Here is a 72,089-nt window from a genome sequence, read left to right on the forward strand (position 1 = left end):
CAGGATTTGTAATTCAGTAAAAGATTGATCATTGATTATCATGCATGAAGGATATAAACATACAATGTATTCTACACTATCACCGCACATCAATTTAAATTGTATATGATGTATATTGTCCTGCAACATATTATGTATGGTATGTTCTCATGGGCCATTTAGCCTTATGGGATATTGCAAATATTACTATCAGAAAATACTTTGAAGAAGAGATGAAGAAGAGGTGTGTGTGAAACGTTTCCTGTTACTTTCTTCATTTTAACCTTTTAAACGTTTTAGTCATTTTTATTTCTTTATATGTTTACCGTCGTGATTTCATAATATAGCTTCAAAACAGTGGAAACGCTACAGAATTCTCTTATGCAGCAACGCAGTCCTGTTATGCACCCAAAAAATTGAAGGAATGTTAAAACGTCGTTTAAAGCGTTTAAGTTCGAAATGAAAATATTTTATCTTATCTACAAATCACTTCAAAGCACATAAATCTTGGCCTGGTATTTCTTTCTTGTTGAGAAAGCCCGTAGTTACTCGAAATGTGAACTTTTTCTATTAAGAAAATTTATAACGATTCGTAATTGATAACTTTCCAGTATTAAGGTTATCAGCATACGTTATTATGCATAGCGAATAACAAATGGGAAGTCACACAACTACAAGATGATTCACTTTCGGATACCAGGTACAAAGCGGCTTTGCAATGAGTTGTTGATTACTTTCGTCTAATTGATCGTGGAAGTTTCAAATCATACGCGGAACTAAATAATATCAAACTTGGAGTGACTCAATAACCTTAGTAACAACATTGAGGAGCTTCATACAGCACGTATAGTAAATTGTGAGTTTTTAAATTCATACGTGCAGCGGAACAATGCAGTTATTTGTTCAGTTATCTATTTATGTCAATTTAGGTGTGTAAGAATAATTACAGTAAAGCAAGGCACGGATAAACTCAACGTATGTAACGGAGCAGAGCAGACATTAAACACCACGTCATATCCTCAAACTTGCAGGTTTTAATGGCTGGTCTGATATTCAAAGAAGGAATATTGAAGCATATGACTTGGAAACTGTAATGATTTTGAAACTCTTATAATTGAAAACTGTTATAACTTGGAAACTGTAACAAAAATAGAATTTTACAATGTTGTTTAAACTATAACAGTGGATAAATCTGATGAAACATGAAATGGCGTCCTTTAACGAACGATACAAAGCTGCCATGGTATTGAGCGTAGTTGGTGATTCACTAGGATATCGTAATGGACAATGGTTGGAATGTACAAGTGGAAGACAAATCTACGAAGAACTTATGGAGCAAAGTTTAGATGAAATAAATATCAAACCACCTGAGTGGAGAACAAGTGCATGTACAATAATGCACAATTCTACGTCAATGTCGCTCGCAAGATGGGAGTACAAAACGCCAAATAAAGCGCTTTTTCAGGACATAGCTACCGCATACTCGAAGTATGTTAAGGATATCGAAGCAAGACATCCGGATGAAACCTGCTTAAATTCGTGCAAAATACTATTAGCATGCAAAGCTGTTGATAAATATATTATTCCATTCAATGTTAAAGGCACCAGCAATGCGGCGAGTGTTAGAACGATGTGTGTGGGTCTCATGTATCATAATCCAAATGACTTGGACCGACTTATAGCTATCAGCGTGGAGTGTGGTCGAATGACACACCATCATCCTACAGGATACCTTGGAGCACTAACTACAGCATTATTCACGTCGTTTGCGATACAACGTAAACCCATTGAACAATGGGGACGTGCCTTACTCAAAACTCTTCCCATGGCTTTAGACTACATCCGAGAAACAGGGATAGCTGTGAGTGAAAATGTTGATTCGTTTGGTCATTTTACAAAGGTTTGGAAAAAGCATCTTAAATTGCGAAATATTGCAAGTGACAAATTACAGACAAACCCTTATGACCGATTTAATTTTGAGAAAAATGATGAGTACTATAGATCGGTTTCATTAGATGGAAATCCAGGAAGCAGCGGTTTCGACGCACCGTTAATTGCGTACGATGCAATTCTTTCCTGTAACGGAAACTGGTTGGACTTGTGTGTCGGTGCTATTTGTCACGGTGGACACAGTAACGTAACGGGATGTATAGCGGCGTGTTGGTACGGTGCTTTGTACGCATATGAGGGTGTCAATGAATGCAATTACTCAAAGGCAGAGTTTAAGACAAAATAACAAATTTTAGGAGAATCCTTGCATAGACTTTCTTATCCTCATTACCACATCTATATTCATACCTTAAAAGAAAGGGAAGCGGTCCAAACAATGACCATATATGAACGAGTACCGCTAAGAGGAAACGATGTCGGTTGCAGGGAAGTCAGTATATTTAAGGTATGGGAGATCTGTTTTATTCTGTTGATTCAGACAGTTATACGCTTTCAATAATTCTCAAATTTCCGTATACTTTGCCGTGGGTTTTTAAGCTTGAGACAATAATATATGTATTCCTTTCATTATTAATTAAATTAATTTGTTTGTTGAAAACGCAAATGCTATGTTTGAATTGTCAGACTGATATAAATAATGGTAAATAACTGCAATTTCTTTTTCTTTTAAGGATGATGATATCGATATCACGGACGTAATAAAGAAGAAGTCAGTGATCTACGGTCAAACGTAGCCTCAGAAGATGGAGTCAAGATAGGAAACGCAATAGCCGTTCACGTTCATCGTTTTATAGATGAAATTGGAAAACTGTTTCCTGTGTTTCGAGCATCTGAAATATTAAAGGTTGGCAGTTTCTATGAAGGCACAAAAATCAAAAGTGCTGATGAGTTTGACTTTATAATTGTGTTAGATGAGTTCTCAAAGCCCGGTTCAATTGTGATCAATAGAAACGAACGGTCAATTGAAAGCATATATATCAAACACGAAAGCTTCCATAATTTTTCAATATTTCCAGAGGGTTCACATGTAAGGTACACAAACCCAAATCAAGCTACCGGAATATATGATGCATTTGCTGCAGCTTTATACCAGATCGTAATGAACAAGGGGCAGCCGAGTAAGTTTAGACCAAAGTTTGTAACACTAGATGAAGAGGAATGGTTGAACAACCTTCGATAGATGGAGTCCAGATGAAAGTTATAATACAGAAAGAATATACAGGGTACAATTTCCGAACATTATTTTAGAATTTGTACATCAAAAAATGCAAATACACGTAGATCTAACACTTGCTTCGAGATATTTTGATACCAAAGATTCTCTGAATACAGAAACTATCCCTGTACATAATTTGATAAACATGATACATGAACAAAATTCAGTTTTGTTCGTAGTATATAAAGAAACGTTCAGAATTACTATGACCGAAGTAGAGGTCGAATATATTAGAAACAACATGCTTCAGAAGCATAAAATCATATACATATTTCTAAAGTATATTAATGGAATATATACTGCAAAAAACTTCTTGGAAAAAGCAGGGTATCAGCCATTCTCCTCTTATATGCTTAAAACCATCTGTTTACACCACGAACATGCTTGTACGACAGCAGACCATAAAAGCTACGATTCTTGTTTAAGCGCCATTCTGTACATAATGAAAGAAAGTATAGAAAATGGATACTTTGTCTCTGCTGAATGTGTTAAAGAAATATGTGTCGGTTATTTGCCCAGTGTGTTTGACATAAAAAGAAATTTGTATAACCAACCACGAAAAACGGTTGATATTTTGGTGGAGCTTAGGAAATGTATGGTACATGATTTGAAGAGTGTTCTTGAACATGGGCGAAAATGGCAAACTCTGGAGGAATTCGACAAAGAAATTAAGTTACATATTGAAAAGTCAGTGAAGTCAGTTTGTGCAAAGACGTGGTCTGATTCTGAATATATAATGCCATTGTACAGGAAACCCCCAGCCTAAGTGGGCGAAAACGATATTTGTTACTCCCCACCACTCAATGGTACTGATTGGGCTAAAAGATGTAAAACTTTGGAATAGGTTACAGGCCAAAATTTTTTATAGGTCGTTCTGTTACACATACTGGTATATTTAGTCTGAAATTATTTTTGAAGAGAAGATTTTACAGTATTCGAAAAAAAAGATGTTTTTTTTTTCATAGGTATTATTGCAACGTTTAATACCCGCTACAAAGTATTGTATACATATAATTCTTATTAAATATGCCTCTTAATCATTGTAGATATCGATTTGTATATAGGCGTACATATGAAATAATTAGATAGTGTGTCCCGCACCTAGGATCACATACGCTTTTAGCAGGTTTCCACAATTTTTAAAGTGTTAAGAATACATTATTGTTACTAGTATCCAAATACAATAGACCAAATACTTGTTGTCGTAATAACATGTCAGTTTTATTTCTTAATCTCTCAGACTAGTCTACTATTGTTTTGCTTCATTTAGTTATATAATTTCGACAAGTATTATTTCTCATAAAAATATGTTCATTCATAAAATAATGGTTGTCTCACAGTTTATTGATACTCAGTGCCATCTGTTAATAAACAAAAAAGTGTTATGTGACTTTAATGTAGTACTGAAATATTTTCAACTTATATCTATGTATTGTGTATCATTTGATGACAGCGTAGACCTTAAGATTCCTTTCATGACGGAATGTGGACTGGATTCAACTAAACGTATGTACGTGGCCAAATATGACTCAACATATTATATTTAATCGAATTGAAAAGGGTGTTTCAATTCGCAATCGGAAAATAATAGAAGGTATATCAAGATGGTCAATATTTTACAAGTTCGTGTTTGTGTCTCAAAAGAACTATTCAGCTTTTATCAGTGTTTAATGTTGCGAGGAAGACCCCGGGTGCCTCCTTCGTACATAACTTTAGCAATGAAATGGTACATGGATAAAGCCATGAATTGTTCACAAAGTCAGCTTGATGGCATACTCTTATTAAAAAATAGACATCTCGTGCGGGGTTTCGAACATACAAAGATACGAGCGGATACAAACTACAGTCCATATCTCAAACGTATACTAGATCCGAATTTTACATTTGAAAATATGAACAATTACTACATATAGTTTATGTAAACATACAATTAACAATACTATGCAATAGGTTTAAAATAAGACAAAATGCATGTATAGCTTAACACAGTATAAATATTTATTACTAGTACAAAAAGTCTAGCCAATGATTTATATTTAATATACATGTACACTAATTGGATGTTTTAGATTTAGAGCATCATTTTACCACAAACTCTTAAGTTGCGATACTCTGTCAAAAAGGAGATTCTATTGTGCATGCATATCATGTGAGGAAGCCATTCAGCTGACTTACGGAGGATCATTGGTTCTACATAGGTGGCCGCCCTTGAAATAATGCATGGAGGGTCACACGGGGTCTTCCTCCACCATCAAAGCTTAACAGTTCCTATATCACCTAAATGTCTGTCGGCGCGTTGTGCATGCATTCTTATGTTTGTTTGTTTTAGGTTTAACAGTATTTCAGTAACGCCGGGCAGTTAACCTAACCAGTGTTCCAGGATTCTGTACCAGTACAAACCTGTTCTCCGCAAGTAATTGCCAACTTCCCCACATGATTAAGAGGTGGAGGACAAATGGTTTCGGATACAATGGCTTGTATCAAATCGTCACGGAGAACAAACGCGTCCCCTAGGGCTTGAGCTCGTTTTCTACAAACGTACCAACATAACATAATGTATATTCACTGAACCTCGATGTACTCAATTTGGGCATGTCGGAAAATTTGTTTGCACAAAAGCAAGACACCCGTCTCACTCTACTGTTCAAGTTTCAAATGATATGTGTTTTACTGGTATATCAAGAGAACCGCAGGAGAACAAAATGATAGGCCGAGATCTCGAGTAGAAAAAGGTTACGCTAAATATAACGCTCTTAGCGTGGTACTGAAGATTTTTTAATGGTTGCAATTAAATCTATCAATCAATATCCAAATCCGGTTATCGAAATATCATTTTGCAATTTACGCAGTTTGATTTTGCGTTTGCCAATGTTAGATGTTGTTTACGCGTTAACTAGAAGAAGTTACGTTTGGGAAGATATATTTATAAAAAAAAACTGTCAAAATGCGGATGCAGAAGTCATGCATTAAATTACACATTGACGAAAATTTCAAAAACGATAACAACAAAAATCTAGTATATCCTTAATGTGTGAGTTTTGCCTATGCAAACTTCACATTGTAGAGGATATTAAATAAACACATGAATAGATAGATAAATAAATAATGATAATAACAGCTTTGCACACGGTTCGAATATGCAATTTGTTCACATGTGTAGCAGTTGGGATTCGGTAAGAATTCAGATGCTGTTGCCATATAGCTAACAGACAAATTGTTAAGTCCCTTTGGTGGTACACAATATGCCTGCGCGGACCTTGGCAGTTGCACAATAAAGTATATCATAGAATGACACAGTGTTTCAGTGACGCAAATATTTGGAAACGTAACTATATATCTACTTTTACTGTGGATTTAAAGTTGTTGTGTCCTAGAGTGTATTGTATAGAGCAATTCACAGAACTCTGATTTTTTAACATTCTAAGTGTGGCATAATTAATTTTGTTATTTATCGTTGTATCGAAGTAATTCAAGGAATAATCTGCAAAATAGATAATCTTAGATAAAAAATATTAATGAATGCCAGTAGGGGCAAAGTATCGTGACAGAGCGATTGAGCTACTGAAGCACACACTTTCCAGAGTAAAGTTACATAGGCCTCTATACCAAAAATGGTTATATTCCTCAAAATATTCGGGGCTGTTCCAGTTGCAATTTTAGACACTAAGTAAAAACTGTTTATAAAGGTCACTATTTTATGTTTTCGTTTAAGAACAAATACTACAAGCAAATTCAGTGAAGTTATATCCCCCACCAAACAGGTTGTTTTGTTAATGAGACGACTACATTTTGAAACATATGTAATTTCCAGATACACAAGCTATATACAATAGGACTGTATCATGGTTTGATTTGACTGATTTGAGTATAGTGTGATTTATCTTTTTGAATAATATTAATAAGCTTAAGGTAACAGAAAATAAAAACAAGAAGGGCTTTTTGGCAAAAATATATGTCCCACTACCTCCGCCTGTGCATATGGTACGGGTATTCGAACGAATAGTGGCCATCTACAAATCAAGACTAGTGTGTGTATAAATCAAAGGTAATAACTCTGAAGTTACTGAAGAGCTCCTGATGAAAGATGTACGTGTACCACCGCCATATAGTGATGTATATTTGTCTTAGATTTCATGCAGATTTATCAATGGATTACTTTGTTATTTGGAAATTTATGGATTGTAGAACAATTAAAGAGCAATGACTGAAAATACTAAAGTGATCCTGGCGTAAATGCACCAACGCCCTATAGTGTTTAACATTTGTGTAAGGTTTCATAAAGATGCATAAATAGGTTACTTATATAAAGTCAAAAATTCCTGTTTTTACCAAATCGAGGGGACAAACTCTGCTTTAACTTGGTCAAGAGGGATAATACTATATGTTAGCAAATATCATGTACTAATTACTGATTATGTGATTTTGGTGATTCTTGCTAAAATATATTTTGAATTATAAACGTTTTCAATTTCTTACCTAGTGTTAATTTCCGATTTATAAGGTATGATATGAATTAATTTTGCTTGTGTTTTTTGGAAAATATTTTAGATATCTATAGGTATTATATCTAGATAGATATATAATACTCAATCCTTTGTGACTTATCTTGGGTGTATAAAAATGAGAACATATATAAATTGATACCCAAGGTATAGCATGTAAGCTGACATCCTCAGCACCACCACATGAAATACTCTGTCTTATTAGAGATTTTCAGCTTACTTGCTATAGGGGTTTTCTCAAACTGTATATGAGGAAGTTATGCATAACTGAACAGTGGCATATTTAGCATCCGGTTCTAGTGCCGTAATACTGTTTCCATTTAAATTATCTGAGAAAAGACAGTTATAAGATTTATCAATATCCGTCTTATTGTATTATCGATATATTTATGTCTCCAACCACACAGTGGTGTGGGAGACATATTGATTTACTCCAGTCTCTGAGTGTGTGTGTGTGTGTGTGTGTGTGTCTGTCTGTCTGTCTGTCACAAAGCTTGTCCGCTCTCTAAGTCGAACATTTCTCATCCGATTTTCACCAAACTTAAACTAAATGTGTTTGACCATGAGACCTCAGCCAAGTTCGATAACTAGCCAAATCGGTTTACGCATTTTGGAGTTACGACCCTTGAATTATCAAAAAAATCGGCCTTTTTACTCTTGTCCACACTCTAAGTCGAACATTTCTCATCCGATCTTCACCAAACTTGAATAAAACGTGTTTGACCATGAGATCTCGGCTAAGTGTGATAACTAGCCAAATCGGTCCAGGTATTTTGGAGTTACGACCCTTGAATTATCGAAAAATCGGCCTTTTTACTCTTGTCTCCACTCTAATTCGAACGTTTCTCATCCGATCTTCACCAAACTTGAACAAAATGTGTTTGGTCATAAGACCTTAGCCAAGTTCGATAACTAGCCAAATTCGCCCAGGCACTTTTGATTTATGGCCCTTGAATTACTGATTGGATCCACTCATCCAGACCATCTAATTGGATCCACTCGTCTAAACCATCTAAAAACTAGACACTTTTCATAGGGGCAGTTGTCGGAGACATGCGCTGTTCTCAAAAGCATCTCTAGTTTGTATTACAAGCATTCTTTACAGCGTGGGGGCATAAATTGTTTACCCTTTTACCTTTTATATCGCTTTTTGCTTATTGTATCTGTTCAAAGCTTTCGACTACCGTATTTATAAACAAGAAGCTAGAGGATCTGTATCAAGGTTGTTCTTTTTTATTTTTTATTAGAAGTGCTGCAACTTATTTATATGTTTGCTGTTAATTTCGTGAAGTTCTAGCCAGCATTCGCTAGCAGTGAAAACGGCTGTTGATTCAACGATCAACATACCCTATAATCCAGGATTTGAGCCAATGACCACCTGGTGAGGAGAAAGACACTCTTCCCCTGCGCGGCAAGAGGTTCGCCTATTAAAGCTCAGGTGGCCCCTATGCATAGGGGATCACAGCAACATATGTTACAAGCTATTACTTATCATAATAATTAAATATCTGGTATCAAGGAATGTATATAGTGTTTTTGGAAACATGGTGTTTCATATTATTGCACTCGCACTCGCGACGCTGAACTGCTACTGTACGACGCACAATTTTGAATATGCACGATACGATGCGTGACATTTTAACGCACCGCAGTAAAAAAAGTCGCACGTGCTATAATATATTATTAACCATTTCAAACCCTACAAATTCAGTTTTATACGGTACTGAATTCGTTCAGTTTACCCGGCCACCCTATCGTGATATACATGATGACTACATTAAGAATTTTTACGTAAATATTAACTTCCAGCTGAGACATGACAATCCTTACTGAATAGTTACTTGAAAATAGTCATGAATGTAAAACTTAAATTAACATGCAATTTTGATATTAATTAAAATTTTCCATTATCGAAAGCATGACTCAAAATGTCAAAATGAAAATTTCTTTGCGTGACCTCAATCATCAAGACCGAGTCTGTCTTGATCATTTTTCAAAATCTGATATCAGATTATGTTAATACGAAGTGGCTATTCCTTTTTTATTTTCAAACATGCTGATACATAACTGATTCAGGATGTTGTCGCTAAATTATGGTAATGTTTCAGATAAGCTATTCTTTTGTTTTATTTTCAAACATGCTGATACATAACTAATTCAGGATGTTGTCGCTAAATTATGGTAATGTATCAGATCTCGTTTCGACGGGGCTGAAAGATACAAGTATGAGAACTTCCTGTATGTGTAGACAAAATGTTGAACGAAATCATTCAAGATATTTCATTAAAACTTCTATCTTATGGAACATTCTACAATTATCAAAATTATTGAAAGACGATGACTTTTTCCGTGAACACTGTATTTATACTATGCGACAAAAATTAAGCGAACTTTCATTTTTACAGAATGTTTAATTATTTTTTTCACAATAATATTTTGTACTGCTTTTTTCTGATCTTGTTGCTAGAAACACAAGTCTAGGAGTCGTATGGACGAACACAAATTAAAACAAATTTATATGAATCGCCGTTATCTTCAAATCAATGTTTCAATTTGTACTTCTTTAATGCATGAACTTATTAATTAAGGTGAAGTATTATCGTAACTTACCGTGGGTTCGTAACTTCACATGTCGAGTAGGTCGAGTCGCACGGAAGATAGGTAACGCCAGAAATGTCTCGATATCAAAACAAAATGTTAAAGCATATGGATATTCGAAGAACATGCTAAAGGCAAGTATTTGTTTGTTTGTTTTGGATTTAACGCCGTTTTTCAACAGTATTTCAGTCATGTACGGCGGGCAGTTAACCTAACCAGTGTTCCTGGATTCTGTACCAGTACAAACCTGTTCTCCGCAAGTAACTGTCAACTTCCCCACATGAATTATCAGAGGTGGAGGACGAATGATTTCAGACACAATGTCTTTTATCAAATCGTCACGGAGAACATACGCCCCGCCCGGGGATCGAACTCGCGACACCGCGATCTGTAGACCAACGCTCTCCCTACTAAGCTAAGCGGGCGGGCTGCTAAAGGCAAGTAAAATGTATTTAGATGACATCTGAAAATTGCGATTACGTGTGTTAAATGTAGCCTGTTCACTATTCATACATTTTCAAACGTATGTATTGTATAATAGCAGATAATTATATCACAATATACTAATTTCTACAATGAAGGACAATGTTACTACACATATAGGTAAAAGAAACATATATATCATTTTTGTTTTCTTTCTTGCGAACCTTTCAATATTTGAGAAAAACCCTACTGTAAGTATGCAGTCCGATGTCCACAGTCCGCGTCGAAGTAAGTTGAAAATCTCTATTACTAGTATAAATGATTTTAACGACATACATTATCGACACATGAACACTATTTCTAAAAATAAAGGGTCGCATTTATATGAAAATTGAAACAAAATGTTAGTATTTTTGACAAAAGTATTTAAATTCAACAACAGGAATCATCACTGAACACAAGTCGAAAATATTAGAACTCAAACATTTAAGGTACATGTAGCTGTAAAAGTAGCTGTATCCCGACTCATGGTAGAATCTGATATGTAATCCAAGTTACCTACCATATCCCAAGATAAACAAATAAGATACTTCAAATTAATCTCACATTAAAAAAAAATCTTAAAACAGTAAAAGAATTCATTTGCCTTCAATGTCAACAAATATCATTGATACAATCATTGTTCGCATAAAAATACTTATAAAAGTTGATAAATAATTAAAGAAAAAAGAATTCACAAATCAGGGTGACACATCTTCGATTCACACTTCTACAAATATAATTTCCCTCAATTATCAACAAATGAAATTAATGCAATAGCAGTTCACAATAATATACTCTTACAATATAAAATAATTTAAAAGATAAAAGATAAGGGTAGATTTCCCGGAAGCACAGGGCACTCCATGGCCATAGAGTCATGCATCGCAAACTAGGACCACAAAAAAAGAAGCTGTATCGGAAAAATATTGTAGACGTGTTGCTTGAAAAATCCAACAAGAAGCACATTTTAATTATATGCAAAATACAGTGTTGGGGACGGTAGGGGGTAAGAGGTAGATTAAAGGGTCGGGTGTTGGGGGAAAAAGTGGGGGAAAAGATGAATATCCAACAGGGAAAGCCACTTTCCCAAAACGCAGTCTCCCTACCCCGTAAACTACAGCAGCGCAAGAAACACAAGACAAACACACATATATACACACAACTAACATACACATATAAACAAACAGACAAGTGAGAATAAACAACACAATGAAGCACCGCCCAAGAAACGCCTACACCCACACAAAAGCAAGAAAAAAAAAACAGTGGCGCACCGCCCAAGGACGGCCGGCAGCAAAAATTATGGTGGACACAATAACTCACTCATAATAAAAGGAAATGAGGTACAAATGCAAAGGAGCTCGAATTAGAAATGGGAAAGAAACGCCAACCAAACAAGACAACATACGCAACACAAAATACGAGACAGACAGAAACAAGTTGAAAAGAGGGGTACTGCCTCGGAACGTTCAGTAACGCATATAAAGGAAACTGGGGGTTTAAACGCGTTTAGGGCATGCCAACCTCGCACCTACCCTATAAGTTAGACAAGACAGTGTAAATAAAATCACTCCCCGCTGAGAAAGGCTCTAACATTAGTGACAGAATACCAGATGATATAAAGTAAAACATATAAACAGGGTCAATCTAAGGTATATTTACACCAATGTACTCAACAACATGTTCGAAGTCAGAGAACCTAGAGCACAACTTTTAAGGACACAACAAACAAAAACAATGATCGGGGTGAGATTCTGTCATTCAGTTATTAAAAGGGAAGTTAATACTGTTGGTAAATTTGATTGTACTGTAGCCTAAATACATGTATTACATATCAAGTGCACACTGGTATGTGTTGACACATTTTTAGTTATAAATGTGCTTCTCGCTTAGGTAAGCTGAAAAATCTTATTTTCATGAAAATAATTACTATGCAAACAACAACAATTGCAAATTAAATTTTAAAAAATCACTATTTCATCATATGTGTAAGTATTTGCCTATAACTGTACCCAAATGAAAAAGATTTCAACAGTTATTGAAGTTCTTCCCAACAGACTTCAACTCAATTTTATAAAAACTGAGAACTTAATCGAGTACTAGTAACTAGCATTGCTTGGGTCACTAGTGATTCAAAAGATTCTAGGGTTTTAGTTTTATTTCTAGTCCAACTAATTGTTTGTAGGCCGAGATATTGAGCTAGTAGGTTACTTATGGGGGATTCTGACCCAACTCAAAATTATTTCAGAACCAGTACAGGACGTCAAATCATTTTGACCTTCTATCACTGAAAGGATACCAATTGGTCATTAAAATTTGCTGCTTAGTTGAAATATTTGCAAATGATTCCTGTGATAATAGATGCATATCTAAGTCTTTTTTGTCTGTAGATCCTGTCTAATTCTGCATTTTCCATGCACCAAACATTATAAACTCTACGCCGTTTGTCATTTTAGCTCACATGAGCAATGCTCAGATGAGTTATTGTGATCGCTCGATGTCCGGCGTCCGGCGTCTGTCTGTCGTCTGTCCATATTTAGCTTGTGTATGCGATTGAAGCTTTATTTTTCAATTGATCTTCATGAAATTTGGTCAGACTGATTGCCTTGATGAATTCTAAGTCGAGTTTGAATATGGGTTATCTGAGATCAAAAACTAGGTCACCAGATCAAATCAGAGAAAAACCTTATGTATGCGATAGAGGCTGTATTTTTCATTGATCTTCATGAAATTTAATCAGAATGATTGCCTTGATAAAATCTAGAAGGAATTTGAATATGGGTCAACTGGGGTCAAAAACTAGGTCACTAGGTCAAATCAAAGAAAACATTGTGTATGCAATAGAGGCTGTACTTTTCAATTGATCTTCATGATATTTTGACAGAATGATTGCCTTGATAAAATCTAGGTCGAGTTGGAATATGGGTGATCTGAAATCAAAAAGTAGGTCACTAGGTTAAATCAAAGAAAAACCTTGTGTATGCGACAGAAGCTGTATTTTTCAATTGATCATCATGAAATTTGGTCAGAATGATTGCTTTGATGATGAAATTTAGGTTAAGTTTGAATATGGGTAATCTGGGGTCAAAAACTAAGTCACTAGGTCAAATCAAAGAAAAACATTATGTATGTAATAGAGGCTGTATTTTTCAATTGATCTTCATGAATTTTTTTCTGAATGATTGCCTTGATAAAATCCAGGTTGAGTTTGAATATGGGTTATCTGGAGTTAAAAAGTAGGTCACTAGGTCAAATCAAAGAAAACCCTTGAGTATGCAATAGAAGCTGTTTTTTTAAATTGATCTTCATGAAATTAAGTCTGAATGCTTGCCTTGATAAAATCTAGGTCGAGTTTGAATATAAGTTATCTGGAGTCAAAAAGTAGGTCACTAGGTCATATCCAAGAAAATCCTTTTGTATGGGATAGAAGCTGTATTTTTCTATTGATCTTCATGAAATTTAGTCAGAATGATTGCCTTGATGAAATCTAGGTTAAGTTCGAATATGGGTTATCTGGGGTCAAAAACTAGGTCACAAGGTCATATCAAAGAAAATACTTTTTAAACTAAAGAGGCCACATTTTTTGTCCAATCCTAATGAAAATTGGCCAGAATATTTGTTTCCATTAAATTACTAGGTCAAACATGTTTACACTGTTATGGTGTGTTTCTCAGGTGAGCGACCTAGGGCCATGTTGGCCCTCTTGTTTAAAGACATTTGTTGTTATTCTTTTTATGGTGATGGAAGCCTAGATCTATAAATTATTCAATTTATTTTCAGATATAGTCTAACACATAGCATGTTAATCTTAAGATGATAACTAATTACACAATGTACCAATGTTATGAAGCATTCAAACAAAATGTAGAAATTTGTTTAAGGGCACCTACATGATTTGGCCGCAGGCTTAGAAGATTGAAACAAAAAACAACACTTTTCCTTAAATAAACTAGACAAGATTGACAGCTTATAAGAACTCATCTGCAAGCCCATCCGGGACAGTTTGATTCTAGCTTATAAAAGTGTCTTTATTTTGCAGATGGATCTTTTGCTGATGGTTGATATTTTTCTGTTATAGCACATGAGATAATGGTTAATTTTTTTTTAATTGTGGCAGGTCTGCAAAGTCACTGAGTTCATGCGTATACGGCTCGATAGAATTCCTTAATGATGCATTTATATAAGAATTCCTTCAGTGAACATATCCTTTTTGGTCTTTTTTTCGGCGACGCCGTCTAAATTCGTTTTCGTTACCTATGCCACGTGACTTCAGTTTGCAAATCAAACTACTTGATAACGCATTATAGATAATTTATCAAAATGGAAGATTTATGCAACACTCTGCCTGATTGGACGAGAGTGTCAATTTCTTTCACTCTGTTGGTTGTGCTACGCTGAGTGAAATGTAGACAAAGCGTTTATCCTAAACGACGCTGTTCACAGTTTTAAAGCTAACTTTGGCTCAGTACATTTAGCAAGAATATTGATATATCTCAAAATGATAAGTAAGTTTAATAAATATGATAAAAACCTGTTCAAATACCAACATATATCAAATTAAAGAAAGAGCTGAATACGGTCTGCGTATCACATGAATAAGGGTGTGATAAGAGTCTTTTATGTAGAGAAGTGCTTTTTAAAAGATTTTCCTTGTTACAATTGTCGTCTGTATATGAAAAGGTTTCTTGCTTTTGTGACTTTTTCAGATTACATATTAAAATGAGTACTTGTTTGCTTTGATATATTTGTTATAAATTATTTAACTGATTTATTATATATGAATATTTTTCTTTAGTATGGTATGCAAATATTGAACTCAGTTGAAATCTGTTTTATTATATATATGCTATATAATGACTGAATCTCATTACTCTGAAATGAAGGTACGCTGCATACAGTTTATCTACAGTATATGACTACGGTCAAACTTTGCTTATGAAACAGAAATATTGAATTTTTTTATAGGTGTGACGTCATTGTCCAAAGATTCATGAATAGCGAATATGCATTTGTTAAAGCGGGATCAGTTGGCCTATTTTAGAAATAACTAAAAATAATAAATAAAAAAATCCTTTAATTGATTTTTTTCTCATGTATTCTAATCAAACTTGATTTGTAGCATCTTTATTAGGCCCGCAGCCAACTTTGTTCAGCTGGGATATTTAACCCCTTTTAGGGGCTGCTAGAGCTAAAACTAGAAATGCCTTTATACAGCGTCTCATAAACAGCTTGGTGGATCTTTGTCATACTTGGTCTGGAGCATCATTATAAGGTCCTCTTCCAAATTTATTTATATGGAACTTGGGCCCTATTAGAAACCACTATAGCTAAAAGTAGATATGCCTTTCTTCGCATTAACCACTAAAATGTAATGGATTTTTATCAAACTCGATGTGTAACAATATCGTAAGGTCTCCTGCTATTTTGTTACAAATGGGGATAGGGACCAATTTAGCTAAAAATATAAACACGTTTAATGACCTCTTCTCATGAACCGCTTCATGAATCTTCATCAAACTACTGCTGTTATTATTCGTCTAAGGATAAACGAAACAAAATTGCAACCCTACGAAACCTTTGCTAAAAATGTTAGATGAAAGATGAATGTTAGATGAAAAATTCATAAACTTCTTTCCTTATTACAATTCGCCGATCATCATTTTTAATGATATTTCTTGTTTAATCATGCTATGGGTTCGAGTGTGTGTACTGCTGCGGATATCCGTTTATCAAACGTACCACTCTATTTTGTGAAATTCTAGTTGGGGATCTAAGGGGAAAACCTTAATTTAAATTGTTCTGTAAGTCACGAATAAAGTAAAATTTGTGTACAGTTAAATATTCCAGTGGTGCCTTGCAACTGACCGTTCCAAATAACGGTGCTGCCACATTGTTTACATTTTTGTGTGTACGTTACATCCTAATGGACTATTTCTCTTGATTTCAATATTAATTCTAGTTTTACATTTGCTACCTGAAACAAAAGCAAGTGTCAAAACAGCGTACAGCTTGGGATTTCGTCCATTTTCAATCTATCTTGGTTGCGCAACAAAAATAGACAAACGGAAGTAATAACAATTTATAAATTTGCATTTGTAATGAATTTTGGCAAATGTGTACTCATCAGTGCAATTCATTGACAACTTTAATACAATATTACTTATACTCATATTATCCTTGGGCAAATGTGTTTGTTAATTCTAACTTTAGCTAAAATAAGGCTATCTAGGGCAACCAGGACAGAAAAATCAAATTCATAAAATACTTCCAGTGAAAGTCTGACTTGTATCAAGAACTTGGTGAACACAAATAAGTGTAAATGATCAGTTGGTTAAGTTTTGAATAAATCCATTAGTTGACCAAAATATGATTAACCTATGAACATATGAAATGGTGGCGTTCTTTGAACATGACTAACTTTTAAATAGTTGTCCTCATTCGCCCTGTCCACCGTATGTTTAAGAGAGCGTCAATTTTCTTAATAAAATGGGTGATGCATTAACATATGAATGTTAATTTCATGATAATCATTATACTAGTATGGAGTCCCGTAAATGAGCAAAACTGAGTAAATTATGCGAGGGCCGTGGATTTTACTCACATGCCGAAAATTAGACAGAACGGCGCAGCTTCTTTCTGCTTAAATAACAAACAATTTAAAATGCTTTTCTGACTGGTTACATCTAGTTAGATTTTTGGCAGACATAATTCAATAGTAGGGCTAACGACAAAGCATTTTGTATGTAGGCTTTTTTTGTATTTTATAATTTTATAATTCTTCTCGCACCCCATATCACTGCCGGCACGGCTCCACACTATGTAAAATCTATTTATAGATTCCAATGTTCCACATTTGTGAAAAAGAAAGTAGTTAAACAATCATTCGTTACACATTCATATTGATTTGGATATTTATAGATAAAGGAATTTATATCGTATGTAAAGTTTATTAATTAGTTTACATGTATAAGTAATGTAACTTCATATAAAAATAAAATTATGCTACTTTACATCAATAGATTTCATAGGCTTGCATTTTTAAATAACAAGGTCAAAATAGTTGTAGCTAAATAAACTGTATGCTCCACTTCAATGCATCTGCCCTAAATATCTATAAAGTACGTCAACATCTTTATGTGGTATAGTACAACTATAAACATCAGGCCCGGATCTAGAACACTTTTTCTGAGGGGAGGGACACACAGTTTGAAGTAGTGAACGAGCGTGGGATATTGGTACGGTATCCCTCCGGTAACTGGGTCAAGAGGACACCCCCACCCTCCCCCCTAACACCCCAAACGTTACGAAATGGTAGCCTCTGGTGCATCTTTTTCAAAACATCATCAACCCGGACGCAGGAAGAGACCAAGCCATGTATCTCCTTCACTGTAGACTGCAGACTTCGGTAGAACCCCCATGCTGTAACTTTTGGATAGGTACTAGAGGGAGTGACCCAACCATACCTCCTCCCTCCTGTAAGGGGGTCAGTAGGGTTTGCCATTCCCCCTGGAAATCTTAGAAATATAGGTCTGAAATGTTGGCCTCTGATGCATTTCGGTACCCAAAGATCATTAATCTGGACATGGGGAAAGGATATTTTTGAAACACCTGTTTTGTCAGGTACATGTATGAAATGGTGTTTTTTGTTGCATTCGACTTCTCAGGCGAATTGGGACACGTCCAACATCCCGGATGTTGATTATGCATTATGTTCTGTATACAAATGTATTTTCTTCTTGAGAGGGCCTCGTGGAAGATCAGCATCAGCTAAATGAGCTACCCTCTATAAATAAAGAATTTACTTACTTACTAGAAGAATCTTCTAATAGTCAAAGGGATATCATTCTGCTGTGTATCTAAGAACACATTCCTTTCAGTCTAACAGTACACTCAAGCATATACAGAAATGGAAAGTGTTATGGTAAATACACTAAACAGTTCCTAATTGGTCATTCAAAGTTTTCAGTTATACATTTCTTCATTTGTTGAGTGCTTGTGTTTTAGGTTTTCAATCAAAATCATATTTCTTGAATTGTAACTGTTATCACCAATCAGTCGTTAAAGGTACAGGACGTGTATATAATGCATATTTCCCTTTAAATATAAAAATAATTGAAGAAGAAAAAATCCTAAAATAATGTAAAATCAAATTCTGTCACTTTTAAATAAGATAAGTTTACAATGGCTGTAACTATACTACAGAAATTGCATGGTAAAATGAGCGTTTTTACCCAGACTTAGTCTTTCTTGAAAGATCTTTAGTATTTGTTAAGAAAAGTATTATCAGTTGATCTGGATATTGTTTTAACAATCGGAATATACAAAACAAAATGTTGGGCTAACTGCATTTCCCTGCAATTTATAAATTTAAAAAACATATGTGATGTAATTTAGTTTTTTTATACAATGTTTTTAACATGGCGTCATCCGTCGTTATTTGAATTATAACCTGGTTACTACCTGACGGTCTACTAACGTAGACTTTGTGATATCAGGAAGGACGACTGTGTGTAGGGGATTGCTGTGTGAGATGTGTGGCATTGTATAGTCATAAAATGAAATACAGTCTTAACTTAGGACGAAGTCCCAATGACGGAGCATGAACAGATAATTTCTGTCGCCATGAGTCTTTCATGCTGTCGGGTTCTCACAAATCAGTTTGGGATTTGAATCTGAGACAGCTTGTTAACACTAAGTTCAGTCTTGCTTATTACTAGAAGATATAAATGTAGCTAAAACCATGCCATCTTATTGTCAAATAATTGTTAGACCCAATCATGATCGCGACATTTAATTGCATCCTTTCGTCGTTTCGTCATGTTCAAGAGAAGCAAATACTTCTTGTCTCTCTCATTTCGTCACTTTTTTAACAGGGAACAGCTTCATCCATTCTTACCAGGGACATTAAAAAGTTATATATCATAAGTAATAAGCCGAAAAAATATTTCTACAAGAACCGACGTGGTTAGAATGTTTACAATCTGTCAATTTGGACGGGAAAGAAATAAATCAAGTTGGTACATTTACTTACCATATTCGTTAAATTTATTGGGGCGACCATGTTCGGGCTGGTTGTGAAGCCGTTACGGCCATGAATTGTCACTTTTAAACAACACCAAAAGGGAATTGACGAAGTTTGTTCTGTTACGGGACCTTGTAGATTTTTTTATTTGTGTGTGTGTGTGTGTGTGTGTGTGTGTGTGTGTGTCTTAGCTAAATGCTGATATGCCATGCTTAACCCCAGATACTTTAAGGAAAGCGCTAAACATTGACTCCGCGCTAGCAAACAAAAAAAGAAGTTCATGCGCATACGTTCCTGCACGTGAAACCGATACAAATGCGACTTTCGTTTTCAAGTTTAGCCTGTCTACTTTCATTTTCTTTACTTCCTGGAAAAGCTGTTTGTTCAAAGACCGTTTGACGTTATATTTTTTGTATATCAAAATGTGCCAGGTGTCCCAGGATATACAAAAGTAACATTTTTTCTTATATCTGAAAGGGAAACAAAACTTTATTCGGCTTGGATATTTTATGTTTAAACAGTTGCATCTATCTGTGATTGAAATACACCAAAGAAAATCATGACATATTTCTTGATCACTACATTAGAAGGTTTTGTCCCTGTGTATTTATATAGTAGAGCGGTTGGATAAAAAAGAAGACTAGGAAATTTCTAAATTTCAACTTACAAATAAGCATGTACGAGGGGTGTTCAATAAATACCCGGAATAGTGCTCTCATTTTTTCATGTATCATCAAAATCAATGAAACTATAATAATGTAGACGTTGGAATATTTAATCATATTTTTGGACAAATTATAAGTAAAGGCTAGTCCCCATTACAACGTCATTTGACGTCATCCGGTCAAATTTTGCCTCTTTCTATTTTGATTTCGCTTAAACATTCCATGCCACTTACCTATTTTTCAAGCTACATTTCCTTAAATTGTGTCGATCATTGCTAGAAAATGAGTGTTGAATGGAGACAGGAGATAACATTTTGTGTTTTGAATCAAATATTTTATTAGCGGTATGGAAGGTTTAAAAGTGGTCAGGAAAATATTGCTAACGACCCATGGTTCGGACGTCAGAAGGCAATAACGTGAAGTCACGTTATGAAAATTAAAGAGCTACTTGGTACGGATCGGTACATCACAGTTCAGTGTGCTGTTCCATCAATATGCAACAGGAATATCATATGAACAGTATTTGATTGTAGAAAAGTGTAGAAAATGCATTTAATGGCTAGAAACATTAAATTACTGGTTATCATAAGTTGTATTGATCAATTATGTGTTATATGATAGCGTCATAATGACGCTGGGCCGCAATAGAGGTAGTGTCGTTGCCATAGAGACAATAAATGAATAATGGTCATGTTCTGAAATCTACAATTTAAATAGTCCCATTTCATATGTTCTTATCCGTCATATTTTTTAATTTTAGCAAAGTAGGACCAGAAATAGAAATATATGAGCACATTTCCCGGTATTTCTGAACACCCCTTGAAGTTACTTTGATGTAATAGGGGAATGCGATTAGGCAAAAATGATATCAAACTCGGTTTGATTGGGACTGTTCTCACACAAGGTAGCCGGGTATGTTCGGTGCAGAATGCTCTGTTCCGCGCAGGATCGATACATCGATCTAAAATGATTCTTCTCATTTTGGTCTATAAATACAAATATTCGGTAAAGTCACCTCACTTGCGTTATCATTCTCAAAAATCTTCCTCCTGCACCATTCATCGCCTTTTTCTTGTATATCGTATTTTTCAAAATCTCCACTGAAATTACGTTTTAGACATAATAGTTTGGAAGGGTGACAGGGGAAAGATTTATAAATATAGTCCATTAAGAAATTGTCTTTGATCGGCAATATTTTCAAAGAAACGTGGCTATAAACTTTATAATTGCCACAATTAGCGTAAATTTTAACATGTAACTTCGACCATCCCCTTAAAATGGTGTCTTTTCAGGATATTCAATCGACGTCGGAAACTTCATTTATTACGTGATAAGACAAGTAAGGTGATGTTACCGAATATTTGTTTCTCAAAGACCAAAATGAGGAGAATGCTTACCCACCTAAAGTTTTTACATCAATATATCGATCCTGTGCCGTACATGGCAATCCTGCGCCGAACATATCCGGTTATCTAGTGTGGTTCTTAAGCCGGTTTAAGTGCCTGAACATTTTTTAAGTTACAATTTTTTTTACTTTAGAAAATTGTTAGATTGTGTTTTATAATTCTTATTGAAAATGGTCCATATATCACATATATCGATTTTAATACCTGACAATTTTTATTTTAGTGTCTATAAAGCACCTCGCACTTTTTTTGAAGAAAACATTTTGTATGCTTTCAGGAATTATCTTGGGGAAATGGAAGACAGCAGCAAACTTATTACTACACATGTTAATTTCATTCGAAAAGATGTAATTTCAGAGGAAGCGAAACTTCTCGGAGATGCTATTTACCAACATTTGAGAAATTTGATATATGAAGCTGGAAAGACAGATACGTGTTACAAAGTTACTGAATTACTAAGAGTCGGCAGTTATCATGAGCAAACTAAAATAAACTCACCAGATGAGTTTGATTTCATTGCAGTACTTGATCAAATGTCCGAACCCGGTATGGTGAAAGTACAGACACTGGATAAAGATGGTGTAAACATGCATTTGAGATTTGATCATGAACATGTAAAGCTTATTGACCCTGACGTGAACTGGAGTTGGGACAAAAAGCCAGCGACTGAACAACTACTTGAAAGGTTTCTTCGAAATTTAGTCAATACACTGCTAAAAGACGTGAAGAAAGTTCCATATGTTTCTCTTGCGTATACATATTATGAAGCAGATTTCATACAACTGCCACCTATTAATGGTATAGAGTTATCAGTTAGATATCGAGAAGCTGCGGTACCAAATTTAATATTCGAATTCATGTACAAAGGAAAAAAGATCCCTGTTGACCTCACTCTTGGATTTAGATACAAAAATTGGAATGAATGCTACGATATAGAAGAGGCACCGGTCCAGGAAATAGGAAAGTCTGTGTACGAAAAAGGTTCCGTACTATTTATTGCTCATCGTTATGGTTTCCGGTTAACTTTCACTGAAACGGAAATGGAGTACGTCAGAGACAAGGTCCTCGGAGAACACAAGATATTGTACATGTATTTGAAATATTTTAATGGAAAATATGGTGAACATGAGTTTTTGAAAAAGGCTGAGTATTTGCCATTTTCATCTTATATGCTCAAAACCATATGCATATATCATGATCAGAGATGTAAGCAAGAAGTTAAAGGGAAGAATGAATGTCTAAAAGATATTTTGGCCATTATGGAAGAAAGTGTGACATCCGGATATCTCCAGTCATCGGAAATGATTAAGGATACAAAAGTGGGATATTTACCAAGTATTTTTCAGGTCAAGAAGAACTTGTTCAGAGAGGAATTCCGGACAGTTGACCTTCTTACGGCGTTTAGGAAGAAAATGATCCTTGATTTAAAGACTGTGCATTTGACTGGGCGTAAATGGAAAAACGTAAATCATATGCTAGAAGAAGCTCATGATGCCATTTGTAAAACAGCTGATTGGATTTGTAGCCAAACGTGGTCCGATTCTAAGAGTCTATTACTAGTTAAACCAGAATAGTTGCTACAAGTCGGACAATATACAGAACATTTCTTATTAGAACTATGTACGGCTATGTGTACGTTTTTGGAAACCCTACGATCGCCACTTACGTATGTTTATAGGTAAATTACATAATATTATACATAATGTAAACAATTTCCATCAAAGTGTGAAATACACTTACAACATTTTTATAAGATGTATTAATCTTTTTCTTCAGTGTATAGGGAGGAAGCCTTGATACCTACTGAAATAAATAGTAATTATAGTAAATGAGCTCTAGCTTTCACATATTTACAGCTCCAGCTTACCAAGGATTGGTTAAATATTATACACAGATTGGGGACTCCGAGGACATGAACATTTTGTTTCGAACGTACAAAACACTGAAATTTCAAATAAAATCATGAATGTAGACAAATTGTAGAATCTATTATTTTATGTGATGGTGATATTTAATAGGCGTAGTGGCATATCACAATTCTGAATATTGTGACAGAAAAAAATGACCAATACCTATATATATTGTTACTTCTGTAGAAATTATCTATTTTAACATTTTTTCTGGATGTGCAGTTACCGCGCTTAGAAGAATATTTATTTCACACTATTACAAGGGTATATGAATTAAAAACCACAGCTGTATTTATTTATGAAAGCATATTAAAATTATGCTTCCTCGAAAGCCAGTACATTGTTTCGTTTAGTCCATCGTCACGTCGACATGATCATAAGTCTTATGGCGGCTTTCTAGTTTTGGTGGTGGCTGAGGAATCAATCTGGAAATATTTCAAACACAGAGACAGACTGCTGGACCTTCCCTTAGCCGGATTATTTGCTTCCTCGCATGACATAATTCTTCATGCAAGCGAGGTTTTGAAGCCATGGGTACAAACTGCTTGCCACATATTTCCACAATTGATGACTATTACATTAATAAGTGCCGGCCTACTTTTGACCGCGATAAAGTTTTTGACTAATAATTTGAAAATGAAATGATATTTCAATCAAACTCACCAAGACAGACTACCGGATAAAAGTCGACTACCGAAATAAAATATTTACTCTGCATTTGAATAAAACAGACGAGTTAATGACAGTATTTTGCTATTTCCATCGTGAATACTGTTACTTTTCTTTTTCACTTTCATTTTTCAAGATATGAGCCGCACAATGAGAAAACCAACATAGTGCGTTTGCGACCAGCATGGATCCAGACCAGCCTGCGCATCCGCGCAGTCTGGTCAGGATCCATGCTGTTCGCTAACGGTTTCTCTAATTGCAATAGGCTTTGAAAGCGAACAGTATGGATCCTGACCAGACTGCGCGGATGGTCTGGATTCATGCTGGTCGCAAATGCACAACGTTGATTTTCTCATGGTGCGTCTCATATTATATTTAATCCAGCTTAGATACTTATTTTGTCCTGTTCTTGTTCTACACTAACTTCTTACAAAATTGCTTACAAGGAAAGTTTATGTCTAAATGGGATCTTTATATATTTTGTTTCTTTTGTTGTTAGAGATTCTTTTTCCAATAGTCAGTTCAGGCAAGAATAATACAATCAATGTATCTCACTTCAGTAAATCTCTACACTTTTCAAAAAAGCATAGGAAGTTGAAAAGATAGAGGGACGCAAACACTGAATGCACGGTTTGTCTCCCATTTATTGAGTGTTAACAAAGCATTCCTATTATTTTAACTAGTGACATTCTTTCTAAGCTCAGATGATCCAGTTTCTAACTGTACCAAGACTTTATAAAGACAAACATTGTGACCAGGTATTGGATAGATCATATATAAAATGCTCATTCGTGTTTATTAACATTTTTTCTAAGATCTGGATGACTCCAAATGACTGTTTTGAAAGTTTTGAACTTAACTTAGATTTCATTCATATAAAATTTTATATTCTGACCAAGCTTTATGTAGCTTAAGTAGAAACAATGCCTCCGAACAAGATTTTCTATGATTCGACTACATAACTTGTTTTTAATTTGTTATATAATATAAGTATTATACACGGTTTCATGTAGATCAGCTGAAAATGTAGTATCTTGAGTATTAAATTAAGGTTTATTCTACACTGAGGTTGGTGCTGGCGGACATAAGTTTTGTTTCCTTTTAGAGAAAGAACTAACAAAAGGACCGCATAGGCCCTGTATCGCTCAGCTGGCTTAGATTTTTATTGTACATATGCTATGTCGAGCTTGACCAGGTAGAAAATGTGGCGTCTAAAGTAGTAACAATGGTTTTGTATGAGTGGCCAAGTGCACTTGATTTCAACCCGAGATTATCCAGTAACAAACTCTTCGTAAATTTTATTGAGGCATATAGTTTGATGAAAATTCATTAAGATTGGTAGAATATTGTGACCTACAGTAAATTGTAAACAACGACACTGGACTTCCGAGGGCGATCACAATAGATTAACTTCAACATTCATTGTAGTAAAAAGGCAGAATTTATTAAGGTAATTATTATTTAACTCACTGTACAGCTGATATAAACTAAATGAAATTTGATCTAATTTTAGGGGATGTGTTCATATTCATAAAACTACGGTGGCACAGAGGTGACATCCGCAACACTGTATTTAAATTGTGGCCACAACTTAGTAAATTGTGGCCACAACTTAGTAAATCGTGGCCACAATTTAGTAACTTGTGGCCACAACTTAGTAAATTGTGGCAACAAGTTAGTAAATTGTGGCCACAACTTATTAAATTGTGGCCACAACTTAGTAAATCCTGGCCTCAACTTAGAAAATTGTGGCCACAATTTAGTAAACCCTGTTACCCAGAAAATTGTGGCCACAATTTAGTAAACCCTGTTACCCAAGTTACTAAGTTGTGGCCGCAATTTACTAAGTTGTGGCCACAATTTAAATACAGTGTTGCGGATGTCACCTCTGTGCCACCGTATAAAACAGCAATAAAACATCAAATATGTGGTAAAACTGCAGACGTTGTTAGTCTTATTAAAATAAAGATGTAGTAATATTATTCCTCCACCATAATATAATTCCTACAAACTATATACTATCAAATACACCGATTAAACAATATCTTCAATCAAGAACACCTTACTGTGTGGAGTGGAAGGGGGTAGTGTCTAAAACATCTTAGGCATTGTGATGTCATTGCTCTTTCACAAATATAATATGGCAAAATAGCGTTAAATACAATTCAATGTAGGTTTTTAATCAAAAGTACACACTTAAAAACATTTCGACAAATTAAGTTCTATAACCTTTGTTGTTATTTCATCGATTCACTAGAATATTGCAGATTATATATTTTTCTCGTTGCTTTAATTTCACGATTTGATATGCACAGGCCTTATAAATGATGTTAAAAACACCAAGTCGCACTGCTCGCTTAAACTACCCAAAATAAAAACATACCGAGTATAACCTATGCTATAGTATAACGAAGTTACAAGACAATTGTCGGTACTTACAATATTTTTAAATATGTCACCTAGATAAAATACTAACTGTTAGGTTTAAGGTTTTTTTTAGAGTTTAATAATCAACATACTTTTATCAAATAAACAAAACGAGTAAATATATTGATCAGTTGGAAGTGTTTTTGTATCTGCCCCGTGAATGGTAAAGAACTGCATATATTTAATATTCTTATATACAGTTATCGATCTGGGATCTTCATCTTCTGTACTGGGTGACAGAAGTACAGCTCCAGTATCAAAACTATCGCATCCTGAAATACAAGGACAATTTAAAAATTTACTAACTCAACTCAACTCAACTCAACTCATATTTTAATAGAGTCTCAAAAATGTAACTAGCACGTCCATGGCAGCCATGCTTTTTCAACATTCAAGTTTATTTTTTATCTATTTTTTCTGGTGATATCCAGTTGTATCATGTAACTTTATTCGACATTAAATGTTTACAGCCATATATGGAAAGCAAATAAAGGTCCCTGAAAGTAGTGTAGACTCTCGTTGTATCAAAAAGGAACTGTGATATTAACTTTGATTGATATCCGTTACAAAACAAAAACCGAAACTAGAATGCAGAGACGGGGGAAACAATATAAGGGCATATAATTCCCACAGTAATAATGGTGATGGCTCTTAAAAGAAAAGAAATAGCGTTTAGCTACTTTGCTACTTTGGTTGAAATTAGTTGAACGGAAATGCAGCAAGTTCCACAATTTGGTCCGTTCTGAGAGCAGTCCTGATATGGCTATGAATTCTGTGCAAGTTTAATTGAAAATTGAAATTAAAAGGTTTTAGAGTAAATGTTAATGACAAAAAGAAACAGATGCCTGACAACATTTATTTGATTTTTTTCATTTTAAGCTTTTGGCAAAGATGAGATGAAAGTAATGTAAGAGCAAAATGGAGATAAATGATGGAAATTCGCAACTTTTCCCTAATTAACACAATTGGCGATGATGAAAGAGTTAGGCATGCATACCTTTTAAACTACAACAAGGTGGCTTCAGCTTTTTATCATACAAACTTGAGCTGAAGACAAACATTCCATACGTCGAGGTATATCTAGTGACCTAGGATTCACATAGGGCAGTTCCATTCTTTGGCAAACATACTGTAAAATAATGGAAACAGGAAAAAAGCTAAAAATACTGATTTTCTTGCGTTTCTTTAACTCAGTGACTTTGATGAGTAGAAATTGAGGAGGTGTGTGGTAGAGGAATAAACCCTCCTAATTTGGAGGTAAGAACTACATCAGCTAAAAAGATTTTGATGAACAATTGAAATACTCTTGAAATTTTACGATATAAAATGTTTTTTTTTATTCTTTAAGCACCAAAGCTTTAAAATAATGAAATAATCTAAATACACACTTTTACTTGTAAGAAATGTACACCAGTAACTTGTGTATCTGGTTTCTGGTCCATTATCTAAAACATGACTTCACGTTTCACCTTAGGCAAATGATTCTCAGTAACTGACCACAATGCGCTGAAAAATACAAGTTAATAAGTATTTGTAAAACTGAAAACTGAAGCCATAAAATTAAATGGCAGACACCAAGTTGGACCAAAAAAAAATGTATTTTTTCATACTGAAAACGTTCAATCAAAGATTTTCAAATGTATTACATCTGACCTCATGACATCTGACCCCAAAATGTGAACTTTACCTTAGATCCAATGACTTCGGTTGTGCGTCCTGTACATTTTCTTTTGGATGTAAACAATAAATGTTAGTTTTTTGGGTTTTTTTTTTCAATCTTCTGAACGGGTCAGTTAATACGGAGTTGACAAGAAGTAAAGCTGTCTTTTGCCATGCAATCTATATTGGACCTAGTGGTATTGACTATAAACTCTGTATTTTTATAACTGATGCCAGTATTGGGAAAATCACCTCAGCGGTTAAGATGATATGCAGCGGACACGATGGGCGGATGGACGGACGAACGTACGGACAGACATGTGTGACTCTAATAAATCCGCCATATACTTTGTACCTGATGGTATGAAAATTGGTAAGTTCGATCGAACTTGTAAGGAAACAACTAAAACCCTTCTCTTATATCACTGCCTTTTACTGCCTTAACGCCGATCTTGGACAAATTTTCGGTCAAAGGTAAATGTTGTACATGATCCGAATCCACGCTACTACTGTATTTACCTATATACATATATTTAAGACTGATTGTGTCCAAGTCATACACTAACTGAGCGAGATAACAGCGGAATATAACAAGTACAAATATAAGCTGTGTAGTCTTTCTTTTCCGACGTACTTCCCAAGGCTAAACACATTTTGTTTTTGTTTCGTTTAATGAAGAAAATGTACTATAAATTCCGCACGATAACTCAAACGAGAACATGTTTGATAATAATAATTTTTCTTCATTAAAACGTATCAATACAGAAAATATTTTTGTATAAAGTTACAGTATCCACTTAACTTCTATCATTGACAACATTTTTGAGTTCAACGATGCATGAAAGCCATAACAATCAAACGATAATATAAACTGCTGTCGTTTAAATTATCGTGCGGGAGTACTACCCGTAGTTTAATTATTTAAGCGGTAAGTTTTATTTCGCATAAACGTAAAATTCACTGGAATTTCCATAAATTTATGTTGTCCTCAGGTTAAATTGTTTCAGTCCCAATTATAAATCCGCAGTTTTTAAACTGTTTTCTTTTAAACTGGGTGCATCAAAATTAATAAAGATTTGAAGAAATGATATTTTTCGCTTTCTTTTTTCGTTCAAATATGTTAAGGTCACTGTTATAAAGTAATTTGTTTGTTGCATATGGTCTCAGTCAGAAAAACAATTAAATTTGTAACTTCGCCTTAACGGAAACCCCAGTGGGGATTAAGAGCACGTATACATGCACAGTATATATATATCAACAATGAAACATATACTAGATATACTAGCCAGGGATGGACAGACGAACGGACGGACGGACAGGTGTGACTCTAATAAATCCGCCGTTCATGTATGAAAATTGGTAAGTTCGAAAGGAACATCATGATCGAACTTGTAGGGAAACAACCATTTAACCCTTTTCTTATATCACTGCCTTTTACTGCCTTAACGCCGATCTTTTTCTCTTTTCAGTATGGAACTATTTGGACAAATGTTTCGTCAAAGGTAAATATTGTACATGATCCGAATCCACGCCCCTACGTTTTTTACCTATATACATATATTAAAGACTTATTGTGTGTAAGTCATACACTTGCTTATTTAGTTAACTAAGCGAGATAACAGCAGAATATAACAAGTACAAAAATGAGCTGTGTAGTCTTTCTTTTCCGACGTACTTCCCAAGGCTAAGCACATTTTGTTGTTGTTTCGTTTAATAGAGTATACGTACCTGCTTTAAACTGATTAATTATTCAAGTGATATCTTTTATTTCGGATAAACGCAAAATATGTAATGATGTAAGTGATGTTACGTACTCATTGTCCTTCGATATCGTATGGACCTGATGTCTGGTAGCCTTAAGCTTGACCGGAGCTGGCCAGATGGGCTTGATTATTTGTATTTGAAGGAAAACATAAATTGTCTTAATACGTTCATGCACTGATAACAAAACGTTTGGCTTTATTCTTTGAATGTGGCTTTTAATGTTTGATTTTTTTCCTTAATTCGATCAGAAATGTCACTAAAGATTTAGGCACAATTTGTATGAATTGTCTTACTGTGTATTAAAATGAGAGCAGATCTTCAATGCTTGATAAAGATAAGAATTTATTCGCGGTTATCTAAGAATATTTGAGCTGTTTTATAACGAAAATTATATTGGGACCTTGTGAATGAAAACCAATATTATTTAGTCGGCCGTATGCTTATCAAACCATGAAAATTTCATAACCATTTGGTTATACCGGAATTTCCATAATAGGTTAATGTTGTCCTCTGGTTTCAGTCCCCATTATAAATCCGCAGTTTTTAAGCTTTTATCTTTTAAAATGAGTGCATCAAAATTAATAGAATTTTGAAGAGTGATATTTTTCGCTGTTTTTTCGTTCCCTTATGTTAAGATCACTGTTATAGAGTAATTTGTTTATTTTATATCGTCTCAGTCAGAAAAACAACTAAAATTGTAACTTCGCCTTAACGGAAACCCCAGTGGGGATTTTTTGCGTCATATTTGCAGCACGTATGCATGAGGCCACAACAACAATGAAGCACTCTCGTAGTAGGATTTACTGGATACAGTAGCCAAGGACAAGATTATACTGCAATTAATATTGCATGAAAAATCTTATTGCAGGGATGATGGCTATTATTTATTTTGGATTGTTCGGTAAGCGAGAGGGGAAATGGCTGATATGTCTTATTATACTAAAAGAGAACGAAAACGTATGATATTATATATTATAAAATACATTATAGAATATACTATAATACATTACAATAACACCTTTAAATAATGATGATGAGGTTAAGGTGTGCTCGGATAAAATCATGATGGTGAAGAACCATGATTGAAGGTTTCCTCTTGGTTAATGAATATGTATTTACAATGATAATTGTAAAATGATATTGACTATTTAAATGGTATGTACTTCTAAGACTTTACGTTATGGTGAACAAGAGTTATGATAAGGCAGTCTTAACAATAGTTTATGTACTCGCAATATGTCATAATATTAAATTGAGTTGTATATCTTTTATTTTATCATTATTTTCTATATGCGGTTTTATAATGAACATGTAAGATATCGACTTTTAGCATAATTTATATGAAAATGAAAATAAATCCCTAGAATTTATTATGTTTCAGATAGATGAAGTCACTGACTAAACAACACGTTGTACAAAATCGAAGCGTAGATATGTCCATTCTACACACAAGGTTTCAGTTTGCAACAAAATTGTTCGATCTCATAAATGTACAGTTAGGACAGAAGTTTTTGCTAGTCATATTTACGGTTTTAGTAAGTCTTTCTTTGGCCAGTAGTCAAGCACTACACCTACCAGCTGAGAGATTTCCATGTGGCGTCTCAGGTCTGACATGTGAGCGCTGGGGATATACAGCTTGTGTTAACCCTGACGGAGAGTTTTACTGCCTATCTTGCGACAACGAATATCTTAGAACGTTGTGCGGAACTAAAGAAGAGGCACAAGGGTGCAACCTATATTGTACCAGTCAGTATATCTAAAATCCATCTCTCTCTGAGTAAAAATAATTAAATACGAATTTCTAATGAATGTATTTCTGTTTTACTGATGAAATGTTGTATTATAAATGTTGTACAAATAGCATGTATGTATGTTCATATTATAAACGTAGTATAATTTGTAAATTATGAACGTTGTCGCTGTTTAATATGGCATTTGTAGCAGTCAATGATGAATCATAACCGTGCTAATTTATTTTTATTTATTTATTTATTTATTTATATTACTCTTAGTTTGTGTCATCGATAAGTTAATGGCAAACACTGTACAATGCAAGCATGACTTAATCCCTAACTGCTAATATTGGCCTTTCAGAGAAGACAGTGGACGTTGAGAAGGACAAAATTCGGTTAGAATTTTCAAAAGAAAACAATGATTTGAAAGCTAATTTTTCTGGGATCTTGATGTATCTACGCTCAATATATTTAAAAGAAAATACAAACTCTGAAGACAGCGAAACAGAGGACCTGGCGGATTTGCAATCAGATATCGCTAGGAAATTACAAGATCTGCAAATAGAACTTGAAATATCTCACAATGGTAAGAAAACTTTGACAAGTGTTGAGTGTAAGTCCTAAACAGGTGCAAGAGGCAAAGTTGTATGTTTTGAGTCTGTCTGCTTTTATCAAGAATCGCGAGTAAAATATAATTCTAACATGGCTCGAATTGATTTCCAGTTATACAAAGAAGAAATTCAAACGCAATATATCCTGCGATAAACAACGGTTGACGCACGGACCGGCAAGAGAGCATTATGACGTCAATTTTGACGTCATGTAGCCGCCTGACGTCCGATACATTACTCCTCGCGTAAACGAATTCCAGCATAATATTTATTGAAATATATTAACCTGCATGTCAGAATGAAAACAATCAAGACCTTCTTGTAATTTATCGTCTAATTTACCACGTTTCATCGTTCAGATGCTTTAGTATTTAACCATTCGGGCTAACGCCCTCGTGGTTCAATTCCTACGCATCTGAACTCTGAACCGTGGTAAATTAGACGATAAACAACGCGAAGGCCTTGATTATTTGTTAAATAAATCACATTAAACTGGCAAATTACTTGTATTTGTTTAATTCCGAATAGATTAGTAAGATATGAAAAATATATCAAATGATCATAGACATATTTAAAGCCATGCATTTTACACATATATATTTACATCTATCTTAAAGCCTAATTATAATGTCTTAACATGACTAATTTGAAAAACAATGAATACATTATTATACGAAGTTGTAAATTGCTCCTATTTTGTAATTTAAAAACCTGAAGGCTTTCTTTTATTTTTAGAAACAAATCTACAAAAGAGTAGAGTTATATCACTTGAAAGCGGCCTAACTAAGAAAACTTCAAATATAGAGTCTCTGGAATGCAAATATTCTGCACTGCTTGCGGCACTGTTTGCATTAGTAGGATTTCTTGCATGTACAGTGGCTATAGCATTATTCTGCCTGTGTAGACGATGGCATAGGCGGAACCAGACACGAGAGGACATAGAGAAACAGGAAATGTAAGTAATAGTTGAGATGTGTTAAATATGTGAATTGAATATGACACTTAAAACTGTTTATTTGCATTCAGATTTCAGAAATCTTAGATATAGTATTGTTTAAAGATCCCATTATTTGCAGACATTTCAGTTAGATACAACGATCTTCCAAGATATGAATTCATGCAGCAATACCAGCAATACTGTAATTATGACTTATATGCCAAGTTGTAAAGTGTCAGTAGATTTTGAGCATTATTGTCTACATACGGCTAGGGAGTGTGTACATTTTTCTGTATTTAGGTCATCATTAATGGTCAAAGATGAATCGGACAGAAGAATATCTCAATATTCAAAAGAATCTGGGATTGACCTAACTATTCCTGCTGTTCAAGATGATGAAACACAAACTGAAAACTTCAACGAAGTGTCAAGACAGCAAGAAGAGAAAGTCTGTGATAGCAAACATGATAGATGTCCGGGCGATAGCTGCCCAGGTTACGCTAAGTTGCAAATGATTCCTCCTTCGGATCATAATGGCTCTTCTAAAATGGCTATCTAATAGCAAGACCATGCCCGGCCTCGTCAGGAACCAAGCTTAAAGGGAATTCCGATAGTTTTTTATGCGCATCTTTCTGCGCAGCCGACGCTTTCTATGGACAACTGAACTGAAGTCATCATTTGTTGAAACATGTTACAGACAGTCTTAAATATGAGAAATCTTGAATGAAATAACATTTTTGATAAGTTTTATCAGTAATCAAATGTTGATACTGGTTTATGTTGTATTGACAAGTATCATGCCTGACAGGTATCTTGCTATTTTTATGGTTGTGTTTCACATCGCATTTTAGTACAAAGACAGTGTTCTTCATATAATGTAAGATAATTGACTTAGTACTGATAAGACATTATCACCTTTCAGATTATTTAGTATTCAATTATAGAAAGAATTAGGAATTTTTAAAACTTTTTTGTAACTTCTAGCAGACATACATGTATTCAATTTGGCCATTTTCGCGCCTTTTTCCGCCCGAACAGGTGTTGTATTCTAGCGGTCTTAACATAAAAATTAGCCTGGTGACCCATACATTTTTAGCCGTTTTTATGCTCACAATACAATTATCTATACACAAGAAAAACAGGAAAAAATGCTATGAAAGATTTTTTCAAAACTTAAAAAAAGTATCTTCACTATGGGTATTTTTCACTGAAAAAAGTTCACAAAAGTAAATATGAAACAATATGTTTTTTTCATTTGTACCCATTATTGTAAGAATAGAGTATTACAAATATGACTATCATATCAAATAAGTATATAATAAAATCTGTAAAAAGAAAAAAACCTTATTTTGCTGTCTTGATGTATTTTTTGGTTGGCATTTATAAAAAAGCAGAAAATTATGAAAATGCTGAAAAATCGCTAGTAGTTTCAGCAACAGTGGGTGTGTTCAAAACAATTTTTCACAAAAACAAGCCTGGTGACCAATTGTTTTTATTTGTTCATTGTTTTCAGCACAAATTTTCCTATCATATATGTGAATTTAAAAAAATTCTATGAAAGGAAAAAAACTATAGGAATTCTCTTTAAGCTGACAAATTTCTATATAAATTCATATCGGCTATATTTGTAACCGCAATCTCATGCGTAAGACCTGTGCAGTATCATTTAGTGTTTTGTGCATTCGAATCATAATTTAATTATTTGTGGTTCATACAGTTAAAAATATGCTACTATTTACATGTTTCGAATGATGTCTAAGAAAAATACACATATGGCTGTAATACATACAGTTTTATGGATATCGTTGTTTTGTTTTTGATGTATGTTTATAATTAAAAAAGTTTCCGTTATCACATAGCTTTGCTTTCTTTTTTCCTAATATATAGCAGTACTATTCAAATTTCTATAATTGTGTGTTCATTTCTGACAACCTATGGTGAGTGCTGTCATACACACGTTTTAGACTTCAAAAATAGGTCAGGAGTTAAATGCACAAGCTTTATGCAAACCCATTTTATTTAGTGTTGCACATCTATCAGACATTCTATTAAAATCTTTTACAACAAGCTTTGTTTCATTTTATTGGTTGCATATGCCAAGCAGGAACACTATGTATCCTACTTTTTCACATGTATATGTACTGTCAATATTAAGACCATGCAATAAATCAGTTCTGAATTATGTTTTGTAACGACATAACTTATTTTCAAAACGCATGGGTTGTTTTTGACGTGTTCTTTATTTATGCAACGAGTACTAAATGACACACTTCCGTATATATTTAAATATTGTTATCTGCTACAAAGGAGAATCTGTTGAATGATTACATATTAACATCCAAAACGTCCAAATAAACTGATTCGTCTCTATAGAAAACTAGAAAAGACTTTTGTAAAAAAGCGCATGTCTCCCCCAATGCAAAGTCCTATAGGCAAGAAGTCAATAGGGGTCAGGAGCGAAAGTCAAAGAGACACTGATGGTTGGCTGCAATAGGGATCATCTACTTGGCATGTCCAGTCATCCCGCTAAATTTCAACACTCGTGGCCTAGTGGTTCTCAAGTCACTGTTCAGGCTCCTGTGACCTTGACCTTTGATCAAGTGACCTCAAAAAAATAGGGGTCATCTACTCTGCATGTCCAATCATCTTATTAAGTTTCAACATTGTAGGTCAAGTGGTTCTCAAGTTATTTCCAAAAAATGATTTTACATGAACAGGCCCCTGTGATCTTGACCTTTAATAGACTGACCCCAAAATCAATAGGGGTTATCTACTATGCATGTTCAATCATCCTATGAAGTTTCAACATTCTGGGTCAAGTGGTTCTCAAGTTATTGATCGGAACTGGTTATCAATGTTCAGGCCCCTGAGACCTAGACCTTTAACGGAGTGACCCCAAAAACAATAAGGGTCATTTACTCTGCATGATCAATCATCCTATGAAGTTTCAACATTCTGGGTCGAGAGGTTCTCAAGTTATTGATTGAAAATGGTTTTCCATGTTCAGGCCCCTGTGGCCTTGACCTTTAACAGAGTGACCCTAAAATCGTTACGGTACATCTACTCTGCATGACCAATCATCCTACGAAGTTTCATCATTCTGGGTCAAGTGGTTCTCAAGTTACTGACCGGAAATGGTTTTCAATGTTCGATCCACTGTGGCCTTGACCTTTCACAGAGTGACCCTAAAATCGTTAGGGTACATCTACTCTTTATGATCAATCATCCTATTAAGTTTCATCATTCTGGGTCAAGTGGTTCTCAAGTTACTGACCGGAAATGGTTTTCAAAGCTTCGGGCCCCTGTGACCTTGACCTTTCACAGAGTGACCCCAAAATCGTTAGGGGTCATCTACTCTTTATGATCAATCATCCTATTAAGTTTCAACATTCTTGGTCAAGTGGTTCTCAAGTTACTGACCGGAAATGGTTTTCAATGTTCAGGTCCCTGTGACCTTGACCTTTAATGGAGTGACCCCAAAATCGATAGGGGTCATCTACTTTGCATGTACAATCATCCTATGAAGTTTCAATATTCTGGGTCAGGTGGTTCTCTAGTTTTTGATCGGAAATGGTTTTCAATGTTCAGGCCCCTGTGACCTTGACCTTTGACGGAGTGATCCCAAAATCAATAGGGGTCATCTACTCTTCATGACCAATCATCCTTTGAAGTTTCAACATTCTTGGTCAAGTGGTTCTCTAGTTATTGATTGGAAATGGTTTTCAATGTTCTGGCCCCTGTGACCTTGACCTTTGACGGAGTGACCCCAAAATCAGTAGGTGTCATCTACTTTTCATGACCAATCATCCTATGAAGTTTCAACATTCTGGGTCAAGTGGTTCTCTAGTTATTGATCGGAAATGGTTTTCAATGTTCAGGCCCCTGTGACCTTGACCTTTGACGGAGTGACCCCAAAATCAATAGGGGTCATCTACTCTTCATGACCAATCATTCTATGAAGTTTCAACATTCTGGGTCAAGTGGTTCTCTAGTTATTGATCGGAAATGGTTTTCAATGTTCAGGCCCCTGTGACCTTGACCTTTGACGGAGTGACCCCAAAATCAATAGGGGTCATCTACTCTTCGTGACCAATCATCCTGTGAAGTTTCAACATTCTGGGTCAAGTTCTGGGTCAGGTGGTTCTCAAGTTATTGATTGGAAATGGTTTTCAAGGTTCAGGCCCCTGTGACCTTGACCTTTGACGGAGTGACCCCAAAATCAATAGGGGTCATCTACTCTTCATGACCAATCATCCTTTGAAGTTTCAACATTCTGGGTCAAGTGGTTCTCTAGTTATTGATCGGAAATGGTTTTCAATATTCTGGCCCCTGTGACCTTGACCTTTGACGGAGTGACCCCAAAATCAACAGGGATCATCTGCTCTTCATGATCAATCATCCTATGAAGTTTCAACATTCTGGGTCAAGTGGTTCTCTAGTTATTGATCGGAAATGGTTTTCAATGTTCAGGCCCCTGTGACCTTGACCTTTGACGGAGTGACCCCAAAATCAATAGAGCTCATCTACTCTTCATGACCAATCATCCTTTGAAGTTTCAATATTCTAGGTCAAGTGGTTCTCTAGTTATTGATCGGAAATGGTTTTCAATGTTCAGGACCCTGTGACCTTGACCTTTGACGGAGTGACCCCAAGATCAATAGGGGTCATCTACTCTTCATGACCAATCATCCTATGAAGTTTCAACATTCTGGGTCAAGTGGTTCTCTAGTTATTGATCGGAAATTGTTTTCAATGTTCAGGCCCCTGTGACCTTGACCTTTGACGGAGTGACCCCAAAAACAATAGGGGTCGTCTACTCCAGCAGCCCTACAACCCTATGAAGTTTGAAGGTTCTAGGTCAAATGGTTCTCCAGTTATTGCTCGGAAATGAAGTGTGACGTACGGACGGACGGACGGACGGAAGGACGGACGGACGGACAGGGCAAAAACAATATGTCTCCTGGGGGAGACATAATTACTACGTGTAGTTTCACTAAAAGTTTAGGCAAAAACAAGTGAATAACTACTTCAAGTCAATCATCAATGAAATGTAGCTTTATCATTACAAACCACACCTATTTATCGGCACGTGAGATACTTTTAATAAAAAAAACTTCATTTACTTATAATACAAGGTCATCTTTCAGGTGAATTGAAATTCCAGCGGAAACTCCAAATGTCAATACATATCATTGTTATTTTAATTGTGCAGTGTCATTCATATTTACACAAATTTGATTAACTAAAATACGCTCGTTGCGTTAAACTGCGCAGTATTAAGTATAGGTTTTACGCCACATATAGATACATATCATAAAGTTTAAATTCAGTAGGGATAGGGTTATGGATAAAAGAATTCCACCTTATTAAATGCTTAGGGGCGGGAGCATATTTCATTTCTTGTCAAGAACAGACTCAGTCAAACCGAGCCTGCTATAATATTTGTTTGATTGAGTTCTATACTTCCAATGGGTGTCCTTTTAGATTTTATTTTAAATCTAAAAAAAAAAAGACATTAAAGTTGTTGAATTTTCAATTAATTTAATTTAACGTACTTGTGATAAAGGTCTAATTGATCCATTTATATCACAACAATTGTGGTTCGGTCATTACATTTCCAAAACAAAATGTTAAATGGACTCCATGTATTGCCGATTGTGCGGCGAATCTAACTGACACTTTCAACTTAGTCAAGATCGACATAATTATATGTTCACACATGAAATGCTACACCTAGATACATGTATTATTATACATGAAATTTGAGAAATAAGGAAAAGCTTATTTACAAGAAGCAAAATCAAAGATGTCCCGTTAAGACCATCGTTGCTCCGCTACCTCGACTTACTGATTGAGCTTCTTATATATTTTTATGTTGATATTAAAGGTGGTCAATCACATTAAATCAACATTTAATGACATTTTTTACTTTTTGTATATTCTGGTAGAGAATTATTTAAGGAACAGAAAGACCGATTACATAGAGTTAGATTCCTATTTGAAATGTATATTTTATTATTTTTATAAAATTTTGTAATTACTCCCCTTTAATATGAAAGTATATAAAAAGCTGGGTATTTCTTTTTATTTCGATACAATGTCTAGTTTTACATTTGAATTTGATAGACATATCAACTATTGAACAATCTGAACCAAAATGCAAGTTTTAAAGCTGTGTGTAGCTTCTGAATTCATTTATTTCCAATCTATCTTGGTTGCGCAACCAAGATAGGCAAAGGGAGGTAATAATAATTTTTCAAACTTGCGTTTCTAAAGAATTCCATCTAAATACATAATTTTTAATGCAAATATTTTACAAATATATTACAATATGTCTAATATTTATACATTTCCGTAGGCAAAGTATGTTTATCAAATTTATACTTAAGATAAAATAACTCTATCTTGGTTGGGCAACCAGGATAGGAAAATGAAATTTTAAAAATACCTCCAGTGAAAATCTAATTTGTATTAAGTGTTAAGTGAACATAAATGAGTGTAAATGATCAGATGCTAAAGTTTCGAACAAATCCGTTACATGGCCAAAATCTGATTATCCACCTTTAAGGTTTAATAAAAAGTTGATTGAATCCTCATATAAAAAACGCATTATTTCATTCGACGATTTTATAACAGAAAGAAAGAAAAACAAGAGCTGTCACTATGAGTGACAACTGCCGACGAGCATTGACTTAACCGTTGACTTCTAAGTCTGACATTGACCTTGGACCTAGGCGTCTCATTATGGTGAACATGTATGCCAAGTTCAAAATCTTTTTATCGAATCAGAGTTACATTACGGATAAGAATTTACATGGACGCACGGACGGGGACGGACTGACGCACGGGCGGACAGTGCGATTTTAGTATATCCACCTTCGGTTGCATAAAAAAAACCTTGTCAAGAAGAATGACATGAAATAATTTTTATTGGTTATGATAACATTCAAACATTTATGAATGTCTATTTCCTGGTGATCGTTTTTCTTTCATTCAGTCTTGATAAATATTCTACATATACACGTAAATATAGCGACGAGATTTAAGTGTATATCAATACAGCTCTTCAACTTTTAATGAGCTCGAAACTGAAATAATACTGTTGTTCTGTAAAAAAGTACTGAGACTACAAGTAAATTTTATTCAAATACTCAATGGTTATTTTACCCAATATTATCAATTAACAGCCAGGTTACTTCCATTCATTATTTACATGCATAACGAACTTAACCTTACCATGCAATGTGCGCTATATTGACTATATTCGAATTAGAAACTGTTTACAGTAGTTGCAAAATCGTTATCTACTTGTGCAGTAGCTTAAGTGTATTGGAAATTTTATAGGGTTTTCTATCTTATATCAGTGTTACTATGTCAAACTACTGACGACTTTTTAAAGAAGATTTAAGAAACGCTAAGCGAAGTAATTATTTAAATATTAAGAAACAGTTATTCATTTAAAGCTGGAAACAGTTTAAAACAAAAGTTATTTAGAGTAAAAACAGTGGTGTTATTGCTAAAAAGGTTGCATGACGAAGTTATAATGATGTCATCATCATCAGCAGCAACAACAGCAGCAAATTCAAAACAACATCATTGTAAACTTACAGCTTAACTACATTTTCCCATCTTTCTCAATTCAACAACTAAAACATCAGCAGAATCGGTGCTATTAACATCATCAGCGGCATCAACATCATAGCATTATCAAAAACAACATTTACAAAGGCAATAGCAGCATATTTTGCACGAACATATTCATCAAATAACGCATCAATAAAAGTCTGTCATCATCATCATCATCAGTACTGATGGCATTTGCAAGAACACCTAAGTTTTACTGTACTTGTCTTCTTTATGACCCTCAATATGTTATCATTATAATTTATTATTATAATTTGTTATCATGTATAAACAAATATGTGCAAAGCATCTGATTTAAACTCCAAAATCTCACTCAGTTTTTTTCTTTCTAAGGTCACTCCTAAATCTCACACTGGTCAGACTCCACTCACAGGCACCACTCCAACATTCGTTATTCATAGATTTTATAACAGTACTAACTTGTTCTCAACTTCCCTAGGAGGACGATTTAGGATTTCATTCCCGCTATCATGCAGTATTTTATTCACAGATGCTACAGCCATAAAGAAATGCATTTTATACGATAACTTATGAAAACATTTCTTATTTAAACAGCCTTTTCTATTTAGTAAAATATTTCAGTTAAAATAAAGATACGTTTGAGAGCGACTACATTGATAACAAAGCATTGATGATATTGAACTAGTAACAAATAGAATGATGTAATGCAACAGCGGGTGGTCATTCTAAACCATATTTTAGCCAAAATCTCACTTTCTCATATGTCGCCTGCTCCTTTTTTCCAGAAAGATTCAAAACAGCGTCAAGTGTGATACGTGCTGACACGACGTGAGTCTCCTGATATCTCACAGTTACACAGCTAGATGCAAAATTTAGAACCAGTTAGCCATGAGTTTTCAAGGTTAAACAGATAGTAACTTACTTTTAATTATAAAGTCTATTAATACATTCTGAAAGACAAGATATTAGGTAACTTATTCACTTATTTATTTTGGAAAAAAATGACATGCATGCCTATGCTAAAAACTGTATAACTAATAAAACTTTGACGAATATTCATCCATTCATTTATTTATTCATTCATTCATTTAAAACTAATTGTTTCCGTTTATACATATATACGTATTGCATTTTTCATTTTTGTTGGCCTTAATATTTCATGTTACGTGTGAAGTATAAATAAAAAGTGTATATCATACGTCTAATGGAAATTCCAATTTATGTTTATTTATCAGTCCGTTTTCTTACTTTTTAGCACGAAGCATAAGGTAATATATTTATAATTCAAACAGCATGACACTGGGTATTTTAGTTGCAATACAAATTAAGTTAGCAACTTAAAAACTAACAAGTGCACATATATCAGTATATAAAGCTGGACTGCATAACTGAAGTATTTAATGGTATTTAGATTTGTTTTATCACATTCTAGTTTTGTCAGTGGTGTATGTAGCCGTATGACGGAGATATACATTAATGAAGATCTTTATTCCTTACAATACTTATGTATGTATATACATTGCACAAAAGCGTTTTTGCCGGAGTACTAAAATTTTAAAAATGTTTAATAAGCAGAAAGCAAAACAAACCACACCGGTTATGGATAAAATCCTCCAACAACAGATAGGTGTAACCATTTATTCTTATATATTTTAGAAAGGATTGGAAACTTGTGGTAATAGTCGTGAATTACCATCAACAAAAGAAGTAGTTCTTGTGACAAACGAAAACAAACATGTGCAATCGACGTCAACGTGCTAATTTTAAAAACATGTTTTATCTCATTAAACAACTCTCTCCACGATCTCTTTTTGTTTTATCCGTACTTTTTCGTATGGTTTCAATATCTGTCTCTGGTCAACCTCTTCAACTGACGGCGGAAAGCTTCCCGTGTGGCCCCGTTAGTTTAAATGTGATATGTGAACGGTGGGGCTACGACACATGTATCTCTGACAACGACGAGTTTTACTGTCTTCCCTGTTCCCATGAATACCTAACAACTTTATGTGGTACGCATGAAGAAATACAAGGTTGTAACCTCTATTGTACGCGTAAGTATTCACCCTGCATCCACTAAAGCTTTCATACATTAAAATAAATATAAACAACGTAATACTTCAGAATATAGTAGTCAACCGTATGTCCAATAAAATAACCATTACGTAAGAACATGACATTGGCATATATTCGTAATGTTATATTTTCAGTAAGCTACTTAAACGAACGATTGGTTGTTACATTGTTTTGAAAGTAAAATTTCATTTATATTGTTATTTTAGAGATTGCAGTGAATAAAGAAATGGAAAAGCTAAAGTCAAACTTTTCAGAACAACAGAATAAACTCCAAGCACATCTTGATATATATATGAAAGGTAAACAGCACTAGTCTAGCCATATAAATAGTAAATAAAATTACTGTATGTTTAATAAATTAAATTAAACAATCTTCTTCTATGAATTATTTCCTAGTGACACGATTTTAGTAATAGCTTTAGAGTATTTAGATCAATCTTATGTATAAAGTAATACTTAAAGACGCTCGCTACAGTTTCGTAATTTTTTTCTCAATAATAGATTTTGATGAAATGTTTTGTATTAAAAAATCATGTTATGATGTATTGAAAAAAGAAATAAAAATACTAGGGCACCAGCTTTGTTTCAATTTAATTTGCCCCTAGATATGGTGCTATTTTAAACATTTTTCAAAATTTCTGTAATCCTAAAATATATTTCAGTAAAGTACAATAATCAGCATAAATTTGATTATCTAAGCATTTTTATAATGGAAAACAATATATCTATTTGAAACATGCTCAGAGAAATCAAAAGAACATGATTTTGTAAAGAAAGGAATACTTGTTAAGCAGACCCAAGGGCTATTTTTGCATAAGTTGGTACCTCTGCTATTTTATCTAGTTTCACATAATAGAATGTAATCAAACTCTGCACATACCTTTGGTTATGTCTACCTAATCTAAAACAAAAAGGAAATTGATAGGTCACCATATTAGATTTCGCTTAAATCAAATTACAACGAGGTGGGGTGTGCCGGGCATTTATACAACGCAGGTTGGCACGAAATACTCTTTCAGTGTTTGAGCAAATGACTTAGAAATGTAAGAAATGTATATATAAAATTATCAAACGGCAGGTTTCTTAATAATCGGATTTTAAGGTGTTTCTGAAGCATGAACGATGAAAGTTTCCGCCTTTTTTTTAAAAAAAAAAAAACCTATAGTTTACGAATGTACGGTACGGGTACGGTACGGGGTTAGAAACAGCTGTGACTCAATGCAGAGTTGGAGCGTTGGTATAAATAACAGACTCCAGTATATGTCGGATTGAAGCAATTGAACTAAAATTACTTTAAATGTATATATTTTGTAACCATGGTGATACTTACCCTAGCCTTTAGTCAATATATTATACATTTTGTACATTATAAATGCATGCGAACATACAATAATTTGCGAATTTTTGCCGTACGTGACATTAGATAACCACTTCCAGAGCGCAGAAGACCGTACCAACACTGTAGTGAGCTACATCGAAACCAAATTGGCACGGTGTTGGGGTAAATATCGATCCGGAAAAACTGTAGCGAGTGCCTTTAATGTTAAAAGAATTATAAATACACAAGTTTTGAAGTTGTTGTTTTTTGGCAAGAAGACACTAAACACTTAAACGTACCTATGAACGAACATTTAACAACTCTTTATAGTCTGTAAACGAAATAATAATGTATACATTCGCTTTTCTTTGTTATTTTTCAGAGATATATTTTCAAAAGAAAAAGACAAAGTCACTGGAAGAATCTCTGGAAAATAAAGATATAGCTTTACAAACATTAGCGGGAATTCTTGCCCTTGTAGTGTTACTAGTTGTCATTTGTATAACAAGTTGGTGTATCCGCCGTAAATGTGATACAAACAGATACGACTGTGAAAACGCCGAAATGTAAGTATACCAACCTAAGTTTATACTTTTTAGCTGGATTGTGACTAAAGCTTTAAACTTATAGTGTAACTTATCAGTGAATTATTTGGGAACACACATACATATGATGAGGTTATAACTCCAAATAATGTTAAACGGTCTAGCTGCTGACATCTTTAAAACATTACAACGTAACAAAATACAATCTATAAAAAGATCCTATGGAAGCACAGAACACTGACAAACAAACACCTAAATAGCAAACCCTGTTTGATTGCATTCATTAGAGTTAATGTAATGTGCAACATTTCTCACGCCTCCTGGCACAAGTTTAAGCGGAACTCTTTTATACAAACTCTTTTGTACAGATATATTGAATATAATCCATGTTGCCAAAGGACCAGAAAATATAACAACACTGAGTTCATGTATTTTGCTCTGGTTTATTGTGGGATGCAAGACATGTCTGTATTCGACATTTAACCATACATTGTTTTCAGTACGGCGTCGACCCCACTTACCAGAGAAGGAAGTCATAATAACTTGATGAGGGTGCCAGAAGGCACACAGCTGAAAGAACTTAATGCGCCCTCTGGCAACATAGAGAGGTTGGCATTCAATGACAATGAAGAGGGGGAAAACAATAGATCAGACTCAGAACAAAGCAGTTATATACCTGGTAAAGAATGTCCTGCAAATACAGTGCCTCGTGTGCCTGTTACAAACCAGGACGGATGCAATAAAATGGCAATCTCTAAAAACAAAAACGATCACAACCACAATCTATTCATGGAACTGCAGTCCCCTATAAATTCAGAAAGGGCTCCGTAAAAGTACACGTGTCTTCGCACTTTAGCAAATATCTTTGATGACACTTTAAAACAAAAAGATATTTAAGACATATTTATCTTTTAAAAAGAAAATGGCAATTATTTATGGTTAAAAATTTCTTTAGCCATGTATAAAAAATGTGAAACATTTGAAACAACCATGGACTAGTCAAATCAGGATTAGCATAATGTTAATAAGAATAATGAAATAAAAAAAATAATAACAATAACTAAATAATCAATTTAATATTTTCACATTTTGTATTATTAATTCTTCTAGTATTATTAGCATCATTGTTGTTATTCTCATGTATGTTGTTGTTATTATCGTTTTATATGTATTATTAATTAATATCATTATTGTACTTGTTTTATTTTCTCCTTTGATTTGAAATTCTGCTCAACACACATTCCTGTTTTTATTCAATTTTATTTAAATATTAGCATGTAGTAAAGATTAAAAAATATTTGTTTCCTTATACCCGTCTCATTGGTTAACACTACCAACATCAAAACAATACATGGATAACTACTTAACATGCAAATGAAGACGAACAATTGTGACAAATTAAAATATCTTAAATTTTGACAAGCTAAATAATAAACAATAACGTAACATTGAGTTGAGAACCATTGCATGATTTAAAACATTTAAGGGGGTAAATTGAAGTTAACTGGAAATATGTACAACATAACATATTATCCAGTATATCAGTCACGAACACAACTGATAATAATGGCATCTTTTCAACATTATGAAAAAAAGGAAATTTTTCAAGAGATAATGAATTGTTTCCGGTTTTTCCGTTGACAGTTAATGCGCATTTTGAAAGAAAGAAATTACTTCCGTATACAAGTCATAAGTACATTATAATAGTAAGCGACACTTACGGTACCAGTATCAGTAAACTTTAATAAAATTAATAATAATAGATACGTTTTGTATTTACAATAAATGTTTTTTGGTGAAGCCCTAATACGTATTATTATTATTTGTTTTAAAAAATGGAAAGCCATAGGCCGCCCCGAACACGACAAAACTGAACATATTGCAAGATTGGTTTGACTGAGCCTGTAAATGGACGATAGTGGAAATGCATGATACCGCCGGCGCCCTTTAGACTCGGGTTGAGCGGAATTCAACAATTATACATATTATAATTTAGGGACATCCGAAGATGTGCTCATACGGCTGAGTATATGCTATTGGGGAGCCAATTTCAGCACTTTATTACGAATTGAAATTACCTTAGCTTTAGTACAGCATGCCAGCTTTTAATCTATGAAAAAATATTTGAGCTCTGGATAAACAGAAATCCCACAGGGGTCCGTAACGGACCAAGGGTACATTGATAATTTTGGAACTTCATCAAATCGCTCAAAATGTCATTTTTGATGTTGTCTGAGAGTGTCAGTATATGCCTCAGATGTAAGATATAACCGTATTTGAGAGCTGCAGACCTAGACATTTCAGAAATGTTTTCAAAATAAGTTTCGTGTAATAAATGTTGTTTCTACGGAAGCGTGAAAGGGCCACCAGACGCTAATACGTTTTAGTACGTTAAGGCTGCGGAAAGGATATAATATAAAATCTGGAAAGTAGAACCTGCCCATAATCTCTTAACATATGGACACCCTCTGTGGTAAGGGCGTTTTCCTAATCTCTGGAAAGTGAACAGAATATTAGACTTCTTAGCAACTCACATAAAGATTTGAAAATCAGGACACCCTAATTTAAACTTCCTTTTCTGTTGTCAAGATTTTTATGACAGTTTACTATGAATCACCCTCCCATTCAACTTTGGATTTGGAAGGTTTTCAGTAACTGCAACTCTGTTTAGAATTTTCTTAAAATTATATCCTTAAGTAAAAACAAAATTTAATGAAACTATTTGTTAGGAAAGACGAAGTGCACCTGACTATTCAGCTTAAGATTTCATCTGTATGAGCAAAGTTACAGGCAATGACCTTTTTGGAAATGCCCTGCTGGAACTATATCTTGTAAGTTATTTTATCAAATAAAGTATACATTCAAAAGAGATGAAGTTTTATTATAGTTTACATGAATGAAGTTTTAACACTGTATTCAACCAGTAATGATCATGCGTGTGACATAATGGCATACATTTTTGTAAAACAGAACAGTTACCATATTTCAACAATGATCAAGTCACCCTACATGGAGCAGTTGAATAAGTATTATCTTTATATGAAAATATAATTTTGAAACGTACATTCATCATGTTAGTAAGATCACTCTTATAAAAGATCTCCTCTATGCAACTAGACGTACATAAAAAAATAAACTCCTGAAATTATATTTACAACAATACATAAAATAATATCCAGAGCCTGAACCGGGATTTGAACCCCTGACCTCTGGATTGACAGTCAAGTGTGTAACCAGTAGACCACTGGACCACAATCCGAGAGAATACTTTAAATAATCATTATGCTAAAAAAGAAAATAAATTTATTACAATAAATATGTTGCTTTTACAATGTAGTATGTAACTTGCTGATGATGATTCGAATGCGTTCTGTGAATTGATGAACTTTACTAAAGTCAACAGTCCAATAACAATTTATATGCTTAACTATGCATGTATACAAAATTTTAAAAAAATATGATTAATTACTTCATTTTGTAACAATATCAGGACAGCAGACTTTACAAACTGTTGCGATAGTTACTTTGTTTTGTTTAAGCCTTTACAGTAAAACATATCGGAGATAACAACATGAAAAAAAGAAATCTTATGTGATTTTTTAAGTACAACTTTTCCACTAAAACGACCTTTAGTAACATTTACAAGACAATAATAATGTTTGCAATATTATCTTGTTTCAAACTGAAAAACGAATTTATGTACAATACAAGTAATACTGAAATTTTTGTTACGTGTGAAGTATAAATAGTCATACGTCAACGGAAACTCCATATGTATTAACCTATAGATACTCATTTATCTGGATAGTTAGTGAGGTTGGCGCCTGCAGACTGATGCATCTTTAAACAATCTTGTATTGGAGAAGGCATGTAAGTTGTGAATTTCATTAAAATAAATGTAATACAAATATAAAGGGTATGAATTGTAAAAACTTTTTTGCTACCATGATGATCGTCGGCTAATGCTATCAAGCAAAACTTATTTGGTGGTTCAGATAACTGAAACGTTTACACAGAGATCTGTGCTTAACACTTTAAAAAGAGAGAACTATCTAAAAGTGTTCGCACCATTGTTTAGAAAGAATGTGTTGCCGACTGGTAGCTAGTTTTAAAATGGTGCGTAACTGCAATAAACAGAAAGTAGATACAAAACTAGGTAGTCTTTCTTTAGATTTAAATATCACGTTATATTTTAGGCCAAGCTTGAATAATGATCTGTGAGATACAATTTTTATTAATTCCGTCGTTTATACATTTATTGAGAAAAGTAAACCTTCATATCTTAGTATTACACATGTAGTTTGTTCTTTATACACTATTATAAGGCATTAAAACCAAATGAAACGTGTCGTGAGCACAAACGATTAAATAATAATAATATGACAGGACTTATTTTGTTATTGTAACAGATGTATAGTTTTGACATATTTTTTGTCTTTCAGAAACAAACTGGAAATTAAAAGGTGATCGGGCTGCATCCATTCAAGGTGACAGAAATTTTAACAACAAACATGAAGCCACGCAGCAAGTGTACTCATGTTAAAAACATGTTACGTACCTACATCAATTTACTGCCGCGTCAGTTTGTTTTGGTCTACTGATTACTTTTCATCGCCTTTGCCATTTCTGTTTCTGGTCAGCCACTCCAACAGCCACACCAACATTTCCAATGCGGACCTGTTGAAGTTAATGTAACATGTGAGCGTTGGGGCTTCGACACGTGTATCTCCGACAATGGCGAGTTTTACTGCCTTCCTTGTTCCCATGAATACCTAACAACATTATGTGGTACACAGGAAGAACAGGAAGGATGTAACCTCTACTGTACCCGTAAGGCTTTACATAATGTAATGATGTACTCTTTGTTTTTTGTGTCCATTCTTAAAATTGAAGTAATATGAATGTCAATATTAAAATAAAATTTATATCATTAAGCTTTCTAACGTGTAGCATACTGACGTTTATAAATGACATTTAACAAATATGCTTTTGTACGATTGTTCTTATATGTACGAGTATGTCGGTTACATTCTAAATGTTCTAATATATTGATTTAGAAAAGGCACTGGACAAGGAAACAGAAAAGATAAAGGCAAGCTTTTTAGAAAAACTGATAGATCTCCAAACAAAGCTCGATTTATCTAAGAAAGGTAAGTTATACGTTTTTGGTGCAAATATTCTCAATATTTCGAAGAATAGAATTGATAATGAAAACCTTCAAAACCAAAATTCTACTAATTTCAGGAGACCTTCACTAAACAAATAAAATATAATTAATGTGTTTAAAGGTCTATGACACTTAAGAGAAATTAATTAACTGCATAAATTTCTGTTATTTTACAGATAAGATTCTGCGTTTGAAAAGAATCCAAAAGCTCACAAAATCTATAAGTAATAAGAGGTTAGCGTTATACGCTGTGGCGGGTGTTCTCATCTTGGTGCTTTTATTGGGTGTTATTTGTGCCATTATCTGGTGCATTCGCAACATGCGCACCAAGACTAGATGTGAGGAAGACGATCTAGAGACGTAAGTACTAAATACTATCGTGAATCCGAACAAAGCCCAATTGTAAACAAAGAAAGACTGCAGCTTTGTTAGCCGCATTAGTGTAAAAATGTATCTTGGTCTCCTGACCAGATACGATGCTGATCCTTACTCTAAATAAACCCACGACTACCGGCTTAGGCGGTCAGCAGATTCAGTAATGAAAATTACAGGGTATATTCTATATACTTGTTTTAAAAGATAAGTAATTTATCTGTATTGTATATAGATATGTATTTTTTTTTCAGTTCCGCTTCTATTCCCCATACCAGAGGTGAACTTAGTAATAGCGTGTCTGAAAATTCTGAAGTAACGGAGCTTCATGACGTTAATGTACCGCCGGATAGCGTAAATGACATGAATGTGTTTGAAAACGAGCAAGACACAAATAAACCAGACACAGAACAAGGCGATAATGGAAATGCTGATGAATGCTCAGCATTGACCAAACTTTGCAATGTACCTGTCACTAATTCTGAAGGCAATAACAAACTGGCTATAAAAGAATGTGATGTCAGCCATCCCTAGGCACTGTCTTTGTTGTAGAAAATGGTGGCGTTATTTTGTTTAACTTCTATTCAGTAATGGTACAAAATTTGTCGTCTTAGATTTTATATTAAATAAACTAGGCAAAAATAACAGCTCAGTAACTGACATTTTTATGTAAACAAAACAAAAATCAGCGATTTATTTTTGCATGAATCTTTGTTTATGGTATATTTGATAATGCAATCTTGCTGTGCATAACTGATGTTAAAATAAATATCAATATTAACACACATATTGTTTCTTTCCAAACACCCTTAAAGATGTGCTCTCAAAATAAAGATGTAACTACATAGAAAAAATAATTATTTCATTGAAACATACGAAAACTAAGGAATCACTTCTACTTCTTTGAACATCTCCACATAGCAAATGTAATTCGGACTAAATAACTGTACAATACAATCAGTAATCAATATAACACAACAGGTTTTGTAAGGATCATCCATAACGATATAAATTCTCAGAAACGTAAAACGTTTGCTATTTTAGATAAAATCCAAGCTTTAGTGTAATATGAACAAAGGGAACCCAAATAGTTGAAAAGTAAACTCAGATAATACACGACGTACAGACTCTTTTTAGGTTTTGAACTTGCGTTTTTAAGAGATAAGATTTCATAATATATTTGAAACTTTACTTATATCTACACAAGAATCTATAAATTGTTAAATTCTTACTAGTTCAAGGGATTATTGCCGGGTTTTCCTTCCAAATTTCCGTTGAACTCCTATGCGCGAACAAAACAAAAATCCTGTTGGAAAACACATTTTCATTTCCAGGTCATATTATACCTGTTTAATGTTTACACAAATAATCACAATTCATTGAATATGCATACTTATGTCATGATTTCATACTTTGATATCAATATTTGTATTGTTGCCAACTAAGGTACTTACTGTATATTTTAACGCTCTCAATGTTTTTGCAAATAAAAATGTTATCTGATTGTACGTTCAAGGTTAAATCTAGCTTTATGCAAATCAGATATTCAGTATAACATGTGCATATCTTAAGCAGATAAAGTATTATTGTACCTTGCATAAGTTATCATTACATTAGCTCGTCGGATTTTTTGGAAAAAATATATGAGTTATTGTCATCACTTGATCGGCGTCGGTGTCGGCGTTGGCGTTGTTTTTATGTTTATTTTTTTATTTAAAACTTGCAACACTTGTTCACCACCAATAGCTGACTCTGTACAGCAAGCAACATAACTCCGTCCTGCTTTTTGCAAGAATTATGGACCCTTTCGGACGTAGAAAATATCAGATTTCTTCTTTAAGTTTTGCTTTTAGGTCACTTTTCTCCGTAAAGCTATTGCTTTAAAACTTGGAGCAGTTATTTGCCATTATAAGCTGACTCTGCACAGCAAGTACTGAACTCTACCTTGCTTTCTGCAAGAATTTTGTACTTTGTACATGAGTATGACAATATTTCTATTATACAGAGACAAAAAAGTCAGATGAGCGTCGGCACCCGAAAGGCGGTGGTTTGGTTTTGACTTGTAGTTGCCTGTATCCTATATTTTATACTAAAGGAGACGACTTCAAAGTTCAGTTACTAATTGAACCATCGTTCTTCAAATTAAAATGAAATCATAAAACAGAGAATGATAATGACAATGCAATAAGTAAACTGTCTGAATGTGAGTACTATCTTAAAATTGGTTTGTTCACGTATGATTTATAAGCATTATTATATACCTTATAATTAACTGCGGGCCAAACTACTGACAAATTCGAAAATTTATTTTGGAATGTATATTTATCAAGACTAATACAGTCATTGATTCATTTCCGTCTTTTGGAACTGTCGAGATGTTAATGAAATAATTGTGTTCCATCTGATTCTCGTTTTTATATATAGTTTTTAAGTTCTTGTTTTCAAGGAAACACACGGTTTGACGTCTCAGATCACTTTGTGTGGCTGACTGACGAACGGACAAACAGCTGGGGGATTCATTCAATGTTTAAGTTTAATATTGGTCCTTACAATGTAACTTAAATGCTATGTAGAGTATAGACCTAAGATGGGAGAACCATGAGTCCCCCTATGGTTAAATATCGTTAGTGGACTAGTAATGTTGACCTGAGTTCTTAAAATAAAGCGTCATAGCAGTACACACTCTTGTCTTACTTTGTGAATGTCCGCTTCAAAATTTAGTAATTATTACATTGACCTTTACCTTCTGGTCCTATATGCCAATCTAAACTTTGATTTGCAACTAAAGTTAAGTGCACATTTTAATTTATGCAAAGTACAGAAAAGAGGGAGAGGAAAGTGGAACGATGATGAATATTCAAAAGGGAATGCTACGTTCCTTAATCACAGTTACCATACAACGTAAACCAAAGCAGCACAGACACGTACAAAAGACAAACGCACACACACACACACACATACACGCGCGAGTACACACACATAACTAACTTACATAGATAAACAAATAGACAAGTAAGATATAACAACACTGTAGGGCACCGCCCAAGAAACACAGATGCACACGTACATACACGCACACACATAAGCAGGAAAAATCCACAACAATCGGGCACCGCCTAAGCCACGTTTCATATCAAAATACCAATTCGCACTACTATTTTTAAACAGGTAATGTTTCTTTTCTTCTATATAAAGCTAGTTACTGTCTATTTAAAGGAATGGTTAACTTAACTAAAACAATAAACCGCAGGTGTACAGCTTCACATGTTGATTATTTTTTCTGCAACGTTTCATTTTCTAGGATTTATATTTCTTAGCAGCGTTCGAGCCCAAGTCGAAGTTACATATGTTTTTTCCCAACTGTGTTGAGATGGGCCCTTAACTCTATAGCGACTCTCGTTTGCCAATGTTTAATAATACATGGCTACTTGCCAAATTCTAATAAAAAGAAGCTTTTTTTTTCCGATAGACCTACCTGTATTTCCTGCATTTTAGTTAACATTTTACCTACGTTAATGAATTTCTAACATTAAAACAATAATACAATTTCCTGTTAATCATAATATAAATATACATTTGTAAGTCATATCTTTAAAATTTCTGATGTTTAATTTACACCAACGGCAAACCATAGGAAACATTGATTTTGGATGAATTACGTAATAACAATATGCAGAAAAATATGCATCTAATTTTAGATATAATTGTAACAAACCTACCTTTTGTCTCAAAAGTACTGGAAAAAGTAGTAGATAAACACATTGAGTGCCACCTGACTTCGAAGAACCTACATGAACAGCATCAGTCTGCATACAGAAAACATCACTCGACAGAAACTGCACTTCTCAAAGTTCAAAATGACATTCTTCAATCCCTGGATCAAAACGAAATCACAATCTTGGTAATGCTTGACTTATCAGCTGCGTTTGATACTATCGACCATGAAACGATGCTTAAACGCATGGAAAAGGACTTCGGGATCATTGACAAACCACTACAGTGGATGACTTCTTATCTGAATGACCGCTACCAAACAGTCTCAGTAAATGGCGAACTATCTACTCCAGTCCATATGAAATACAGTGTACCATAAGAATCTGTCCAGGACCGAAAAACTACATCATGTACACAAAACCCGTTGGTTCAATCTGTAGAAGCCATGGACGGAATCATCACTTTTATGCCGATGACTCACAACTATACTTATCGTTTAAACCAAACAATATTTCCCATCAACACGAAGCCCTATCTCGGATTGAAATCTGTCTCAACGACATAGTCTCTTGGATGCATCAGAACATGCTGAAGCTCAATACTGACAAAACTGAGGTCATTTTGTTTCACACAAATCACACAAAAATACCCGAAGATATCTGCGTGAAAGTAGGACCCTCTCAGATTAAACCATCAATTTGTGTGAAGAATCTCGGTTCTAGAATGGATTCAAACATGGTCATGACACAGCATGTTAACACTCTCTGTAGAGCTAGTTACGCACAACTTCAACAAATTGGCCACATCAGGCAGTACATCACAGCTGATGCTACCAAGCATGTTGTGAACTCTTTGGTTACATCAAAAGCAGACTACTGTAACTCGCTGCTGTATGGAATTTCCAAAGACTCACTGCAAAAACTTCAATGTGTACAAAACACAGCGGTCCGCATCATAACCAGGACTCCAAGATACGAACACATCACGTCGGTCTTGAATGAGTTGCATTGGCTTCCGGTTCAACACCGCATTGAGTTCAAAATCTTGACACTTACATACAAAGCCATGCAGAATGAATCTCCTAAGTACAATGTCGATATGCTGGACATGTACAAGCCTCGTAGAGACTTAAGGTCGGCAAATGGCCCGGTGTCTTTGGTTGTACCGAGGAGTCGACAATAAAGTATGGTGACAGAAGTTTCAAGCATGCAGCTCCAAAGCTTTGGAATGCCCTCCCAGCAAGCATCAGAGATTCAAGCTCACTGTCCGCAATTAAAAAATCTTTGAAAACGCATCTCTTTCAAATATGTTATAAATAAATAACAAAAACTGAAATACTGTTGAAAATGGCGTTAAACCAAATCACATTCACAAATGTTATAAATAAATAACAAAATCTGAATTTTAATCTTTTACCAATATATTTTCATGTATGTATGTGTATGTATGTGTTCTTTATGTTTTTGTAAAGCACTTTTGAACGTACATATTTTGTATGAAAAGAGTGCTATATAAGTTAGGTATAATAATAATAATAATAATAATAATAACAAAAAGCATGAATTGCACGTAGATATAATATTGGAAAAAATGTTTTGTGAACTTTGATCTGGTATGTGTTTTTTTTTCTAACTGAACGTGTGTAAACGCTTTGCTTATAATACTTTTATTGCTTATAGATTTGGCTAAATGTTTCTGTTAACAAATGCCGCTCAGTATGACGAAGTTGTCGTTGAATACCAGTATTCAAATATTACGCCATGGTGGTACAATTCTAACAGTAATAGTATAACACCAAAAACATCTTGGGTTACTTTTTTAATTCAAATTTTGAAGACTGTTTTAAATTGCTTGATCAAGATTATCCATATTCCTAAGAATCTGTCTCCCGCTACCATTTAAATGTCATTTTCAGAAAAAGGTCTACATTTTGAACGCTCACAGTAAGAAATAATGGGCAAAATCAAAAAAAAAAAGAGAGAAAAGGTTATTTTTTGTAACGTGTTAGGTTGGGTATGGTGAAGTGCAAACGTAGTTTGATGATTTGGCTAATTTTTACCATTGGCCAAATATATGATTTCGACAGTTTTTGGTAAAAGTATTAATCACATATTTTCGCGGGTTCATATATTGTGATATAAAATCTTTTGTGGAAAATTATCTTGAATATTTTTATTCCCTTTGATAATTGACTCATTTACAAAATACTTCACGTCATGGATACATTAGCGTTAAATAGCATATGACAGATTCCGAACAATTAAGCATAATCTTTTTTAACTGTTGTTCCAATTATTGGTCGCGGTAACACGACGTACAATAAAAAGCATTTGCAAGAAAATGCAAAAATTACGTTTTAATCTGATCATGCAAAATTGGTAACCTAAAATAGGAGATGCGGATACTTTAAGATATTTGTATAGGCATAATAGAGTTTTTGCGTCATGTGATGAAGACTCATGCTGAAAGTAGCACATTTTGCGCGTACTAAGGTCAAGGATATTTTAGGACCTCCATGACTAAAAAGAAAGACTTCATTTCAACTGACATATCTTATGCAAAAGTTCATGAAATACGGTATTATTGTTACACATCTTACTCCAATACCTGTTGTTTTCAAATTTAAGATTTTGTTTTCATAGATATGGCTGTCATAGTTTATCAAGACGTCAGAAGATAATTACCTGAAAGACAGATTTTGAAACAGTAGAAATAGATTCATTAGAAATAAAGAAGATTAAGCTTTTGTTTTGATACAAAATCCGAACTTGTTTTTGTTGTTTTCATATGTTTATCGATCACCAAGTATCGTAAGTAATGCACTTCATATCACTACTTTAATGAAACGTTTTCAATCGGCTTCTAGGCCTAACTATGCTAAGAGTCATCTGGTTAGTCGCATACTGGCGGACATGTTATTGGACACTATTTTTTCACTGGGTCTGGCCACAGAGGTCTTAAAATAAGGCTATTTTTGTTTCTTTTTCTTTTTTGACATTTTGGTAGAAACTGAGATAGAAGGCTTTATCTGGTAAAGCAAACTCGTCTTTAGTGCGGGTAGTTATACCAGGTCACATCAGTAAAATTTTGATGTGTTTTACAGTAAGCAAATGTGACAGAAGTACATTTCTTTTACAAATTACATGACCACCTACTTTTATCTTCATTCTTTTTCAGTGTTAGGATAATTTGCTGTAAGGAGGTAAGGGTATGTACTCTGAAATCGGTTTAGCTATGTGCTGCATCACTTTGAACATTTTCCACTTTACATAGAATATAAAGGGAATAATGCAGATGACATTCTCTATTTTCAGAAAACAGTCAACGTTTTGTTTAATATGTGATCTGCGACATTTATGTACTGCAGGTATAACGATATTTTTAGCTTACCAGAGCACGAAGTGCTCAAGATGAGTTATTCTGACCGGTCATTGTCCGGCGTCCGTCGGCGTCCGTCTTGCGTCGTCCGTTGTCAGCCGTGAGTCGTCCGTCAACATTTGCTTTGTGAACACTCTAGAGACCACAGTTGTAACCCAATATTTATGACATTTGGTCAGAATGTTTGCCTTGATGATTTCTAGGAAAAGCTTGAAACTGGGTCATATGGGGTCCAAAACTAAGACAGCAGGCCATATCAAAGGAAATACTTGTTCACACTATAGAGGCCACAGCTGTGACTCAGTCTTTATTAAACTTAGTCAGAATGTTTGTCTTGATGATCTCTAGGTCAAGATTGAATCTGGATTATGTGAGGTCAAAACTTAGGTCACCCGGTCAAATCAAAGGAAAAGCTTGTAAACATCATAAAGTCCACAGTTGTGTCCCAAGCTTTATGAAACTTGGTCAGAATGTTTGTTTTGGTGATTTCTAGGTCAAGATCTTAACTGGGTTATGTGGGGTCAAAAATTAGGTCATCCAGTCAAATCAAAGGAAAATCTTGTGAACACACTAGAGGCCACAGTTGTGACCCTATCTTTATGAAACTTGATCAGAATATTTATCTTGATGATTTCTATGTCAGATATGAAACTGGGTCATTTGGGGTCATAACTAGGTCAGTAGGCCAGATCAAAGGAAAATCTTGTGAACACCCTAGGGGCCACAGTTGTAACTCAATCTTTATGAAACTTGGTCAAAATGTTTGCCTTGATGATTTCTAGGTCAAATTTATTCTGGGTCATGTGGGGTCAAAAACAAGGTTTCCCGATTAAATCAAAGGAAAAGCTTGTGAACACTATAGAGGCCACAATTTAAGTTTGAACCTCATGAGAATTAGTCAGAATGTTCGTCTTGGTGATTTCTAGGTCAGATTTGAATCTGGGTCAGTAGGGTAAAAACTAGGTCATCACGTCAAATCAAAGGAAAAGCTTATGAACACTCCAGAGGCCACAGTCTTGACTTAATCTTTATGAAACTTGGTCAAGATGTTTGTCTTGATAATCTCTAAGTCAAGTTTGAAACTGGGTTATGTGGAGTCAAAAACTAGGTTAGTAGGCAAGATCAAAGGAAAATTTTGTTAACACTGTAGAGTTCATGGTTTAAGTTTGAAACTCATGAGAATTGGTCAGAATGTTTGTTTTGATGATTTTAATGTAAAGTTTGAATCTGGGTCATGTGGGATCAAAGACTAGGTCACTCGGTCAAATCAAAGGAAAGACTTGTTAACATTCTAACGGCCAAAGTTGTGACCCTATCTTTATGAAACTTGGTTAGAATGTTTGTCTTGGTGATTTCTAGGTCATATTTGAAGCTGGATTATGTGGGAACAAAAACTAGGTCATTAGGCTAGATCAAAGAAAAATCTTGTTAACATTCAATAGATCACAATTTAATTTTGAAAGTCATGAGAATTGGTCAAAATGTTTGTCTTGATTATCTCTAGGTCAAGTTTGAATCTGGGTCATGTGGGGTCAAAAACTAAGTCACTCGTTTAGATCAAGGGGAAAACTTGTTAACACTCTAGATATCACAGTTGTGACCCTACCTTTATGAAACTTGGTCAGAACGTTTGTCTTGATGATCTCTAGGTCAAGTTTGAAACTAGGTCATGTGGGATCAAAAACTTGGTCAGTAGGCCAGATCAACTCTGGTGAGCTATATAGGGCCATAATGGCCCTCTTGTTTTCAAAATTAGTGGTTAACCTCTTTGTAACAGTTTATAAAATTATATTGTTATTTTCTTCTTTTTAGTAGGTGTACACAATTACTTACAAAAACAAAAATGTACATCCTTTTTCCATTCAAATGTACAAGAAATCTATGAATTTCAAACATACCCATTGTGAATAAAACATAACACTGAATAAAAAGAAATGTGCTGCTTTTATACGCAAGAATGTGAACACCATATCTTATATATGCACTAAGTACGTTGTAAACCTTTTGCGTCCATTATTATTTTGGTGACAAATATTACGATAAGAAATATCCTCTATATTCCCCTTTTTAAAGTATTGATCGTTTCTTATACCCGATTACGATAACAACTTACATTATTGTTTCAAAAAATAATAAGATAATTACCTGTAAAAACTGTTATGTCGTTGATAAAATCATCTTGCATATTCGTATCTAAGATTATATAAACCCTTTTATTCCATCTGTAAATGTAATTTAAGATTGAATATGAGCCTCTCACTGAAAACATGATTAAGGAACTTATTTATGTCTAAATATTATAACCGCCGAGGTTTCTGATTATGGGTTAACACGCGTAAGAGTGGGTATACCCTATTCAAATAGGTTGAGTATGTTGACAAAGTTAAATGCAATATTTTGTTTTGATATATATTGTAATTATATATATTACTGATATATTTACACTACTTTTCTTTACTTTACTTTACTTTACTTTACTTACTTACTTGTTCGTTCGCACTCACTCACTTACACTATAGCGCACTCACTCACTTTCTCACACACACGCACGTACTGACTCACTGATTCACTGACTTACTTACTTACTTACTTACTTAGTGACTTACTTACTTACTTACTGTAGTATCTAAAGAACAATCGACTTGCAAACAATCTTATCTTGTGTAATATAATTACAGTCTAAATGATGCAGCGAATAATGTACATATAGTTATATTCCCCAGGTATTTAAAATATAAACAATATCAATTAAGGGCGATTCGCGATTAATTATCCTTACATCAAGCTACTATAACCCTTCATAAAAAAATCCTCAAGGAAAAGAAGCATGAATTACATAGTGATCAATGCAAGTGTATCTATTTTGTTTCTTTGATATATATGACGAAGAAGGAAGGATAATGTTGAGTTAATGTACTGAGTTATTGATTTCAATTATGCTGTAAAATATCTGTATATTCATTTTAATATTACCAGCTATTCGTGCTTTATATTATCATCCCCCTGGAATTCACGCTGTGAATAAAGTTTTCCGCTGCAGCATCGTAATTTTCACTTGCCATACATGGCTGCTTACCACCGATAATTAAATGAATAACCATATTTTGTTTTTTACACGTGCTGAAAGTATTATTAATCATGTGTTGGAACAACGGTAAGTTTAGTGACATGAAAGAACATTGGTATTTTTGAAAAGTATATTTTAGTTATTACTTGTTTATTTTACGCTCCCATTGTTGCTTTCTTTAATATCCGCACTTAGCGGGTTCTCTGCCATTATCTACAATGTTATAGCAGTATAGTAAGGCGTCATAATTGTTTTGTTTATTTGAACTACTCTAGACTTGGCACGAACAGCGCAATGTAATAGTGCCATAACCAATAAAATTATGCAACACTTCTGACCTTAGATGCTAAAAACAGACTACTGTCATTCTCGGTCAATGTGTTCATACCTTTGCTTTTAATATGAAATAATGATGTTATGTTCAGTTTTCTTTGTTTGATTTGACTCCATTTAATATTTCCTGTTTTACATACACTTAAATGTCATTAATTAAAAAGGCATAGACTTAAAGAGTTAGAGTAGAAAATCTTAAGTTAAGATGCGCCGAATCAATTTTTTCCAAAGAACATATTAAAGTCATAACTCTATAACAAGATAAATAGTAATATAACCGAATCTGTAATAAAGACTTACTCAAAATAAAGGCCACAGCTGTAAAACCTGCTTATAAAAGACAATAAATATTTTTCTCCTCCTGTTTAACTAAAACAGTGTAAACTTACCTTTACTGAGAGACCATCTTCCAATAAAGGCCGTTTTATTCATTTCCCAATGGTGGTTTTTACATGTTAACATGCAGTGGTTTGATCAGATACCGTTAACGTTAAAATGAGGCTAGTGATAGTAGATGATGAAAACACAAATGCGGCACTATCTTCTACTGCATCTGTCGACGCGACACATGAAACAGGCAAACAACTTGCGATAGCAGATTTCAAAGGATTAGACTGTTGTTCGGAAGCTGCCAATGTAGTGATATTTAGGTTAATTGCTCACCCTATCGTTGTTTTCTCTGCTTGTCTAAAATTCTTTCAAGTTGCAGATATTTCGTTTCACGCGTACATTAAAATAATAAATTGTTTTCAAAAGCAATGCTCCAATTATAAGATACTGTGAAATCATTATTATTCGTGATGGATTAATTTTCGTGGATTTCGTGGTTGAGCTCAACCACGAATTTAAGTCCCAACGAACAAATTGTGCCCACGATAATTTTAATTGAACGCAAAGTCGCCAAAATAGACACCATAACCGTTCGATCTGATCCGTAGTTGTATGCATGCGGCAGTACTAACCTGCAACTTTCGTGTAGTTTATGGAGGCTCCATCAACGATAAACATAGATATGCGTGGAAACAAAACCGACTATTTCAAACATTGATGACCCCTTCTTGTTTCAGTCAGCCTCAATTCTTTGTAACCTTTTTTGCTTATTGCAAGATATTTGTTAACTTCCAACATTGCATGTATATATTTAAACCACATTTCTTTGCCTAGTGTGGATGCAAACTAGATTATATTTTGATGGGTTTTGAATGTCAAATACCAATTATAGCCAATTAGTGCCTGATAAAAATAAAACCGATCTCCTAGTGTGAACAGGCTATAACTGGTATTTGACATTCAAAACCCATCAAAATATAATCTAGTTTGCATCCACACTAGGCAAAGAAATGTGGTTTAAATATATACATGCAATGTTGGAAGTTAACAAATATCTTGCAATAAGCAAAAAAGGTTACAAAGAATTGAGGCTGACTGAAACAAGAAGGGGTCATCAATGTTTAAACTTCTGTGTTCATCTAAGAATTTCTGTACATTCCATCTATTGTCCATTTTGAGCGTCAGCATGACTCCATATCGCAATTTAGTGTTTTTGTTTCATCAACAGTCCAATTACTTTTGCCAGCCACAGCATCAATTGTTTGATACAAAAGAGAAACACATGGTATTCTTCCGCCAAAGGGTAAGATCTGTAGATTTGGGATTGTAAAACCAGATATAACTCACATTTGCGTTCACACTTGTAAAATAATGTAGTATTACTTTTTAATGTAGCATTAAAACCACCTCCCGAGGTAGTTTTAATGCTACATTACAGAAACCACTTGACCTTTACAAAATTCACGTTTAACACCACATATAGTGTGGACGCAAACGAGTTTAAAAAATAAACCCAAGTTAATGTAGGATTAAAAACGTAGTCTGAACACGGTATTAGAAATGTATCCGTGGTTTGTTTATAACATGCTTGTCAAAGTAAAAGTAGATACTAAAAATAGAAGTTTGACGTAGCATCACGTGCCAACCGCACTATAATACGGCTGTTATTTGATTTTTTTCGGCCCCGCTATACAATGTTTATGCACTAGCCTTTATTTTTACTGACATGTAGTAAAATACTACGACATTTGAACCATTAAATATTATAAATAAATTGCTAGATTTGCGTCCGATGCATTAATATTTAATTCATATTACACGTTTCTCGGCAGGAAATAACACATGCACAAGTTAACAGCTTGTTATTTTAGATGCAGACGCGCCATTCATTTTGCAAAAAAAAAATCGGACCAGTTTATAATAGTTCATGTAAGGATTACTATGGTTATACTAGTACTACGGAACAAAAACGACATTATTTAAATCTATAAGAGTTCGTTTTAATTTGCAGTACAATAACTAGTTCTTGTTTAAAACACGATCAAATGATCAATGATCAACTTTATATTTGTTTCATTTATGAATGCTACGGTTTTGACACTTTTTAATTGGCGCCGACTTTTCTTATTAAATATTTCACAGTTTTAAAAAGTTTTACAAATTAGGGGTCGTATAATTATAGATAACGCGGTCGTAAATTGGAACATGATCACTCGCTAATCTCCCGCGGCGTAGATTGCAAATTCGGTAACCATGGTAGCGTTGTTTGACACGTGTAGGTTTTACATGTAAGGACAGAAGTACTGGTAGATCTATGCCTGTGGTAATTATGATTTTTTTTTTTACAAAAAATGAAAATCCACGAATTTACGTCCCCACGAAACAGCCGTTTTGGCTAAAACCACGAAATTTCGTGCCGACAAAATTAAATGATTTCACAGTATTTACCAGGAAAGAGATAACACAAAGTTCCTAGTACTGTATTGCAGTTTTTCACACAGTTCACAGAAGACCATAGAGAGATTTTGGTTTCGATGGATTGGGATCTGACAACCCAAAGATAAATGTGATAAAGTGAGAACAAGGTAATGTGGTGTCATATAGTGTACTAGTATAACTCATTCGGATATGTCACGTCTGCTGTTTGATTAGCACCATTACAATACCGCATAGAACTACTTAACAGAACAATATCATATCCTATTGTGTAATTTTGGTTTCAGCGCAATTCAATATATTAATCAAATTAACAAACAAAATTACCGGGAGGACTGACGGTTTATTAAGAGACAGTACCATATTGTAACTCATTTGTAAAGAAAACGGAAATGTATACTATCATCTAGTCTAAGAGATAATAATTGAGCCGCGCCATGTGAAAACCAACATAGTGGGTTTGCGACCAGCATGGATCCAGACCAGCCTACGCATCCGCGCAGTCTGGTCAGGATCCATGCTGTTCGCTAACAGTTTCTCTAACTGCAATAGGATTTGAAAGCGAACAGCATGGATCCTGACCAGACTGCGCGCATGCGCAGGCTGGTCTGGATCAATGCCGGTCGCAAACCCACTATGTTGGTTTTCTCATGGCGTGGCTCATATGTTCCTTCTTGTTTTTTGTTTTTTTTTTTGTTTGTTTGGGGTTTTTTTGTTTTGTTGTTTTTTTTTTTTTTCGAAATTCTTTGTTACGAAAAAACCTGAAGATGAAATAATTTCATAAAATTTATAATTGCTTCGAAATCGTTATGTAGTGTAATGGGACCTTCAGCAATTCATTCTCTATTTTTCTTAAATCAGGAAAATGGATACTTCAACACCACCAGCTTCTCGTTATATGTTACTTACCATTCTTTTTTTTTACAAGAATGACAGAATACAGAATTGACATAGAGGATCTTTCTTTTGTTTTCCGTGTAAGTTCTAAATATTGTTTACAGAGTAGCATCAGATTCAGTATTTTAATGCGTGGCGCAGCCATGTGCGAACATTTAAAACTTGGAGTTCTCGAGAAAAAGATGATTGTCATGTTAAACAAACATGTCACACGCACAATCTTGACGTAACAATTTCAATATTTAGTTCTGTAGTTCTCGGTGGAAAAGAAACCAAACAATAATGCAAATATTTGGTGGGTAGATAATAGTTCTTGAAATCGTGTTAGAGATGAAATAATATATCTGAAACATTGCTTTTCTGTTGAATTAAATCCTTATTTATTGTTCAGATTGGTATCATTAATAACACCGGCTGCGACCTCGTGATACCATTCCTTCACATCTAAACACCAAACAGTTTGGGGCATATCATTTGATGCTGAGTATAAATTAAGCTATATGATTGTCTCTTTGAGCTTTAAAATGACTACAGATATGTTGTGTTGTGATTTGCTGTTTTAATGTTAAGACGATGGTGCACAAACTACAGACAAAACATGTTGAAAAACGTCAATCACGTTCCATTACCATGATAGGTAACATTTTCTGATAGTTCATGTGAAGGTATATGCTAAGAAAGCACCCACGGCAGACAGTATCATCCATCAGATAAGCTATCTCAATCCTTCGAAGCAAGCATTGTAGTATAACATAACAAAGCGTATGAAATCTAGAATTTTACGGCCGCCACATGACACTTAAAGACTGTTGTTCGATTGTTCATCAAGACTCCAAGAATACATTTTTCTTAGTTGAAATTATCATATCTAGTGTTTGACACAGCACGTGTCTGATATCTGCACGCAGGTACTTAAGGCAAATACTATATTACTCATCAAGCTGAAATCTAGCACACAAGGCACAGCACATCTTAAATGTGTATAATATAATTATTGCTATTCAAACAATAAAATAGACGTTATTATACATGGTGCAACGTTTAACATGTGCTGTCAAATGTCATAACAGCGCATTTATTTTACTCTTTCAATCTAAACTATGAGATAATGCTTCAATGTACATGAGAAATCAAACGTTTAATATTTTGATACAGGTCTGTTGCAACTAAAAGAAACAATAGATGATTTGAAAGATATTGATCAAATTGAATTATTGTAGGTTTTAGTCATTTGTATGCCATTCAGTTCAGATGGCGTAACGTATGGCAGTCATTTTACAACTAATATGATATTTTCTATTTACTTTTATATTATCATTATGATTATGATATTTATAAGTGGCATTTCCCTTTTTGTCTTGCCTTTGAAATAAACATGAGCAATTATTTAATGACTAGAAATCAAAATCATTCGAGAGTCATCCATGATAACTAAAAGTACAATTTTGAAATCAAGTATATAGTTACGACAATATATTTTGAATAATATATATAAAGGACAAAGTTCACTTAAGCCTTATATGGCCTATGCAATTTTGAAATTTTCAAATTGGCTATAATTTGGAAAAAAACTATATATTGTTTACTACCAGAATGTTTATCTGCTGCAAGGAATTTAGTTTTTATAAATAAATTTATTATTTTGTTCACAACATGTCATTGAATATTGCTGAAATCGCAGAATTTTTGGGAAAACGGGCATTTTTTACCATATTTAGGTCATAAGGGAATGTTTTTAGTAGTGAGCACACTCAAGGACCACAAAAATATTTTGACCATTGGTCCAGCTTATTTCACAGAATTTATGGTCAATTTTTGATTGTGGTCGACAGTTGTGCTCATAACGAAAATTTCAGATATGTTTAAAATTCGATTAGAAACTTAAGGTTTCCCATACCCATAATGTTAAAATTATTTTCAGTTATGTCCGATATTTTCTTCTATAATGAATATATTATAAAATATTTTGTGCAGTTTGATAAAACAATACTACTTGATGAAAGAAAACATGTTCTTTACTTAATTTAGAGACTTTCGATTTTTAGGCCATTTTGGTGCAAAAGTGAACCTTCTCCTTTCAAAAATGATATTATGTAAAGATTAATTTTATTCATTTAACTACCACACCTCATTGATAGAGATTATGAAGTGAAATCTCTAGCCTTTGAGACAGAGGCATCGGTCTTGCATGATTAAAGTAAAAAGTTCTGTCAAATAAAGATTGCTCCATGTGTGTGAAAGCTACTGCACAGAGATAATCTGGCATGAACCTTGACACCCCAGCCCAACGTATGTCCTTGATGGGTTTTGACAGGGAACTGGGGAAATTGCGCACTTGTGTGCGAGACGTATAAAAAATATCCATGCATGGCAAAGGTATAATTCAGACAAAATCGGTCGCAAGCTCGCCCTAACGCACATTCACCTAGCAGCCATTTGGTCGGCTTTGTTGAGCTCACCGTAAGAAGGCTTGCTTGACAAAAAGGACGTGTGTATTTTCCATACTATGCAAAACGTTCCATATAAAGCATATTTTGTATGAAGTTTGGAGGGACATCTGAACGGCGTTTGGTGGTGCGATGTTTGATGGAGTAGCTTTCCATGGGTTGCCATAACGACGTTTGTCGTCGTGTCGAAGCAACAGAGCGACATAATGAAATGACACAATTCAGTCATCATATGAATAATAAACATTTCTTACAATCTATAAATGTTGGTAACTGTAGTAATTTACTGCACTCGTTACTAAAGTGAACTGCATGATCGCTTTCTTGTAGAGATAGTGCTTCATGTCTGCATTCACGTAAAATTGTATGTTTTGACCGAAATTTTTCAAGATTACGGCTAATTAAATCGGCATTCTAAGTATAGATAATGAATTAGAATGCGTACAACATGTTATTTCCGACTGATAGCACACTCCCACTACTCTTTTCTTTCCAATGGCGCTTAGATTACAGTTATATCCGGTGTGGTACAACTGTATTTGTAACTTTATACACAAGTATTGACCAATTCTTTTAATAACGAGGCTGCAAAGAATATAAAATGCTCTAGTTATAAAACTGATATTATTATTATGCCAGAGGCGACAATTATATTGAAAACATAATCCAATCATAGTCATGTTTTGTACGGTCGTAAATATGTTTGACAATGTCTGTTTTATTTAGCACTCTATAGAGAATGCTTTGAACGGGGAATATTGCTAATATCGAATTTTGAAATTGTATAAAAATGTATAAGATTGAATCATGTGCCTATACCTTGTGTTTTAATTCAGAATATGTATTTGTCTTATTTCCTTTTATGTACTGTACACTGTAACAAAAACCATGTTCAATGGAAAACTTGGCAGAACAAGAAACCGATTTAACAGGCACAATTAGTCGGCCCCTAAAAGTGTCAAAAAACAGGTGTACATAGTTTTATGAATCATTGGCTTCTACAAACTCCAGTAGAAGAGATGAGATGATTTACCAATAGACAGAAGATAATACCACATACATGATAACAACAAGTGTATATAATGGAACAAAATCTTTTTCAAAACAACTAAATAAGGACTAAAAAAATTTAAAAACCGATCTTTCTTTTTGTTACCTTAGCCATATTACTTATTCTTCATAAAAGCTACGTTTTCCACTGGATCCAGGCATGTATCAAATGAAGAAAAATCATGTATTAACAAGGCGATTTATATGTTGTTAATACATGTTTTTTGCTTTTGAAACGCTTTGCCAGGGACGAATATTTATTCCTACGCATATGGAAATCTGGTATCTGCATCTTTGTTTCTTCGAAAATACGAATACTTCTTTTAGAAGCATAAAAAATCAATCTAATCCAAAGTATGTTTTGTTGTATCAGTTACCAACCCTAAACGCACTGCCATCTCCCCTATAGTCTCCAATGTACTCGGTTCAATTTTTATCGATCACCTTGAATGTATTGAATCGCTTGTAACTTCTGCGATCGTTTGTTTTCAGGAATCATATCAACGATTTTGGGAAGTATCATTCAGCATTTTTATCTAATTTCGCACAGAATTCATGTAAATCTCGAAAGCAGATCAATACGTTGTACTCATCCACACTCAAAATAACTATTCGTGCTCAGAATTACTCATGTAAAATCACTTTTGAAGTTATCACACTGGTTAGGCAAAACGACAGCGCCCGCGTTGTTACGTCAGACCGAGCGTATTCGACCGCCAAAGCTCGAGAAACATGGCAAATTTTGACAACAGTGTTCAGGTACGGCTTGTTTTTATTCCTTGTATTTTCAATCGTATATGCATTCCACTTAAATTTCTAGTCTTACAGAACATTTAAACTATCTGCTTTTCGCCTATTACTAGAAAACGAATGGTTTCGTAGAGTGATGTTGTTCAAATGACGAACAGACATGTAAAACTGGTCATATTTTATTATTGCATTATCAATATCGATGTAATCCAATCATCCTCTGGTACCTTAAGACTCTATATACAAGAGAGCTGTTGCTACTTAACTCATTTTTGGTGGAAGTATGCATTATGCCGTTGAAATGGACTTTCTAAAATGCAACGTTAGGGGATACCGATCGCAATACACCGTTGATGTTCGACAACCACTTATGTAAATGTGTTTTTACCTAAAATACTTAACACAAACGCCAAATACTATCCTTTGACGTCGAAGTCTTTAATTCTTTATTCTTCTACTGCATTTCTGTAGGTAGAAGTTCTTTGTCCAGATCAACCTTAGTTTGTTGCTATTACTTTTAAATTGGTCCTTTAGCTGCAGTGTTTCTGTGTACATGAATTCAAGTTTCATTATACCGACACTAGAGGGCATAGGGTGTGTTGGATATTTCATTGTCTCCCTTAAAGAAACCCAGTCAAACAAAGTCCAGTTTTATTTAACTTGTTTTGCAGATGATCTTCTTTTAGATTTTATCAATACTTAACTATGAAACTTAACTGTTTCGGTATAACTAGAGGTTCGTGTGATAACTATTTTATCTTTGTTCGATCTCGTCTTCTTGACATCGTTGTCCTTCTATTCAAATTATAATAAAATAAAGGTGAACGACGACAAGCTTTAGACTCGTTTTTTATAACTTCTACATGTTTAATTTGATTTGTCATAATTATAATATACCGCCTAATCACTTTTTAGATAAACAGAAATAAAGCACATATTGAATCAGGTTAACGGAAAAGGCGTACCTATAGTTTTTTACATAAATTATTTTTAAAAAAACTACTTGCGGTATAAAAGCATAATAGTGCAACTGTTAATCAATAAAGAAAACTGACTTTTGAAAGAATTCTTTCACAAAGATTCCGTTTTAGTGTGCCAGATGTAAAACATTTATACATGAGACTAATTTCCGGATGTTAGTAAGTTTAGTTTGAGAATCGGATTTCGAAATCATTGTTCCTGGTTTCTTGTTACCACTTGACCATTGCGTTCGCTCTCGCTGCTGTGATATCTATAGGCGAGGAAGCTACTACTGTCGTGGTAGCTAGTGGAAAAACAGTGGTTCTATCAAAAAGGAGGTAAAATGCTATGATGGGCATATTAAATGCTCATGCAAGAAAAAAGCTGGCAGCTAGAATGTGACTTTAGACATATAACGACAACCTACAAACATAAAAACTTAAAGCATTTAAATGAACAGTTTAAACCGCACTCCTTGCATAAATGAAACTGAAACTAATTAATTTGATTAAACGCCTATTTCTGTACAATGACATATTCAATGGCGTTGTACATAATAATAAAAATATAATAATAATAATAATTTAATTTAAACAAATATTCATGACCGCACCCTGGCCCCTGACGCCATTTTACCCCTATTGTCGAATACCAGTGCTTAAAGCCTTACATAATACGCCGAGACGGGCTGAATACAGAGGTTAAAAGTAAAGCTCTTTAACTGTATTACATCCCTTTATTCAGATTATTTCAGCTGACATTAAATAAAACTGAAAGATGGACCTATAAAATAAATATATTTATGTATTCACTCGGTTATATAAAAATTTCTGTTACTCAAATTGTCGCTGTTAACCCTGGTCTCTTCAGTGGGTTAATATTTGACTTGTCGCACTAAAAAATGTTTTCTCATGGGTCCATCTAGAGCTTTGTTTCCTGTCCTCGGCTTTCTCTGAGGCTTTGTCCATTTCCTGAAAAATGTCACGCTATTTGCAATCTCTTTTTAGTCTGAAACGTATCTACGTTAATTGTCTAAACATTTTGTAGATATTTTGTAGACAAAACAAGATTAGTATATTTTTGAGCTTACAATAACTAGACATCTCTATTACTTCCTGCCAATTAATCTTTCTTTGTTCTCAGTACTTATATCGTATTATCATATATGGGTCAGAACTGAAGTTTCATTTTACTTAACTGAGTATTTTAGATGAAGTTTTACCAATAAAGAACACCAACAGAACTTGAATTTTGGTTCAAACTACCCCATAACCTTCATGTTGTTTAAAAGTGTTTTCCAAGCCTTATTCTAACTTGCATACATTCACTTTTATTTACTGTAAACTTTGTCAGAGTCTTCTACATCTCCAACAACGGAATACACGGGCGCTCGTGATGTCCTCATATAAAAACTCTGAAAATATGTGAAATACTTTTGAATATGTTATAACTGTCACTAATGAAATTAAAAATATGTATATTCTCTGAAGTTTGTCGTCATATTATTTCAAAGCGAGATATTTATGCTATGAACGAGGTAGTTTGAAAGTAGGATACTGGTGTCATGATAACAAAAAAAAACACGAGATTGAACAAAGATGAAATAGTCATCACACTAGTCTCTAGCTGTGTTGACATTCTAGTTCAATAGTAAGTTATAAATGAAATGGAAGCAGTAGACTTTGTTTGACTGGGGTTTCTTTTTGAGAAACAATGAAATATGCCCTCTAGTAACGGTAACATGGAAACTTGGATAAATGTATACAGAAACATTGCACCTAAAGGACAGAAGTAATAACAACAAAACTAGTAAGGTTGATGTGAAAAATGAAGTTCTACATACAGAAATGCAGTGGAAGAATAAAGAATTAAGACTTCGACGTCAAAGGATAAGTATTTGGCGTTTGTTTTAGCTAAAGTTTATTTATGAAAGTGGTTCTCGAACATCAACGGTGCATTGCGATCGGTAGCCCCTAACGTGGCATTTTAGAAAGTGCATTTCAACGGCATAAGGAATACCTCCGTCAAAAATAAGTTCGGTAGCAATAGTATTCTTGTGGACACAGTCTTAAGGTACGATAGGATGACTGAATTACGTCAATATTGATAATGCGGTGATAAGATATGACCATTT

The 72,089-nt window shown here is 34.2% G+C and overlaps 4 protein-coding genes and 1 long non-coding RNA gene across 11 annotated transcripts; 4 read left to right on the forward strand and 1 right to left on the reverse strand.

Moving 5' to 3' along the window:
• The first annotated feature begins 626 nt into the window (after nucleotides 1–626).
• Nucleotides 627–7,497, forward strand: LOC123563285 (ADP-ribosylhydrolase ARH1-like). The gene is made up of 2 exons (XM_045356003.2): nucleotides 627–2,374; nucleotides 2,601–7,497. The coding sequence occupies exon 1, from the start codon at nucleotides 1,175–1,177 to the stop codon at nucleotides 2,213–2,215; it is 1,041 nt and encodes a 346-aa protein (XP_045211938.1). The 5' UTR covers nucleotides 627–1,174; the 3' UTR covers nucleotides 2,216–2,374; nucleotides 2,601–7,497.
• A 10,070-nt stretch (nucleotides 7,498–17,567) lies between these two features.
• Nucleotides 17,568–24,044, forward strand: LOC123563286 (uncharacterized). Of its 3 annotated transcripts, none has more exons than XM_045356005.2 (2): nucleotides 17,568–17,645; nucleotides 22,081–24,044. In XM_045356005.2, exon 2 carries the CDS (start codon nucleotides 22,097–22,099, stop codon nucleotides 23,375–23,377), a length of 1,281 nt encoding a protein of 426 aa, XP_045211940.1. In that variant the 5' UTR covers nucleotides 17,568–17,645; nucleotides 22,081–22,096; the 3' UTR covers nucleotides 23,378–24,044. The 3 variants fall into 3 exon arrangements, with proteins under 3 accessions (XP_045211940.1, XP_045211939.2, XP_045211941.1); XM_045356004.2 differs by lacking the exon at nucleotides 17,568–17,645 and adding an exon at nucleotides 20,073–20,183; XM_045356006.2 differs by lacking the exon at nucleotides 17,568–17,645 and adding an exon at nucleotides 20,200–20,322.
• A 980-nt stretch (nucleotides 24,045–25,024) lies between these two features.
• On the reverse strand, nucleotides 25,025–29,612 carry LOC123563297 (uncharacterized). The gene is made up of 5 exons (XR_006688779.2): nucleotides 28,988–29,612; nucleotides 28,198–28,315; nucleotides 27,807–27,938; nucleotides 26,269–27,081; nucleotides 25,025–25,993 (listed from the first exon to the last, which is right to left on the reverse strand). It is a non-coding gene; the product is annotated as an uncharacterized LOC123563297 (long non-coding RNA).
• Nucleotides 29,613–29,751: 139 nt separating this feature from the next.
• On the forward strand, nucleotides 29,752–35,364 carry LOC123563289 (uncharacterized). Of its 4 annotated transcripts, XM_053530742.1 has the most exons (8): nucleotides 29,752–29,827; nucleotides 29,938–29,970; nucleotides 30,910–31,133; nucleotides 31,614–31,690; nucleotides 31,739–31,978; nucleotides 32,327–32,551; nucleotides 33,312–33,531; nucleotides 33,814–35,364. In XM_053530742.1, the coding sequence occupies exons 4-8, from the start codon at nucleotides 31,618–31,620 to the stop codon at nucleotides 34,070–34,072; spliced, it is 1,017 nt and encodes a 338-aa protein (XP_053386717.1). In that variant the 5' UTR covers nucleotides 29,752–29,827; nucleotides 29,938–29,970; nucleotides 30,910–31,133; nucleotides 31,614–31,617; the 3' UTR covers nucleotides 34,073–35,364. The 4 variants fall into 4 exon arrangements, with proteins under 4 accessions (XP_053386717.1, XP_045211944.2, XP_045211947.2 ...); XM_045356009.2 differs by having other exon boundaries at nucleotides 31,614–31,978; XM_053530753.1 differs by lacking the exon at nucleotides 30,910–31,133 and having other exon boundaries at nucleotides 29,787–29,827.
• Nucleotides 35,365–41,890: 6,526 nt separating this feature from the next.
• Nucleotides 41,891–47,777, forward strand: LOC123563294 (uncharacterized). 2 transcript variants are annotated; one of them, XM_053530766.1, is made up of 5 exons: nucleotides 41,891–42,521; nucleotides 42,775–43,169; nucleotides 43,398–43,490; nucleotides 44,892–45,075; nucleotides 45,555–47,777. In XM_053530766.1, the coding sequence occupies exons 2-5, from the start codon at nucleotides 42,854–42,856 to the stop codon at nucleotides 45,883–45,885; spliced, it is 924 nt and encodes a 307-aa protein (XP_053386741.1). In that variant the 5' UTR covers nucleotides 41,891–42,521; nucleotides 42,775–42,853; the 3' UTR covers nucleotides 45,886–47,777. The 2 variants fall into 2 exon arrangements, with proteins under 2 accessions (XP_053386741.1, XP_053386736.1); XM_053530761.1 differs by having other exon boundaries at nucleotides 41,891–43,169.
• Nucleotides 47,778–72,089: the final 24,312 nt, after the last annotated feature.

Source organism: Mercenaria mercenaria, chromosome 2 (genome assembly GCF_021730395.1).
Source record: "Mercenaria mercenaria strain notata chromosome 2, MADL_Memer_1, whole genome shotgun sequence".
NCBI classification, from domain to species: domain Eukaryota; kingdom Metazoa; phylum Mollusca; class Bivalvia; order Venerida; family Veneridae; genus Mercenaria; species Mercenaria mercenaria.

Excerpts from the sequence above, each read along its gene's own strand:
- LOC123563285 (XM_045356003.2), top strand. The coding sequence starts at position 1,175 with ATGAAACATGAAATGGCGTCCTTTAACGAACGATACAAAGCTGCCATG.
- LOC123563286 (XM_045356004.2), top strand. The coding sequence starts at position 20,155 with ATGTGCCAGGTGTCCCAGGATATACAAAA. Across the intron at positions 20,184-22,080 it reads GTGTCCCAGGATATACAAAA|GAATTATCTTGGGGAAATGG; the intron begins GTAACATTTTTT and ends GTATGCTTTCAG.
- LOC123563289 (XM_045356009.2), top strand. The coding sequence starts at position 31,618 with ATGAAGTCACTGACTAAACAACACGTTGTACAAAATCGAAGCGTAGAT. Across the intron at positions 32,552-33,311 it reads ACTTGAAATATCTCACAATG|AAACAAATCTACAAAAGAGT; the intron begins GTAAGAAAACTT and ends TTTTATTTTTAG. Across the intron at positions 33,532-33,813 it reads GACATAGAGAAACAGGAAAT|GTCATCATTAATGGTCAAAG; the intron begins GTAAGTAATAGT and ends TTCTGTATTTAG.
- LOC123563294 (XM_053530761.1), top strand. The coding sequence starts at position 42,854 with ATGTGCAATCGACGTCAACGTGCTAATTTTAAAAACATGTTTTATCTC. Across the intron at positions 43,491-44,891 it reads TCTTGATATATATATGAAAG|AGATATATTTTCAAAAGAAA; the intron begins GTAAACAGCACT and ends GTTATTTTTCAG. Across the intron at positions 45,076-45,554 it reads GACTGTGAAAACGCCGAAAT|TACGGCGTCGACCCCACTTA; the intron begins GTAAGTATACCA and ends CATTGTTTTCAG.